Source organism: Scomber japonicus, chromosome 22 (genome assembly GCF_027409825.1).
Source record: "Scomber japonicus isolate fScoJap1 chromosome 22, fScoJap1.pri, whole genome shotgun sequence".
Taxonomy (NCBI): Eukaryota; Metazoa; Chordata; class Actinopteri; order Scombriformes; family Scombridae; genus Scomber; species Scomber japonicus.
The window spans coordinates 28,089,018-28,159,959 of NC_070599.1; the positions used below are offsets into that span (position 1 = coordinate 28,089,018).

Below are 70,942 nucleotides of genomic sequence, written 5' to 3' on the forward strand. Positions count from 1 at the left end.
ATTGATCAGTAACAGGTTAATATTGATCAGTAACAGTTTAATATTGATCAGTAACAGGTTAATATTGATCAGTAACAGGTTAATATTGATCAGTAACAGTAGGTGAAGCAGAGTTACAGTGTTCAGTAAATATAAATGTCACAGCTTACCTTCAGAGACAGAACAGGACAGGAAACATACGAGGAGAAACACGACAGCAGACATCTTTCTCTTCTTCTCTTCTTAGTTTCCTCAACAAACTTCATTTGTTGATTAATTCAGACCAGCGACGCTTTAAACTGATAATTACACTGTTATAAGTTTGGAAGTGAACCGTGATTTCTGATTATTTAGTCACGTAGTTGCTCCAGTCGCTGACTGACTGAACACTTTCGATTTTATTCAGAAGTCAAACTATATTTTTTCCCTCGAACTTTATTTAGAGCAGTGCGCGTACAAAACCTGTTCATGCCGGAGAGGAAAAGGGATCGATTCGTTCATTTTGTAAGTCCGTTTAACTCTCGTTTTACTAATCTCATTGTGTTGCCATTTGGTCTCATATCTGGATACAATTGTCCAATGTTTAGTCCGTTTATTTCTTTGTATTGATGTGAAGTTTTCCTAAAAGCAAAACAACTTGTATATATTTAGTATACAGTCTTTCCTTTTTTGTAAAACATTTAGCACCAAAAGTCAAAAATCTGCTTTCTTCTATCTAAAGCTGAGGGAATATCTTATACATACATACCGTATATATGTATGAGGTCTATCTGTTTGTCCTCATCAATGAAAATGCTTTAGTAGCTACTCAAACATTCCAAAAATTAGATTAGATTTGATTTTATTCAATTTCATTAGGAGGAATAAATGTCATTATTATTTTATAACATAAAAAGAAATGGTGGTCTGGAGGTTCTAAGTTTTGAAATGTTAAACAACACTTTTAAATTAAGGTATAAGGAAAAGGCACGATTTGGAAAACCTTTCCTAAATAGGTGATTAATTTAATGGGTGGAGTTAAGTGTTTGCTTTGCTGGCCTGGGAACTCATTTATAAACACAACTTGCTTTATTTGGACTAACAGGAATATTCACTATGAAAATAAATCACAGAGGTATTGTACTGGTATAAAAGCGTGTTAATGCTGATGAGCAGTTACTAATGAATCACGTTATTGATTAGGCCAAAAGAGTATGAAGTGGTAGAGGTTCATCTAATGATTCAATTCCTTGGAGGAGTTGACATTACCAAGAACAAATCCTCAAATCATCAGGAACCATATACAGATCAGCCACTAGACTCTTTTGAATCTTCCTTTTTGGTGACATTAATTGTCTAAAGTTAAAGTAGTCTCATTTAAAGATTCTGCATAGAATCTATCCAGCAAAGAAACATTAGAAGGATAAATAATTAATACTGAATATTCCTTCTGTGGAAAAGATGAAACAATATGTAATTTGTTTCATCATTGTTTGTATAGTAAAATGTTTTGGGTGTACAAAATGTATTAGACAAAATACTGAAAAAAAGATCCAGTTCCATGAAAAGAACATTTTTATTTGTTTTGAAAGAAACGACATGGACATTTTTTATTTTTATTTTTTTATACAACTCGTTTTGCTTTTAGGAAAATTTCACATCTATTCAAAGAAATAAACTGACTCTAAACTTTGGACAATTTTAACCAGAGATGAGACAATATATACACCACAATCAGAGGAGTTTAAACAAGAAGGAAAGTTGAACAGACTTACAAAATGAATGGAACGATCTTTTTCCTCTCCGGCATGAACAGGTTTTGTACGCGCACTGCTCTAAATAAAGTTCGAGGGAAAAAATATAGTTTGACTTCTGAAGGAAATCGAAAGTGTTCAGTCAGTCAGAGACAGGAGCAACTACATGACTAAATAACCAGAAATAAAGATGAACTTCTAAACTTTTAACTGTTATCAGTTTAAAGCGTCGCTGGTCTGAATTAATCAACAAATGAAGTTTGTTGAGGAAACTAAGAAGAGAAGAAGAGAAAGATGTCTGCTGTCGTGTTTCTCCTCGTATGTTTCCTGTTCTGTTCTGTCTCTGAAGGTAAGCTGTGACATTTATATTTACTGAACACTGTAACTCTGCTTCACCTACTATTACTGATCAATATTAACCTGTTACTGATCAATATTAAACTGTTACTGATCAATATTAACCTGTTACTGATCAATATTAACCTGTTACTGATCAATATTAACCTGTTACTGATCAATATTAACCTGTTACTGATCAATATTAAACTGTTACTGATCAATATTAACCTGTTACTGATCAATATTAAACTGTTACTGATCAATATTAACCTGTTACTGATCAATATTAACCTGTTACTGATCAATATTAACCTGTTACTGATCAATATTAAACTGTTACTGATCAATATTAAACTGTTACTGATCAATATTAACCTGTTACTGATCAATATTAAACTTACTGTGGTGGAAAAAATAAGTTTCCAGACTCTGACTCGCCGCCCTGTCATGGCGGTGTTGCGCAGTTTCATCTCAAAGTCAGTATGAGTCATAAAGAGGTTAACATGAGGAAATGAAGATAAAGATCATAACCTGTTAGACTGAATATTGTTCATAGGTCTCTGCAGACAAACATCAGGCTGCTGCTGTCTTTAGCTTCTTTTGGTTTAATGATGTTTGACATCGTCACTGAAGTGAAGAACACACTTTATTTATTATTCATTATTTATGTCAAAAAATAAAAAATATTATTTATCACATCAGTTTGTTTCCTTTAACCTCAGAGGTTTTTACAGTGTACAGTAATACATCATCTGTCCTCAGACCCTCCACTCCCTAAAACTATTTTAACAGAAAAACAGTCAGAAACTATAAGGAGGAACAGACAGACAGGAAACACAACCACAACATACAGAAGTGGATCAGGATCAGAGCTGATTTATAGTCCAGATGGAAATAAAGAAGATCTCTCATGAAGACTGTTTAAAGTAAAGCAGCATAAAGTTTCACATTCAGAGGTTTGAGGCTGAGCTGCAGGTTGAGTGGAGGTGTCTGGAGATTTATTTATTAGTGCTGTTGAACGTAACCGCTGTGAAACTATCAGAAAATAACCTTTTATTGATCTGATTCATTCTGACTGTCAGCGCTCCCTCTCTTCATTCACTCTCTAGCTCGCTCCACCACAGCTAAAAACAGCGTCTAACTAGTGACCGTGTTAAGTAATGACTACAAGATACGTTAGGACACAAATTAACTTAAGCGTAACTTAGATAGTAAACACAGAAGAGTATGAATTTAAAAAGGATTAAACTACTAAAGGCTTTTAAGGCTTTGTATTAATTATATAGACTGTGGACCTCCGCAGACCCTCCACTCAAAGAGAATCTCCCTAAAACTAATTCTACAGAAAAAACTGTAAGAAAGTTGAAGGAAGAGCAACAGAGGAGGAGCACACAGACAGGAAATAGATGCTTGTACAGAACCACAAATGACAGAAGACATAGTACATGATAACAGTGAGTTCAGTTTCAGGTATGTGGTGGTGAGACAGTTGTGAGTATAGTCCCAGTAGGACTAGGTATGATAGAGGACTAACTAACCCATCTGGGGAGTTACACCTGTCAAATATTATTACCATTAACCTCGAGTTCACAACCAAACAAGACACTGATTCATATGCTGAGGGGACAGATGTGGTTCCTGTTAAGTTTTCTGTTTCTTCTGCCATTTTAGGAGGTAAAAATCAACACCATCTCTTCTCTTGTTCTTTATTTGCATCTCATGATATCAGCCACAGTCCGTAACAACCATTGTAGAAAAGGGGAGCTCATTAAAAAAACGTGCTCATAACATTTCATTGGCTTAAGAGACTCAAGTGACCTCCACTGAACATACAACTTCAAAATAAAAGCACAGAATAATAATACATGAGAACACACAACCTAACAGTTCCAAATAAATGTATTATTATTATTACATTTATTAAATTATGGAAAGTGTTACTGAAAGACAAAAGTAGTTAATGATTAAAAGAGGATATAAAAAGTAAAAGTATTCCTTTATTACAGAGCCATTTTAAAATGTAATTAAAATCTTAACCTTTAAATGTGTGTTCAGATATTTTTCCCTAAAATAAACCTAAGTGGGCTGAGACTAGTTGATGGAGTGGCAGGTGAACCTGGAGGTGCTACTATATACTCACTACACACTCACAGTAGTCTCTGCTTCATCATATTTCCATATCATCTATATTCATATCTACTATATAATGTAGAGCTGCCACATGTTTCCATCAACAACACTAATGGATGGAACTGAAACTGTGTTTAAAGAATTTTAAAGCTGATTTTTCTCCTCTGGATGTTTTTTTATTGTTCTTTAGATCAACAACTACATCTGATAACAGTACGTCCTGGACGTGATGTCACTCTGTCATGTCGTGCTCCAAACGACACCATCATAGCAGCTGTTAAGTGGACCAGATCTAACCTTGAGAGATACATCTACTTTCAGCGAGACGGGTACCTGAACACAACAGACCAGGATCCATCTTATGTGAACCGGACGCAGCTGAAGGACGATGAGATGAAGAACGGTGAACTGTCTCTGATTCTGAAGAACGTGACCAGAAAAGACAAAGGAACATATCTGTGTCACTATATGGAGAGAGGAGGACGGTGGGAGAGTGGTGATCAAATTAAACTCACTGTCTACCTGAAAGTTAAAGGTGAGTTTGTATATGTGAGAAATGATAGCTCCACATTTGGACAGGAGTATGATCACATTTTCACAGTTCCACATGTTTTGTTCTTCAGGCTTCAGCACATTGACTTGTAAATAAAATAATGGATACCACATTAAAGTCTCAGCTTTAATGTGACTATTTTTACATCAGTATAGAAAGAACTGTGAGGGAAATAAAACCCTTTAACACAAACATGTGGAACTGTCCAAATACTTCTGGACTGTACCTGACAGCTGATACCTCACACCTGTTTCTGCTCTGTGGGTCACACAGGTGGAGACTCAAGGGATGGAAAACACATAGATAGATATTTTGTAGTAATTCTTCCAGTTGCTCTGATTGCTGCTCTTGTTGCTGTTGGTCTTGTTGGTTTTGTGATCTTCAAGAAACTTAAAGGATGTTCTGTCTGTTGATGATCCAGACACTCATAACATCTCTGACAGTCAGATGTAAAAACTTAATAGAAACTGAATCAAAGTAAAATTGTAGAAAATGAATTAGAGCCAAACCTCCACTTCACATCACAGCAGTGATGCTGATGAGTAAAATGTTGCTTTAACTCACAGGAACCATGGTCAAAACCAGAGTCTATATCATCTATATTCATATCTACTATATAATGTAGAGCTGCCACATGTTTACATCAACAACACTAATGGATGGAACTGCCTAATGTAGTGAAACTCATCTTTTATTCATCCTTCACAAGTTAGAAATGACTCACAGAATGTGCAAATAGAAGAGTTCAGTTCACCTGTATTAATAATAACAGCAGATTCTGTATTTATGAGCAGTTTGAAATGACAAACATCACATTTTATACCAATACTGAACATTCACTTGTTTCACTTTTAATGATGGAAAATAAAAAGTGAAGAATTTTAAAACTGATTTTTCTCCTCTGGATGTTTTTTATTGTTCTTTAGACCAACAGATAACAGCACAACCTGGAGATGATGTCACTCTGTCATGTCAAGCTCCAAACGTAACCATAGCAGTTGTTCAGTGGAGCAGATCTGACATTAAGAGATACGTCTACATGAAACGAGATGGTCACGTGGACCCAGCAGACCAGGATCCCTCTTATGTGAACCGGGTGGAGCTGGAGGACGATGAGATGAAGAACGGTGAACTGTCTCTGATTCTGAAGAACGTGAACAACAACGATAAAGGAACATACGTGTGTCGCTATGTAGAGAAGACAGGAGGACGCAGGAAGAGATCTGATCAGAGGAAATTCAGCAGGATCGTCTACCTGAAAGTTGAAGGTGAGTTTGTAGATGTGAGAAATGATAGCTCCACATTTGGACAGGAGTATGATCACATTTTCACAGTTCCACATGTTTTGTTCTTCAGGCTTCAGCACATTGACTTGTAAATAAAATAATGGATACCACATTAAAGTCTCAGCTTTAATGTGACTATTTTTACATCAGTATAGAAAGAACTGTGAGGGAAATAAAACCCTTTAACACAAACATGTGGAACTGTCCAAATACTTCTGGACTGTACCTGACAGCTGATACCTCACACCTGTTTCTGCTCTGTGGGTCACACAGGTGGAGACCCAGAGTCTGGAAAAGACAAGCATGGACATCTTGGAGTAATTCTTCCAGTTGCTCTGATTGCTGCTCTTGTTGTTGTTGGTTTTATTGGTTTTGTGATCTACAAGAAGCTTGAAGGACATTTAGAGAATAATTCAGACCTGCCTGTTGTTGATCCAGATGTTCAGCCGCTGCAAGAGAATGAAAACAGTCAGAAAAACATCACTCATAACATCTCTGATATTCAGGTATAACAACTCCACAGAAACTGAATCAAAGTAAAACTGAAGAAAAGTTCTGTTAGAAATCTTGTTTCAGTTATTTTGGGAGGTTCAGATGTGACTTCTTATTGAACCCCTCCTTGGAATGAGACCTTATCGTGGTGGAGGGTGTGAGTGCTCAGAGGATTGTGGGATCTTTCAGATTTTTTCATGTATTGACTTCAGCTCACTGCGAGCAACCATAAATCACACACTCCCTCTTGTGGTGAAACCCCATAATTACAACACCTATGTCTTTTATGTCTATGCCTCACAATAATTATTTGTAAATAAACAAATATGTAGGGGGTGTCCTTTTTAAGCCACTGTTACACATATTCATTTTGTACTTATAGTGTCTTTATGTTTGTTATATGTATTTCATTTTAGTTTTCCACTGTGTTTGATGATCAAAAGATGTTGCTGGTTAAAAGAAGAAAATAAATACTAGTCAAACATCAATTTGAGTGTGGCTTATCTGTGCCAGAGAATAAACTTTGAGAGGAGTTGTAAACACTCAGTAGGTCAACAACATGAATCCTGTTATACAGTTAATGTTTCTCAATGCTGCAGTGAAGTATGACCAGAAGGTGTCACCATATTTACACTCAACCACTTTATGGTTATAGTTGTTCAGTATTATAGACTAAAGATAAGAATCCTGTATGAAGCATTTAAGATGGAGGGAAAATTTAAAACATTTTAACCAGATGTTGAAAAAATGAGTGAAATTATCTTTCTTCAACAAGCACTGATCTGTACATGAGAACATTAATGGATGCCGATCATTCACAAGTGTGAACCAATAAGATGTCAGTTTGTGAGAGAAACAGAACATTATTTTAAGGGATAGGTTGACACAATAGTGGATTTATATGTGTGACATGGGCATCTTACTAGAGGCTGTATATATATATATGCAGTGGAAAACTGTGACTATTAGAGTTGATACTTCAGCTCTTAGCCAGACACAACAAAAAAGCAACAAGGCAAAGGATTTCGCCAGGGATGAGCAGATTAAACCACGCCCACTTCCATAATACGGAAGCCTCCTCGGCTGTGTAATGCTGGAAACCACATTCAGCTTGTCCTGCTAAATATGGCAGCCACAGTGTCAAATAGTGATATGGGGCATTCAGTTTGATCTTGATCTGCGTACATGGCTGCGTATATGGCATGTGCTCTAACCACTCGACCACCTGCGCACCTGTGGTTTGCCCCTAAACCAGGGGGAAGGGAGGGGGCAGAGAGCTCCCTTGGCGCTCTTTCCTTGTTTGAGGGGGAAAAGGACAACTCAGAGCAGGCTTTTTGATTGCGATATAGGCCTCTCATGAACACAATAGACCATGTGCTCTTAATTCAGCTCCACATTAAAGTGAGGATCCAACAATATTTTCTTAAACATTGATTAGGAGGCAAAATACCCATTTGCCTCAGTGTACAGTGAGCCTCTGCCATCACTGATTAACTCAACAGTAAAGTACATTATTTATTAAAGTTATTTAAACTTATTCAGTAACTTTGTTTTATTGAGAGTACATAAAGGGTTAACTTAAACTGTCATGTCCGAGAATAATATAAACTTTTTGTAAATAAGCATGTTTCCTGTAAAGTAAACCACACCGCAGCATTCACACCTACAAAGGAAGGAAGTCGTGTTTATCTGCAGTGAACAAATGAAGTCATTCTCACATCACCGAGAGGCCGAATGGACCAAACATCTCTTCTGTGGCTCTGTGAGTACAATCTGTACAATCTGTACTGTCCAGGTTTAAATAATTATATTCATAGCATGTCAGCTGAGTTATAGACGGTACTGATATATGGTTTTAAATACATTTAAACATCTTGAAATTAAATGAAATTTGATATAAAATCATATTTTATTGATCAGCATCAAGAAAATAAGTGAATGCAGCAAACAGGAAGAGAAATTGACGTGGAAGGTGAAAGACGTTACAATTTGTACTAAACCTTCGAGGCAGATTATACAGCGATGATCCGTGTTGATCATGTTGATCTTCTGTCTCATGACTGTTTATTGTAGATGTTTGGATGCTGATGATCTGTGGTCACTGACTTTTCTAGTACAGTAGACACAAAATATATATAATTAACCTGCAACAAGATATATTTGTCAGTCACTCCAATAATCTAGATTACAATGTAAACACACTGACCATCCTCAGATATTCTGGTTTTATCTCTTACTGACATTAATATGAACATTTTGTAGATGAAGCTGAACTGATTATGAAGTGAATGAAGCACTGACAACAAACTCTAATATAAAAAGATAGTTTGATCATCTTTCATATTTAAATATATTGATCTATTAATATATCACATCTGTGTAGTTTAGTGATGATTTGATGTGTTTCTGGTTTGTTCTTTTGTCTCTTTAGTTGTGAGCTCTCTGCTGTTCTGCTCAACAAACCAAGGTCAGTAAACTTCTTATCTGATGATGTAAAGCTGTTGAAGGGTCACTCTGCTGATGAATATCAGTTAGTTAGTCCTCCTCAACCTCTGGAAACAGCTGGAAGTAAAGGTTAGGTTTTTCTAAAGACCACTTCTGCAGGTTGATCAATGAAACCCATGAAATGATGTCACATGACTTCAACCAGTCAAACCGTCATAAATCTTTGAGCATCCTGTCTTGTCCACCTATACCTTAAAATAAAGTTGTGTTTCCCTCCCAAACTGATATATGATTGGTTTGAACTTGTGAATGATCCAACATCCATTAATGTACATTAATGTATAGATCAGTGGTTGTTGAGTAAAGATAATTTCACTCATTTTTTCAACACCTGGTTAAAATGTTTTAAATTCCCCCTCCTTCTTAAATGCTTCAAGGAGGATTTTTATCTTTAGTCATTAATACTGAACAACTATGTGACACATAAAGTGGTTGAGTGTAAATATGGTGACACCTTCTGGTCATGCTTCACTGCAGCATTGAGAAACATTAACTGTATAACAGGATTCATGTTGTTGACCTACTGAGTGTTTCTGTGTTACATTAAATGACTCCTCATGTTGTTTCCTAAATATAATAAATCTCCTCTCAGCCTCTCTGACTGTGAGTCCCAGCAGATCTCAGATGTTTAAAGGAGAGTTTGTCTCTCTGAGCTGTGAGGAGAACGACAGCTCTGCTGGATGGAAGCTGAGGAGGAACACAACCAGAGGAACCAGGAAGGAGTGTGGAGACGGCTGGGGAAGATTATCTGGTTCCTCCTGTAAAATCAGCTTCATCATCACACTGGACAGTGGAGTTTACTGGTGTGAGTCCAGAGAGGGAGCAACCAGTAACAGCATCAGCTTCACTGTCACTGGTAAGATCAGACTGTGGAGTTAGTATTGATGAAGCTGAGTGTAAATGATGAAATGCTGTAGTTTGTCTCTGTGTTGAGGTGGACCAGTGATCCTGCAGAGTCCTGTCCTCCCTGTGATGGAGGGAGATGATGTCACTCTGCACTGTAAAACAAAGACCGCCAACCTCCCAGCTGGTTTCTATAAAGATGGCTCCCTCATCAGGACTGAGCCTGCAGGTCACATGACCATCCACCATGTTTCCAAGTCTGATGAAGGCCTCTACAAGTGTAACATCAGCAGTCATGGAGAGTCTCCATCCAGCTGGATCTCTGTCACAGGTGTGGAAGTTACCTTTGGTTTCACCACTTATTTCATCCACATGTTTACCTGACCAGGTGAGATTCTCTCTGCAGGTAAACCTACAACCACAGCCCCGCCCCATGTGTCTGAAGCCCCGCCCCCTGTATCTGAAGCCCCTTACCATGTATCTACATCCCCGCCCACTGCATCTGGAGCCCCGCCCCCTGTATCTGGAGCTCCTCCCCAGCTTGTGTTCAGACTGGTCTGCCACCTAGTGGTGTTCTGTCCGTACTTCATCTCCACTCTCCTCATGGTGTCTTTATATCGACACAGACCCACAGGTAACACTCTGAATCATTCACTCACCTTACAGACACTCAGCAACTATCAATCAATCAATCAGTCAGGTTCATTCTGGTGTTGATGATTGACAGTTGTGTTTAATAATTGATCAATTATTTACATATTCTTTCTAACCTGCTCTGACAGGAAATGACCTACCAGTCTCCATGGCAACACTCACCCAGGCTGAGCAGGGATTGGATGGTGACTATGATGACATCATCCCCTCTGTCACAGGCTGAGCAGGGATTGGATGGTGACTATGATGACATCATCCCCTCCGTCACCACAGAGCATCACTTCTGAACTGAACCAATGAGTCGTCGTTCTGAAGCTTCGAGTCATGAATGAAAAACATCAGAGCAGCTGAAATGCTTCCTGAGGAACTCCTCATGTTCTAGTTTGACTTGAAGTTACAGAGAAGACAGGAAATGGTTTATATTTCTGTTGCTGTCTATCTCTGTTTAAAGCTTAAGATCTACAATAGAAAACATTATTTTCTGCCATGACGTTATAAACTTGTTTTCTTAAATCTGGTAAAATCATGTGCAGAGCAGCTTCACATCTATTAATGTATCTCTACTGTTTGTCTTGTTGTTCATTTTATGACTTCATGTTTAGTTATTGATGTAACACCAATGTACAAACATTTCTGCAGGATTAAAAAGTACATGATGATTCACAGTGCTGAGTAGTCTTTGAAACGACACCAAAGTAAGAGGTGGAATCTGATTTATAACCAACAATATAGTATAACAAGCTTTTAAAATACAACACATTATTAAAGATTAAACCAGTGGTTTCCAACCTTTTTGTCTTTTGACAATGATATCTGCTGATCCTTTGGAGGGGCCCCACATCACAGTTATGGCTTTATGGTAGTTTTGGCCTGTCCTCAATCAAGATACTGAACCCCAAAATGCTCTTGCTGGTTGTGCCAGGACCCTGGTGTACCCTAAAATAGACAAAGCATTGGATGAGGAAATGGACTGTTCAAATACCACCCTAAAGATGCATGATATAATGCAAGCTATGCAAAACAGGAAATCACTAGGTCCAGGCTGTTTTACATTCAAAGGTGTTCTTCACTTCATATTTAAGATGTACAAGGATTATTTCCAGAAAGCTCGACTACTAGAGACTCTGTCCACAACTTCTGACTCTCTGATGCTTAAGAAAGAAGAACCCTCTGCAACAGTGATGCTTTTAATATACTAAGTTTTATCCCTGCATCTCCAACAGGTAATGCCTGTAAACTATAATTTCCATGGAACAAACAGGCCTGATGTTAGGAGACACTCGTTGATTTCTGGTATCTGAATCTAATGAAAGATAAAAAACATATTTAGTGAGTATAAAATGTGATTCATAGACAAAAACGTCAGCATTTGGTTGACAGTGTTCAGCTACCAGGGTGGGTGTTGTTTCTGGTTAATGTAGCTGACCATGTTTCTGTGGTTAGCAGCTCAGAGGCTTTCAGACACAATGGTACAAACACACTTCCTCTTTATTTCCCTGCAGCAGAAACACAAAAATCAAAAGCTGCATGTTATTTCATCATAGCCTTGTTTTTTTGATTATCAGTTTTTTTATTCTTTCCTCTCCCATTAATCACCTTACAACCCATCAGATTTATCTGTTGCCACTTTGGGGGGCTAAGAAAGTCTGTCCAAACTTGTGACTGGTCATAGGGGACATTTTGTTTGAGCAGACCAACATCACTGAGCACCTCCTGTGCCACTGAGCAGCTGTGAGGAGGCAGAGTGGATCGTCCACCAGTCAGACAGTCGGTGGTTTGATTCTCATCTCCTCCTGTCCCATGTTAAAGTGTCTTCAGGCAACATACTGAGCCCCAAACCCCTCCTGCTGGTTGTGCCAGCACCCTGCATGTTATCTTGACATCACTGTGTGTGAGAGTGTGAATGGGCGAGTAAGCTGCAGAAACAAAAGTACTTTTTTCCTTTTTTCCATTTTTTAAATTCAGCTTTTGCAGACAATACAGAATAGTATGTCAACTTTACATAAAATCAAAGCATCTGCATTACAGGGAAAGAAACCCAGCATAACTCCCACCATCTCATCCCACATCCCATGTCAGTTGGGGCGACAGTGAACAACTACTTAGTTAGATAACAACATAACATTAATTAATCAATTAATTAAATCAAAAAAATAAAGGAGTACAGAAGTGTCTCTCCCTGTCGAGCAGCCAATTCTTTTAAGAAGTGTCCTCAACATCATCAGAAATAATATTAACAATATTTCTATTATAGGCTAGCAGGGGGCCCCAGGTTTTGTGAAACAGTGTCAGAGATCTCTCCCGTGAGACCCTTAACTTCTCTAACTGCAGACATCCTAAGGATTCACCAGCTGTTGTGAGTCGGCAGGAGAAACATGTTTCCATTTGAGAAGAATGGTGCGGCTGGCCAGCAGGGTAGTGAAGGCAATGACACACTGTGTAGTAATGGTGCATTTTTGGTCAGAGGGAGACGAAAAAGAGCAGTCAAGGGGTTCGGTTCTAAATTTGTATTATGAGCCTGTTTGCAAGTTTGGAATATATCAGACCAAAAGTTGGTCAGCCTCGGGTATGTCCACAACGTGTGTGAATGGTCAGCTGGACACTGCTTGGGTGGGTGTTGTGTTCAGCTACCAGGGTGGGTGTTGTTTCTGGTTAATGTAGCTGACCACGTTTCTGTGGTTAGCAGCTCAGAGGCTTTCAGACACAATGGTACAAACACACTTCCTCTTTATTTCCCTGCAGCAGAAACACTAAACTCAGAAGCTGCATGTTATTTCTGGCTGTTTGTTTGATTATCAGTTGCTGTTTAGCCTCTAACTACAACTTTGTCATTTTCCTGCATAACTCCACCTTCATGTTAATCAGTCGTTAGTTCATTGATTGTCTCTAACCACATCATCGGTTGTTTTGATCTCTTCATTTAGTCTGATGTTGTTCGATACTCTAATTCATTTGAATCTCTTCTTTCTGTAGAAGCTGCACTTGTAAAGCACAAACTTTCTCATTTTGGTACACATCTGGGTAGAAATGATGGATGTTGGGGAGACGACATGCACGACAGGTCAGAATGACAAATCTTAACAGCACTGTGAGGACTTGCTTTATGTATACAGAGGAAATTATCTACATTTTCTTTCTGACCTGCTCTGACAGGAAATGACCCGCCTGTCTCCATGGTGATTATCCCGCCCACCCAGGCTGAGCAGGGACTGGATGATGACTACGATGACATCATCACCTCTGTCACCACAGAGCATGACTTCTGAACAGATAATGAAATGTTCCAGTCAGAAACCTTTATCCTCTTTTCTTCCAACAATAATAAACCAGTTTCTGTGTTTTTAATGATGTTAAATAATTAATCAAATCAACAAAGATGGAAATAAACAGGAAGTTCATTTATATTCTGACTCACTTGCATTGAATCATTCCATATGTGTGCATCATGAAGGTTTGTCCAGCAGGTGTCGCCACTTCATCATTATCCATTAAAACATGTCCAGTCAGTTATGATTAAACTGGTTCATTTCTGGAGGGTTCAGGTGTTCAGTGGGAATCTATGAGCTCAGTCCGGACATATAAATCCCACCATGCTCAATCAGTGTTGATTCAGGATCAATAGTACAACTATTAAGGGATAAGCTCTGTGTTGTTTCTCTATTCTTGCAATATTACAACAAAAAGAGAGCATAAAACTTCACAAAAACACTCTTAGAGGGACTGACTAATGTGCTTTCAGTGTTCAGTGATGGAGGATTCAGTCATTTAAAGTCTCTGATCAGTTTCTATTGAGCTTCATCAGTGTGAGTTATTATAGTAACCATAGTAACTATAGCAGTGTGAGTTAGTCATATCAGTGATATCTGACACATTTACAGTGTTTTTAGCATCATATCTCCTCTTAGTGTTTCCTTCCTCCCTCCCTCCCTCCCTCTTAGTGTTTCCTGTTTCTCTGTGGTGGAAGTATAGGAACAAAAAGACTTTTCTACTAAAAACACTGTAACGTTGAAACATAGAAGATGAAGATTTGACTCAAGCTTCATATTAACTTCTGTCAGTAGCTGTAGTTCATATTAACTTCTGTCAGTAGTTGTAGTTTATATTAACTTCTGTCAGTAGCTGTAATTCATATTAACTTATGTCAGTAGTTGTAGTTCATATTAACTTCTGTCAGTAGCTGTAGTTCATATTAACTTCTGTCAGTAGTTGTAGTTTATATTAACTTCTGTCAGTAGCTGTAATTCATATTAACTTATGTCAGTAGTTGTAGTTCATATTAACTTCTGTCAGTAGCTGTAGTTCATATTAACTTCTGTCAGTAGCTGTAGTTCATATTAACTTCTGTCAGTAGTTGTAGTTCATATATTAACTTCTGTCAGTAGTTGTAGTTTATATTAACTTCTGTCAGTAGTTGTAGTTCATATATTAACTTCTGTCAGTAGTTGTAGTTTCCCTCCTCACCTTTAGAGGGAGAGTTTTTCTCAGTAACTGGAAACATAAACATAAATAGAGCTAACCCGGAAGTGATGTCGGACTTCGGGCGGGATAATTGTTGTTTTACTAACTCACGAGTTTAAATCTCCGTTGTTAAGCATCAGGACTGAAGGTAAAAACACGGTAAAGTTAATAATAGTTAGTTGCAGTCTCGTCACGTGTCTTTTAAACCTTTCAATCAGTCAGACTTTACTAACGACACATTTCACCTTTTTAAGAAGTGACAGTAAAGAGTTCACTCAATGAGACACTAAAATATGAGTAGTTAAAATGAGTAAAGGTAACACAAGCAATACAAATAAGAAATTAAAACTATATCACACTGCACAATAACTAGCCTACATTATAATAAAAACAGTAAAACAACAGAGAATGGTCTCAAAGCTCAGTTCACTGTCAGAGTCTAAAGGAAGCAGATTGAAGGGTTGTCATGTTATGTACAAACATTAATCCATTATACACACGGACATGTTATATAATCTTTGAATAAGCATTGAAGAAATGTATATCTAAATGTCAGTGGGGAAGAAGTCTCAGTTGTGTCGCCAGAGATGATAACAGAAGGAAGTGTGGAAAGGTTGCCAGGCGATGTGGGGAGAAACGATATATTAGATATGTTTAAAACAGGATATGCGGGTCTTCAACATGAGCAGCAGAATAAGGTAAGAGTTGAAACAGTGTTGAAGCCCACCTTACTTGGCTTCCCCGAGTTGGTTGATGCAGAAAAGAGCACTCAGAAGACGAGAGTTGTTCACAAAACACCCTTTTATTAACGCTGTTTGCAAAAAGCGGAGAACACTCATACAGTGCAACAGCACTTCCCCTATACCCAGAGTGATCTGCTGAGCAGTTCCTTATTCCCTTTTTTATCCTCTCCCTCGCCCTACTGCTTGCTACTTCCTCCTGTGACCGTTGCTATTGCCTAATCTATGCAAGTCAAGAAGTCAAGCTATTTACAGATTCAACAGCACCCTGCCATATCCTGTTTTGATATATATTTTTCTGACACTTCGCTCATCTGTTGAATCAGGATGCACATGTCTTATACATGTGTCTGTACTTGCTTGTTATGTAAGCGTTGCCTTTTATACTGGCCTTAGCACAAGCTTATAGCATAAAAACCTTAACGCTATTTTATTCCTTCAACAGTAAGCAGCAGAATAAGGTAAGAGTTGAAACAGCAAAACAACTCCTAATAAGGGAAAGGGAAGTGTAGAAAGTGGAACCAATCCAGGACCGTACAAAAGGGGGAGCAAAAGAGGAAGAGGGCAGATCTCTCTGGGTGAAGGGCTTGAATACATGTATTCGATGTAAGAGTGATCTCCGCTTTTTGCAAACAGCGTTAAATAAAAGGTGATTGGACCAACTCTTGTCTTCTGAGTGCCCTCTTCTGTGTCAACCAACTCGGGGAGGCAAAACCAGTTTGCTTCAACACTCAGGTAATTGTTAGCTGTAGTTTTATTAAGTTGTATGAAGTTAATAATAGTTAGTTGCAGTCTCGTCACGTGTCTTTTAAACCTTTCAATCAGTCAGACTTTACTAACGACACATTTCACCTTTTTAAGAAGTGACAGTAAAGAGTTCACTCAATGAGACACTAAAATATGAGTAGTTAAAATGAGTAAAGGTAACACAAGCAATACAAATAAGAAATTAAAACTATAACACACTGCACAATAACTAGCCTACATTATAATAAAACCAGTAAAACAACAGAGAATGGTCTCAAAGCTCAGTTCACTGTCAGAGTCTAAAGAAAGCAGATCCATCTAGTCTCTCTGTGTGTATGTGGCTCATTTTGATCATTTCATCTGTTATCACTGACTGTTTTTCACTCAATGTGCTGATCCTCCTGCAATTTAAATCATGTCTGAATTAGTTTTTTAGTCATTTAAAGCTAAACATGTGCAGGTTAGAGACTTTCAAATGTGATAAGTTTAATATTGTTTGTGTCTTATATGATATTAAACTGGATATTGAAGGAATAAGATAGTGTTAAGGTTTTTATGCTATAAGCTTGCAGCTAAGGCCAGTATAAAAGGCAACGCTTACATAACAAGCAAGTACAGACACGTGTATAAGACATGTGCATCCTGACTCAACAGATAAGCGCAGTTTCAGAAAAATATATGTCAAAACAGGATATGGCAGGGTGCTGTTGAATCTGCAAATAGCTTGACTTCTTGACTTGCATAGATTAGGCAATGGCAAAAGGTCACATGAGGAAGGGAATAAGGAACTGCTCAGCAGATCACTCTGGGTATAGGGGAAGTGCTGTTGCACTGTATGAGTGTCTTCTGAGTGCTCTTTTCTGCATCAACCAACTCGGGGAAGCCAAGTAAGGTGGGCTTCAACAATATATCAAATAAATTGGACTGAGATATTTCAATCATCCACTATCGACTATTTTACTTATTGAGTAATGTGGTGTTTATTTTCAAGTAGATAAAATGTCCACAAATACTGAAAAATGCCTGTTATCATTTCTTAAAGCCTGAGATGACATCTTTGATTGTTTTGGTTTGTCTCCATTAACAGTCCGTCATTCAGAGACCTTCTGGATTTCACAGACCAGAGCAGGATGGAGGAGCACCACACCGACAACCCCGTTAAAAGAGAGGAATCAGACTCACCCTCTGCTACCAGCGATGCACAGGTCAGTGTTCAGGACTTCAGACTAAAGACATGAGGACGAGTCTTGAGGGTCCGTGTATCAGAATCAGAATCCGTTTTCTTGTCACCTCTAAACTCTTAGCATATAAAGAAGTGAGATGCTGTTCTTAAACTGATCAGTCATTTCCACAAATAAAGATAAAGGACATATTTACAACATAAAAACATAAAAAGAGCTTTTAAAGCATTTAAAATAAAGTGCTAATGTGTTTACAGAGGACAGGTAGTGCTAAGTATTAAAGCAGTGGTGCATTTGGAGGGGGGGTCCTTCAGAGGTCTGGTAGTTTGCCGAAAAACTATTGCAGGATCGTGTGGATATTGCCCAGATGTTCTGGAGCCTCCTAACTGATGGAGGGATGGGATGGGAGGGGAGGGGAGGGGTCAGTCATTATGTTGGAGGCCTGTCTGACACACTAGTCTGTGTAGATGTTGTCTATGGAGGGAAGAGACACCTGTGATCTTCTCTGCTCCTCACTGCAGCTCAGACAGTGATGCAGTGAGTTAAGATGCTCTCGATGGTTCCTCTGTAGAATATTGTCATGATGGATGGAGGAGAGTTTACTTTTTTCAGTCTCGCAGGAAGTGGAGGTGCTGCTGGGCTTTCTTAGTGAGATCTGCGGTTTGGATGGACCAGATCATCCACCATGTGACTTATGTGAAATCAATAACCATCTCCTTGGTTTGCTCAACGTTTAAGTAGAGGTTGTTGTTGCACCACACAGCCAACTCCTTCACCTCCTCTCTGTAATGAGCTTCATTATGTTAGTGACAAGATCTAATCTTTGATTTTTGGTGAAATATTGGATAAAGATATAATCTTAAATATATTTAAATGTATTAATTTGTTGAGTCAGCATGAAATGAAGCCATGAATCAGTTTGTTTTGCTGCATCTTTATGAGTTGAGTTTTCCAGGAGAGATCTGTTAATGTTAAAACCTCCCAACTTTCTCAAGAAAAAGTCTCTGCTGGACCTTGTTGCATTTTGGCATACTGTCTCCAGTTATGCTGTTGATAAAATGAAGTGCAGTCATGGGAGGGTTGCAGCAAAGGTCAATAAGGTGGGACTATGGCCCCTGCAGGAGGCTGACAATCACAAAATCATCAGCAAACTTGGTTGATTTAAACAAGCAAAACTAACAAGTGTGATAATAAGAGGCACCCTGAGGTGATCCTGTACAATACACCAAGACCTCAAATAAAGTGTCATCAACACAGGTTCTCTGTGAACTCACTGTCAGGACTGTCAGGATATTTCAGAAAGCCTGTAAGCTGGAACATGGGCCTTGCCCTCCATGTGGCCAAGAGCAAAGTCCAGCACTGTTGCTGTGGCGTCCTCTATCACTCTCTTTGTTTGATGCACCAGTTTCCAAACTAATGAGGCAGACACATAATTATTCAACACTTTTAGTGGTGGACCCTTGGTTACTGGAACAATTAGACTCTTTTTGTAACATGTAAACTTTATTCTGTGATTTTTAAAAAAGAGCTGGAAAATAAATGTGATCACGCCACCAGAGCAGTTGAGCTGCTGGTAACGTTTGCTCACAGAAGGTTATGTAACTCCATACAGTAAAAGTCAGTTCATCTTAACACTGTGGCTTCTGTTCCAGATAAGCTCTAATGTGTTAAATGGTTTTAGATCACTTGCTTCACCATGTCATCTCACTTACTCTGTCTCTTTCTGTTTTGTATGTTGTCATAGAAACAAACAGGAGGAAAAGGCCTCAAACGTCACCGTGGTCAGCGATGTGACGAAGCCTTCACCACATCAAAAGATTTAAAGATTCATGGAGCTCAAACACCAGACAAACTTAACAGCTGTGAGCAATGTGGCAAAGTGTTCACTACCGCCTATTATCTAAAAATCCATCAACGGATTCACACAGGAGAGAAACCATACAGCTGTGAGTATTGTGGGAAAAGTTTCACTCTGGAAGGTACTCTAAAAAACCATCAACGGATTCACACAGGAGAGAAACCATACAGCTGTGATCTTTGCGGGAAAAGTTTCACTCTGGAAGGTAATCTAAAAAGCCACCAACACATTCATACTGGAGAGAAACCGTACAGCTGTGATGAGTGTGGGAAAATGTTCGCGGTAAAGGGTGATTTAAAAAAACACAGGGTCATTCACACTGGAGAGAAACCGTACAGTTGTGAGCAGTGTGGGAAAACTTTCACTTCAAGCAGTGCCTTAGCAAAACACCTACGCATTCACACTGTAGAAAAGACATACAGATGTGACCAATGTGGGAAAGCTTTTCATCAAGCGGGTCATTTACAAGGCCACAAACTGATTCACACTGAAGAGAAACCATATGGCTGTGTCCAGTGTGGGAAGACTTTCAGGACAAACGCTCATCTAGTCAGGCACCAACGTATTCACACTGGAGAGAAACCATACAACTGTGACCAGTGTGGCAAAGCTTTCAATGACAATGGAAGCCTTACATATCACAGACGCCTTCACACTGGAGAGAAACCGTACATTTGTAGTCAATGTGGGAAAGCTTTTGCAGGGCTGAGTAACCTAAAAAAACACATATCTATTCACACATGAGAGAAACAGTTTGACTAATGTGGGAATGTGTTTTCTGAGGCAAGCTCCTGAAAGATTCACCAAAGCAGAGTTATATACAGTCTTATCGTGTTGACCATGTTTAAGAGGCAGGTTAGAGGTGTCCCCGTCTCTAAAACATGCCTATCAAGAATGTTGTCCTATCCCTGAAGGTTATGAACTGTTAATAAAAATGTAAATGTTTACATTAAGAATAATACTTTTTTGTAGAAGTGTTTTCTTTAGTGCAAAGACAGATGCATGATGTGTGTTATTACTTTTAGTTGGCGTGTCATAATTATATCTCTATCCAAACACAGAGTCAAGTACTCGCACCAGTAAACTGTCCCAGGGAACGGTTACACTGATGCTACAGGAGGAACCAGCTGATCCCCAGTCAGCTCCACACTTCCTGGTTAGTCTGGTTGTGTTCCTCGTCAGCTTCCATCCAGCAGAGCTCAGAGAGACAGACAGACTAGGCTGAAACAGCAAACTTGTGACTCTTTTGTGTTAGTAAAAGACTGAAAGACTTCCAGCTCTGTGCTCTCAGATGTTCATACTGGGATAGAAGTCATTATGTTTGCATCATGCACAATAATATAGATATCTCACAACAATCTGCTGCAAAGTCTGATCAATGAGGCACAAACTGTCACTTTTGACTTGAAGCAGCCGTTTATTCTAGTAACAGAAAGACATCAGGTCTCACACACAGTCAGTGTCATCGTAACAAAGTCCAGAAAACAGACAGAAATACCTGAGCCAGAAGCTGGATGGCAGGTTACACACAAAACAAACATCATCACTAAAGGATTTGTTGTGGTCATTAAGAGAACAATCAAAACACATTAACATACAAAAACTTCAGATGAGCTTATTCACATCAACCAACCACAGAGACAGGAAACCGCAGACTAGTGATGGAGTTCAGAGTCCAGCAGAGGGCGCTTGTGATACAACACACCAGTCCCAGTATTAAACTAGTAATAATACATTACAAGGCAAAACTAAATATAACAGTAACTAACATGATATTAAAACAAGTTGGTTTGATGTGAATGTGACAGTTAATGATTCTGCTGACCACTACTAACCAACTTTTACTGTGAATTAAATCTATTAGTAATCTTTCAAATCTGATGATCCAATTTCTAATTTTGATCTTAATTGTTTTTGCCAGGATAATCTTCTGAACTCTATTTAAATGACACTTATTAACATGGTATTATAGCACTATTTAAAAAAGGAAATGCTTTAAAACTCAGAGATAAAGTTAGCTGTTAGCTCGCTGCATCCTTGATTGTTTTAATGTTGAGTAAAGAAATCTCAGAAACACGTAGCTGCCGTTTTTACTGACATTAGGACTCTTGACTATCCATGAAAATCTCCATCCAATGTTTTATAGAATAAAATTCAGAAATGTTTGGCTGCTAATAAGAACATTATTGTGGGTTATAATTAAAACCCACTGATGCTAAAGTTACTCAAAAATGGAAATTCTGTAGCTCCAAAGAGTCATTTCCAAATTCATTCAACATATTTTATAGAATCAACATGAAACTCAACAATGAATAATAAAAAACACTTCCAGGGTAAAAGTTAATGACTTCCAAGGTGCAGCTGTGCAAGAAACCAGTCCCTCCAGGATTTCGCAGGATTTTTTTCTGATTGTTGCCTAAAATGCCTGATTTTGCGGCAGCATTTAAAAAAAATTGCGGTAAATGTTGCGATGTTTTAAGCACTTTTGTTGCAATTAAATTGCGGGAGACAGTGAAAATTGCACACACACCATCTCTGATCTCATTGCACATTCAACTTCATATTTTGAAGACAGTTTTCACACCGTAAACATTTTATTTGACAATGTTTATCTCTCTCACAGACACATGCACACACAGATACAGACACACAGAATTAGTTGAGTTTACCGTCGCGGCAGACGGTATTTTTTGCCGACCACACTCCTCCAGTTTGCGGAAAAGTTGCGGAAAAGTTGCGGTGATTGGACAAAATTGCAAGGCCCGCACATAATCGCGTGGATTGGTTGAATTTGCGTTAATTGTTGCGATCGCGACATCGCGAATTCCTGGAGGGACTGAGAAACAGTTCATCAATGAGCTTTAAATTCAGTCACATGTGCTGCTGATGTCAAACATGCTGATTCTGAGTTACTGTTGGTAGCCATCAGTTTGTAGAGAAACTCAGGACAGAACAACACTTATGAAACCTGCTGTGCTGAACTTGTGTCCCCGCCTTCTAGCAGTGAGAGTAGGTACGAAAACACTGCCAATGGGCTTTACTGTAGCTAACTCGATCTCTTCTATATTATTCACTGTCGGAATTTGATCAATTTGGTACGATAACAATTGGAAAGTCTAGAAGAACCACATGATTCAATTATTTCATCCCCATGCAAGTTAGCAGAGAGCTAACCAGAAGTTATGAATTCTGGATTGATACATTGACTTGTATTTAAAAGATGGAAGTCATGACAGCTCCCTAAAAGTGACACCAAAACATTAGTATCACCCCCTGGTGGCTGGCTGCAGTACTGGTCATAAGTCCTGCCCCCTCCATGTTAGCACGAGACCAAACTAAAAAAAATAGCTAGATGGTGTTTGTCTCATGTGGCTTAAGACGTAGAGAGGATTGTCTACTAATGTGTGTGTGAATGAGTGAATGTGACATGTAGTGTAAAGCTCTTTGGGTGATTGAAAGAATAAAACAGTGCCATATAAGTACAGTCCATTTACCATTCAGATTAGAACACTTGTAAAAGGAGGAGTAGGATAGATAGATCTAGCCCGAGTTTCCGACACTTCAACATGAATGACCGTTTCATTACGTGTTGGAAGTTGGAGGATTACAGTGGATCGCAGCATCGGACTCCAAATGATGTCATGCAAGCAAGATTGCCAGAAATATTTTAGCTTCACGTTTGCATAGTGGTAGGCAGTGGACATCCATCGTCCATAATAATTATATGAAGTCACATGCTCTTCCCATACAGCACTCAAAGTATTCATTCATCTGACCAGTACAAGAACGTCAACACCAACAGCAAATTTAAACACTCTGTTTGTTTAAACTTGGTCTAACAAAGGCTTGATTGTTACAGACATTTATTTATAAAGTCAAACACTGTAGTTTTAAGGCCTGTAGAAGAGATAGGAGGACTGTGTTAACCTGCCTCTATAACATGTCCAGTACTACACTGTGTGACTGCGTTGGTGGATTTTTAGGGAATGTCTCCAAGCAAAACTTTTTCCGCACTGTTCACAGCCGTAGGGTTTCTCTCCAGTGTGAACACGCTGGTGGATTTTTAGATGAATGTCTTGAGTGAAAGATTTCCCACACTGGTCGCACCAGTACGGTTTCTCTCCTGTGTGAATGCGTTGATGGATTTTTAATTCACTGACTCTGATGAAGGTTTTCCCACATTGATTGCACCAGTATGGTTTTTCTCCAGTGTGGATGTGTTGGTGGCGTTTCAGAGTGCTGTCATCAGTGAATGTTTTCCCACAATGCTCACACTGGTACGGTTTCTCTCCAGTGTGGATGCGTTGATGGCGTTGTAGGGAGTCCCCGTAAGCAAAGGTTTTCCCACAGTGGTCACAGCTGTACGGTTTCTCTCCGGTGTGAATGCGTTGATGGATTTTTAATTGACCGTCTGTGGTGAAAGTTTTCCCACACAGCTCACAGCTGTATGGTTTCTCTCTTGTATGAGTACGTTGATGTTTCTTTAGATCGTTGTTAGCAGTGAAGCTTTTCCCACACTGGTCACAGCTATATGGTTTCACTCCAGTGTGAATACGTTGGTGTTTTATTAAAGCACTTCTTGTATTGAAGTCTTGCCCACATTGTTCACACCTGTGAAGATTCTCTCCTGTGTGGATTCTCTGATGAATCTTTAAATATGTCGATGTGGTGAAGGCTTTGTCACAGTACTGGCAGTGGTGATGTTTGACTCTCTTTTTTGGTGTTTGTTTCTATGGCAACAGACAAACACAGAAAGAAAGAGAGAGAGTGAGCGAATGATCTAAAACCATAAATAACATGTAGATCACGTATGTGGAACATAACGCAGTGTTCAGGTTGGTCTGAAGCATTTTTTAATCTTTATTTGATCAGAGAAGATCTGTCTGCTGGGTGACACATACTGACTGTCCTGAGCTGACGTACCTGTGTGATGGTACATTCCTGTTGCATCGCCTGCTGCTCAGGCTGCGGAACGATGTACTGAACCCCGACGGGGGCGCAAACCACCTGCAGGATCTGACCTGAGACACCACACCACAGAAGAAGAAGAGTGTTACTATGACTGTGTGAGACATGGAGATATAAAACTTAATGTTCATAGATGTTTGTGTGTGTTTGACCTCGGCTGGTGATCAGCTGTTCGGCCTCTGAGGGCAACGCAGCAGCACTCTAATGAAGGAAAAGAGAACAAAGAGAAAAGAGTGATCGAAGAATATCTGACAAAAGTAATCAATGAAACATTACATGAATTAGTGACTCACAACTGAGCAAACTAACAGAAATATGAAGCGAATACAAAAGGAACAATTAACCACAGAAACATTTACAATTACTAAAAGTAGCATCTTAAATCTATAATTAAAGATAAAGTCAAACATCATTGGTGGGTTCAGTGAGTTAGAAGCTGCAGACAGACCTGACTTCTATTCATAGACGCCTTATTTAAACGTCTCTACTAAAACCTCTAACTTCAGGAGATGTTCGGATGTTTTGTGGTTCAGAGGTTTCAGGCTGCACTAGTGTAAAGTTTTGTTTGGCAGGAATGAAATCTTACATTTATGTTCATTCCATCTTCATTCTGTACTGATGTTGTATTAGTTCCCTTTATTATGATTCCAACACTTTTCATACAGACCTCGTGGTTGCAGAGATGCACCGTTGAGTCAGATGTTAAACTGGTGAAGATCTGCTCTGTAACAGTCCAGAGAGAATCCGTGTATCATTCGTTCTTTCTATTTTCGATTAGAAATCAAAAATCAAAAAAGGAAAAAGTGACAAATTATTTTGTTTTTTGCTTTTTTTTATAACACCAAAAACGGAAAAAATCCTGTTTTTTCATATTTAAATTTTAGATTCAGATCAAAAATACGAAATGGAAAAACGGGCACCAGGACTGAATTTGATTTTAATATTTAATTGGTCGTCCGTCACTTCTTCTCACGCCGTCACCCCTTCCTGTCTTCCCCACACATTCATAAACACTGTACCTGCCTCAGCTCCCCCCTTCCAGTCTCCCGCTCCAGCATGCAACGTCAAGCTGCACGCTGCGTAACAAGCTACACGTCCACTTCCGCTTTCAATGCAAGAACATTTTAGTATATGTTATAGTTTTTCTTGATTCAAAGTAACCTAATATTCACGTCGATTGAGATTTTTTTCATCAAATTTCAATATTTTCAATCACATGCATGGTCATCATTTGCATTCACGTTCTCAGCTCCTCCTTTAGAGTCACACACTTTGATCCTTGAAACAATATTGGTATAATATTAAAATCAAATTCAGTCCTGTGGTCCGTTTTTCCATTTCGTATTTTTGATCTGAGCCTAAAATTGAAATATGAAAAACCAGGCATTTTTTATAATAAAAAACAAAATAACCAGTCAATTTTTCATTATTTGATTTTTGATTGCCAATTAAAAATGGAAAGAACGAATGATACACGGATTCAGAGAGCTTTGATCTGTTATTCATGGTGATCTTCAGACCTTGAGTTTAAACCTTTAAAACTAACTTCCAACACTGTGTGGAAACATCTGCATCCACACAGTTTCCCTCCATCTGTAGATTCAGGTGGTATGGGTCATTTGTTTAGGTGACCAATGAGAGTTGATCAGTTGGAGCAGAGTTAGTTAGTTGGTTTAGACAGACGTAGACTTATTATTGTCTAACTTGGTTGATTTTACTCACAACAAACTGAAACAGGAAACACTGAGACCTTTCTGTAGTTTTTGGGTCAGTGACAAGATGATCAAGTCAAAAATATCTCGTTTTTAAAAGCAGCATCAGGTGTGTTCATTTTGTATTTATGTTGGTTTTATGTCGTTTTTCAGAAAGACTGAATGCTCCTGAACATGTCAAATGGTGTAACCACAAAAGAATTATAAACATTGAGTATTTTATCACCTACAATGTATTTAAGTGGACTTAATTCATTTTAAAACATCAAATTAAATTATTTTTTGAGTATTTCTACATTTAAATTTTAAAGCATTTTGGCAATACTGAGGAGGAAATATACTAAAAACATATTTATAAATAACTTAACAAATTATTTAAAATGTTGTTAAAAATATATAAAATTACATTTAATCCACATTTTAGTTCACATTTATTTTCCTGTATATAAAATCAGATTTTTATGAAAAAAAGACAAGTTACCCCATTTGACACTGGGTTGCATCAATTGGTGCAACCGGCAGTTTTTCATAAAACTCTGATTCACTACTACGACTCAAATCAAATGGACACAAATACGACAGTCAACAAGGTTCAGTGAGTTTGGTTCTTCGTGTTATTTCAGTTTAGAAAAAGGAACAACAAGAAATGATTACAGGCAACTCGTGTATCATTGTGATGAACTCATTTAACCCCCCCCCCCCCCCCCCCCCCCCCCCCCAAACATGCCCCCCCCCCCTAAACATGCCCCCGCCAAACAGTTTACAATGACAACAATGATCATGGTCGTCATTTTAAAATTTAACTCATGCTTTGTTTTGTAAATCACACAACAACAATCCATCAGGGTGAATTTGTCTTCTATTGTGAATACAGTTAATAAATATTTAATCTGACAATAAATAAGAGAGAGAGAGGGAGAGAGAGAGAGAGAGAGAGAGGGAGAGGGAGAGAGAGAGAGACATAGAGAGAGGGAGAGGGAGAGAGAGAGAGACAGAGAGAGAGAGAGAAGGAGAGGGAGAGAGAGAGAAGGAGAGGGAGAGAGAGAGAGAGACAGAGAGACAGACAGACAGACAGACAGAGAGACAGAGAGAGAGAGAGAAGGAGAGAGAGAGAGAGAGGGAGGGAGAGAGAGAGAGACATTACTTATGGATTCAATCATAAACCAAACACAAACATGCCATCTCTCTCTCTTTTTTTAAATTAATATAAAAATAAACCTTTTCTTCATCGTCATTATAAAAAAACACAAAGGCAAAGAAATAAATTAAACGTCTTTCTCTAAATCTACGTTAACAGAGCCGAGCAGATGCTGAACGTTCCTGCATCTGAAAGACTCCACAGTAACAAAATGTTTTACACGTGAATCCAAACTAAAGCATTCAGACGTGAGACTCAGGAACATTAAACCTTCCATTGTTAACCCTCCTGTTGTGTTCGAGTCAAGGAAGGAAGGGAGTAAAGGAAAGAAGGCAAGGAGGGAGGAAGGAAGGAAGGAAGGAAGGAGAGAGAAAGGAAGGAACGACAGAAGGAAAAAAGGGGGAAGAAGGACAGAAGGGAGGAAAGGAAGGAAAGTAGGAGGGAGGGAGGAAAGAAGGTAGTAGGGAGGGAGGAAGGAAGGAAAGAAGGACAGAGGAAAGAAGTAAGGAAGGAAAGAAGGTAGGGGGGAGGAAGGACAGAGGAAAGAAGTAAGGAAGAAAAGAAGGTAGGAGGGAGGGAGGAAGGAAGGAAAGAAGGAAGGAAGGAAGGACGGAGGAAAGAAGTAAGGAAGGAAAGAAGGTAGGGGGGAGGAAGGACAGAAGGAAGGAAGAAAGGGAGATGGAGGAAAGAAAGAAAGAAGGAGAGAGGAAGCACAGAAGGAAGGAAGGAAGGAAGGAACAGTCAAAACAGACGGGTCAATTTGCCAAGTGCTATTTTTCATCTTTGAGGAGTTCGGCAGGTTTTCGGTTCACAGTGCAGAGACACATTGGACCCTGATTAGGGGGTCACGTCGGACCCTGATCGGGGGTCACGTCGGACCCTGATCGGGGGTCACGTCGGACCCTGATCGGGGGTCACGTCGGACCCTGATCAGGGCGAAGATGTGAGGAAACCCTCGTTGAACGTCGTGGTTGAGTTCAGGTGAAGATGTTTTTCCCAGCCAGCGTCCACATGGGAGACCTGATACTGCCACATGTGATCCGGGCGAGCCTGCTGACGGCTGCTAGACGTGGAGGGGAAGGTCTTGGCGGCCCGAGCAGACACCAGGTCTCCTACAGACACACGAAGCGCAGCCGGCTCCTCAGAAGTCACTTGGTACCAATCGTGGCTGGTTGGAACTGATTCATCGTACTCTGCGACGACTTCGTCCGATATTCGGTAACAGTATTCTACCCTCGAGGGTTGATCCTGAAAGAAGTTGAACTGCTGTATCCGAATATTATTCCTTTTCCTTGCTCTGTAGTTTCTCTGGTACTCTTTCCACTTGTCCCTCATCTTCTGCTGCTGATTCTTGGAGAGCTCTGCTACGGGTGTGTTTGTAATCTTTCCCTCTCTCTTTCTCCTTTGATAACTACGAATAAAAAAAATGAAGCCTATGAAAAATCGTCTGTAAAAACATTTATCTGTATATATATGTGTGTGTGTGTGTGTGTGTGTGAGTGTGAGTGTGAGAGTGTGAGTGTGAGTGTGTGTATAATCTACCTTTCACGTCTTTGAGCAAGGTAATTGGCTCTTGCGGCAGCGTTCGCATTGACGCGTGCTCTGTGACGAGCCACTTTTTCCTTGTTAGACAACGGCCTCTAAGGAGGGAAATCGATTTTATATATTTAGTTTGTGTAATTTACAAATGTTTTATAGAAGTAATGAAATAGCAGGAATGTAAATTATTATATTTTAATGTTTGAGTAACATTTCTCCTGGATCTTCGATTTTTTTTTTAGGTATTTTGAAACTGTTGTACATCTTCCAAAGTAGGTTATTTATCATACAGCTTTATAAACTACTGATATTCTAACAGAGAGGCTCATAATAACCAGTTACACCATTTGACATTTCATTTTAAAATCAAATTTGACAGACATTACCATGGACACCTGTGTAAGCACATGGCTTTGGTCTCAAGTAAATATTCATTTTTATGAATCATGAATATTTTTCTAGGGTCACACCATTTGACATGTGAACTGAGCAAACCCTAAAACCAATTCAGTCAATTTATGAGTAGTTTTTTAGAGCTTCCAACCTTGATAGGTAGCAGTTGTGATCATCGGGGGTCCACTTCCTGTCACATGACCAACAAAATGGTCTCTTACATGGTGGTTACACTACTAGACACTTCATGTAGTTTACCTGACTTGATATGATTCTCCAGATGAAATGTAATATTTAGAACAATAGTATTCCATTAGCTTTATTTAATATAAAAGTTATAATGTAAGATCATGCCACACTAGTTGATATGGTGTTAGGTACGAAGGAAGGAAGGAAGGAAGGAAGGATGTAAGATCATGCCAAACTAGTTGATATGGTGTTAGGTAGGAAGGAAGGAAGGAAGGAAGGAAGGAAGGAAGGATGTAAGATCATGCCAAACTAGTTGATATGGTGTTAGGTACGAAGGAAGGAAGGAAGGAAGGAAGGATGTAAGATCATGCCAAACTAGTTGATATGGTGTTAGGTAGGAAGGAAGGAAGGAAGTAAGGATGTAAGATCATGCCAAACTAGTTGATATGGTGTTAGGTAGGAAGGAAGGAAGGATGTAAGATCATGCCAAACTAGTTGATATGGTGTTAGGTAGGAAGGAAGGAAGGAAGGAAGGATGTAAGATCATGCCAAACTAGTTGAAATGGTGTTTTATTGACTATTTACTGTTTTTAAGCAACTACTTGAACTACTTGGTTTTTATGGTTACACCACATTGACATTTTTCCATAACTTTCTAATACACTCTCTCAAAATAGATTAAAAGAAGACATTTTATGCTGGGTCCACAAGTTATTCATATATTAATTTTCAAATTTTAACCTTTATAAATTCGACAAAAACCATATGGACACAAAAACGTTTGTGTGTCATCATTGACCCTAGAGACTCCTCATGTCTTTATGAAGTCTGTTTAATCCTGAAGTCCTGAACACTGACCTGTGTATCGGAGGTAGCAGAGGCTGAGTCTGATTCTTCTTTAACTGTGATGTTGATGTGATGCTCCAGGTCCAGGTCCAGGTTCTGGTTTTGGTTCTGGTTGAAATCCAGCAGGTCTCCACTCTGACTGATGGACTGTTCTTCTTCTTCCTGTTTTATGTCAGGTGACCACTTAAACAAAGAACAAATAAATACATACAATTAACAATCAAATGTCCATTAATCATCTCACCAGCCCTCACATTTATCTGCTGACCCTTTGGAGGGGCCCCACCCCTAGGTTGGGAACCACTGGACTAAACATGCTGTTCTAACACTGATGCCTTGTCTCGTCTTCTTGCCGCTTGCAGCAGCCTAAGCAGGAAGTCCAGACTTCCCTCTCCCCAGCCACTTCGTCCAGCTCTTCCCGGAGGATCCCGAGGCGTTCCCAGGCCAGCCGAGAGACATAGTCTCTCCAGCGTGTCCTGGGTCTCCTACCGGTGGGACGGGCCCTGAACACCTCACCAGGGAGGCGTCCGGGAGGCGTCCTGACTAGATGCCCGAGCCTCATCTGGCTCCTCTCAACGCGGAGGAGCAGCGGGTCTACTCCGAGCTCCTCACCCTATCTCTAAGGGAGAGCCCAGCCAGCCTACGGAGGCTTGTACCCGCGATCTTGTTCTTTGGGTCACGACCCAAAGCTCATGACCAGAGGTGAGGGTAGGAACCCAAAGCTCATGACCAGAGGTGAGGGTAGGAACCAAGATGGACTGGTAAATCCAGAGCTTTGCCTTTCGGCTCAGCTCTCTCTTCACCACGACTTCACCACCCATACTCTCGGAGAACCCCCCCACAGGATTCCCCGAGGGACACGGTCGAATGCCTTCTCCAAGTCCACAAAACACATGTGGACTGGTTGGGCAAACTCCCATGCACCCTCAAGGATCCTGCAGAGGGTGTAGAGCTGGTCCACAGTTCCACGGCCTGGACGAAAACCACACTGCTCCTCCTGAATCCGAGGTTCGACTATCCGACAGACCCTCCTCTGATGCTGACTGATGCTTCACTATTAATAATCTAATGATGTCATATATAATAATATATCAGTCAGAGGGACCAAACACTGAGAAACACTTTTTCAGACTTTTATTGTGAAGTCCTGAACACTGACCTGTGTATCGGTGGTAGCAGAGGGTGAGTCTGATTCTTCTATTTTAATAACGGGGTGGTCGGTGTGGTGGTCTGGGTTCAGCAGGTCTCCTGTCTGACTGATGGACTGTTCTTCTTCTTCTTCTTCCTCCTGTTTTATGTCGAGTGGAAACCAGCATGGAGGTGAATTACTGCCGTCGATGGTGTAGGTGGAGTATGAACCAGAGTCATCCATTTCCTTCAACACACAAGAACAAATATAATTAATATTATATTTAAAACACAGGTGGTACGGGTCATTTGTTGAGGGGACCAATGAAAGTTGATCAGTTGGAGCAAAGTGAGTGAGTTAGTTAGTTAGTTAATTAGTTTAGAAGTTAACAGATATAGTCTAACTTTATTTTCCTCTCAACAAGCTGAAACCAGGAACCACTGAGACCTTTTTTGGATTCTACAGCAGAATAACTCCATGAACACAAAAACTGGAAGTGTTTTAGTTTCTTTTTCAGACTTTCTCTCCAACAACAGAATGAACAGATGAGCCTCGTCCTCATGTCTGAACACTGACCTGTGTATCGGTGCTAGCAGAGTCTGACTCTTCTCTTTTAATAACCAGGAAGTCAGTGTGCTGCTCCAGGTTCTGGTTCTCCTCCATTATGATCTTGTAGTAATCCTGGTCTGTGAAGTCCAGCTGGTCTTCTCTCTGACTGATGGACTGAGCTTCTTGAAGCATTTCTTCTTTCCTTTTCTTCGCTCTGTGGTTCCTCTGGTTCTCTCTCCACTTTTCCCTCAACACCTTCTGCTGTTCCTTGGAGAGCTCTGCTGCTGGTTTATGTGTAATCTTTCCCTGTCTTTTCCCCCTTTGATAGCTATGAATAGAAACAAATGAAGCCTATTAAAAGTTGTCTGTTAAAACAATTATCTGCATATATGAGAGAGAGAGAGTAAACTACCTTTCACGTCTTCGAGCAAGGTAGTTGGCCCTTAAAACAGCGTTAGCGTTGACGCGTGCTCTGTGACGAGCTGTTTTCTCCTTGCTGGACAACGGTCTCTAAGGAGGAAAATAGGTTTACATATATTTATTATATATTAGTGATAAATTAGCAGACATGTAAATCATTTTTGTAGTTTTTCTCCATGAACACAAAGCCTGGAAGTGTTTTACTTTCCTTTTTTCAGACTTTTATTGTGAAGTCCTGAGCACTGACCTGTGTATCGGTGCTAGCAGAGTCTGATTCTTCTCTTTTAATAACGAGGTCATCAGTGTGCTGCTCCAGGTCCTGGTTCTCCTCTATTATGATCTTGTAGTAGTCCTGGTTCTGGTCCTGGTCTGTGAAGTCCAGCAGGTCTCCTCTCTGACTGATGGACTGATCTTCTTCTTCTTCTTTCTGTTTTACGTCAGGTAGATAAATCACACCTTTTATTGTTGTTTCATTCAGTAAACTTTGGCTTTATAGTCATTCTTGTGTGCATTAGTCTCCAGATCCTGATTACTCTCCTTTATGTTTGTATGTCACTTGTAAAACACTTTGAGTTGTATTTCCTTTGTATGAAAAGTTTCATATTAATAAAGTGAACGATCAGCTCCTTTAAAATGACAATACAGAATTTAGGAAGCAATTATTTTATGACATCTGATTATCTCACTTTTGGAGATTACTGCAACTTTTTGAATGACATCACTAATGGAGCTTTTCCACTACACAGTTCCAGCACGACTCAACTGGACCTGGTTTTTCTGCTGCTCCATCAGGGATAGTACCTGGTACATGGTACTTTTTTAGTATCTGCTCTGCCGAGGTTCCAAGCGAGCCGAGCCGATACTAAATGTGACATCATCAGACTGCCGGCCTCTGATTGGTCAGAGAGTCACTGGAAGAGTCATGAGCCGTCCCACACAAGAATCAAAGCCAACAACAGCGTTACAGAGATTGGTTTCTCTTCTCTTGCTTTGTGTGAGACAGAAAGACACATACAGCAGCAGGAAGGAAGGAAGGAAGGAAGGGAAGGAAGTGTGTGAGACAGAAAGTCACATACAGCAGCAGGAAGGAAGGAAGGAAGGAAGGAAGGAAGGAAGTGTGTGAGACAGAAAGACACATACAGCAGCAAGTACACCATCACCTCCATGTCCTCCATAGTTTATGTGTTTGTGTCGCGTAGAAAACGAAGTCACGACAGTTTTGCGGAGCCGTGCTATGACGACCCCTCCCACGTTGAGTAGGTACCTTTTTGTAATTGAAAAGGTTCCTGGAACCGAGCCGAGTCGAGCCGAGCCGAGTAGTGCTGGAACTGTGTGGTGGAAAAGTGCCATAATTTGTATGGTAAGGTATTTATGAAGGAATCAGACCTTTGGTTTTTCTTTCCTCATCTCATGACCCCTCACATTTATTTTTATTATTCAGGTTTGTCCTTTTAATTGTTCCTCCATCTGTAGATTCAGGTGCTACGGGTCATTTGTTGAGGGGACCAATGAAAGTTGATCAGTTGGAGCAGAGTGAGTGAGTGAGTGAGTTAGTTAGTTTAGAAGTTAAGTTTTAGAAGTTGTCTAACTTTATTTTCCTCTCAACAAGCTGAAACCAGGAACCACTGAGACCTTTTTTGGATTCTACAGCAGAATAACTCCATGAACACAAAGACTGGAAGTGTTTTAGTTTTTTTTTCAGACTTTCTCTCCAACAACAGAATGAACAGATGAGCCTCGTCCTCATGTCTGAACACTGACCTGTGTATCGGTGCTAGCAGAGTCTGACTCTTCTCTTTTAATAACCAGGAAGTCAGTGTGCTGCTCCAGGTCCTGGTTCTCCTCCATTATGATCTTGTAGTAATCCTGGTCTGTGAAGTCCAGCTGGTCTTCTCTCTGACTGATGCACTGAGCTTCTTGAAGCATTTCTTCTTTCCTTTTCTTCGCTCTGTGGTTCCTCTGGTTCTCTCTCCACTTTTCCCTCAACACCTTCTGCTGTTCCTTGGAGAGCTCTGCTGCTGGTTTATGTGTAATCTTTCCCTGTCTTTTCCCCCTTTGATAGCTATGAATAGAAACAAATGAAGCCTCATTCATTCAAGTTGTCTGTTAAAACAATTACCTGCATATATATGAGAGAGAGAGAGAAAAGTACCTTTCACGTCTTCGGGCAAGGTAGTTAGCCCTTAAAACAGCGTTAGCGTTGACGCGTGCTCTGTGACGAGCTGTTTTCTCCTTGTTAGACAACGGCCTCTAAGGAGGAAAATAGTTTGATATGTGTTAGGATTATTATATATTCGTAATTATTTATGGTAGTATTTACAGCAGAAGAACTCCATAAACACAAAGCCTGAAAGTGTTGATGATAGACGTATATGAGAGTGTTTCTTTTCCTGCTTTTAAAGGCTGATTACAGTAAAATGATGTAATTGTCTGAACTTAACAAAATGTTCTAGCTCTTCTATTATTTACCTTTGACCCACTTTGTCATTAAATCCACATTACTGATGATTATTTAGTGAAAGCACCAACAGTCATCTCTACAATATTGGTGCAATATGTAATATCTATGTTTATAATGAACACTTTGCACATATTTTAAAACACCATTGTCAAACATTTCTTTAATATTTATTTTTGCACCTTAATGTGAAGAGATAATTATTAAGTGTTCATTGTGATTTTAATTGTGATTCAGACTTATGTACATTTATTTATTTGAGTGTTTTTCATGGTTGTGTTGACGTGTCTTTTCCCTGTCTGCAGGAACGTTAAGTGGCGGCTGTGGTTCAGGAAGGTCGGTGGTTTGATTCCCGGCTCCTCCAGCCAACAGTGTGTATGAACGGTTAGTTTCCTCCTGATGAGCAGGTTGTGTAGTAGCTCCTGTCATCAGTGTATGAATATGTGTGAATGAGACGTAGAGTAAAAGCACTTAGAGCGGTCATAACTACTAGAAAATAGCTTTATAAGTACAGAACATTTACCATTTAAGTTTATAATAAAAGTGTCTAAATTGAATATTTTTACCCCTGGTCCTTATTCTAAATAGTTTAGTTGTTTTTACATATTCTTTTGCACCTGACAAAGACCTTTCTGGGTGGAAATGTTGCGTTGGTTGGTAATTAAATCACAGGAGCGCATAAATCAGTGTACGGGTGTCTTCATTTTTTCACAGCCTTATTTACATAGGTCATAAAAAAAATCAGCAATTATCGATATCGGCTGATATGAAACACTTTTATCGTGATACAGTTTTCAGCAACAGACATTCGAGCCTCGTCCTCATGTCTTTAGTTTGGTTATGAAGCCGGTTTTATTGTGAAGTCCTGAACACTGACCTGTGTATCGGTGAACACAGAGGCTGAGTCTGATTCTTCTCTTCTAACGAGGTTGTTGGTGTGGTGCTCTGGGTCTAGGTCCAGGTTCTGGTTGAAGTCCAGCAGCTCTCCTCTCTCTCTGATGGACTGATCTTCTTCTTCTTCTTTCATGGCAGGTGGTGACCAGGATAGTTTCCTTTTTAAATTAAATATCTTCTAAAGACTGAAAACATCCGAGTAACAGATTAGCCTCTTAGCTCATTTAAAGCTTTTATAACAGAAACTAAAATAAGCTGCTGCAGATGCTAACAGCTGTCTGCAGTTAACAGCTGTTAGCATCGGAGCTAGCCCAGCAGGCTAACGCACTTCTGTCCGTGTTCGTTTCGTTTTTCATGTTAAACAGATACTGTGATGTGTTTTAACATGCAGCCCTGAAGCTTAAACGCTGATAAATAAAATCGTCTGTTTATAAAACAACACAATTATCCCGCCGTCCATCACACATCACGGAGGACGAACACTTCCGGGTTAGCTTACTTTCCGTTCGTCTTCTTCTTCTTCTTTGTGTTTTGCGGCAGCTTGCATCCTGTGTGTTGCATTACTGCCATCTGCTGGAGTTAAGTGGCTCCTACAACGTTTCCATCAGTCCAGATTCTCTTAGCTTCTGTTTCCCTCCATCATGTAATTTCTGTCTGCTGTCTCTTTTGTTACTATACTTCCACCACAGCTCAACAGGAAACACTAAGAGGGAATCTGATGCTAAAAACACTGTAAATGTGTCAGGGAGGAAAGAAAGGAAGGAAGGAAGGAAGGAAGGAAGGGAGGAAGAGAAACACTAAGAGGGAATCTGATGCTAAAAACACTGTAAATGTGTCAGATACCACTGATATTACTAACTCACACTGCTGAAGCTCAATAGAAGCTGATCAGAGACTTTAAATGACTGAATACATCCTCCATCACTGAACACTGAAAGCACATTTGAAGTAGATCTTTTAACCATTACATACTGGTCAGGGTCAAATTTGACCCATTTTTACATTTGAAAGCTGTAAAAACAGCACACAAACAGGTGTGTTTAGTACTGGCAGGTCTGTGCTGCCCCCTACTGGACAACACTGAAACACCTTAAATATCTTCACTTTGTTTTCTGTTGACGTTTGAGAGGAAAGGAGGAGCAACTCTGAAGGAAGGAACCACTGAACGTAAATTAAGCAATCATTCTGATGAGAGTCCATTTTACAGTCAGTGGAGCGGAGGAGCACTGGTTAAAGCTTTTGGAGGAAAATAGGACGTATAAAGCAGAGTGAGTGTTAATGTAATAAAACATTGTTTTGACACATTAATAAGTAAAAAAGTATTTAGTGCTTCATGTTTGAGTGTCGAAGCAGAACTATGTGCGGCTGGAAGAGTTTCAAAGATGTTACTTCCTGTTCAGTCATTGTGAAACTTTTCCTGCCTGTTTGTCTTGAATATTTTGTTCTGATCTGACAGTTTCCTGGTTTCCTTGTGCTGGTAGTGTTATTGTTACTGTTAAATCATTGTTAGTGTCACAAGTATCACTGCGACTCCTGCTATTACTGCCAGTATTATTCTTACATACTGTTAATATTACTACACAACTGGGGTGAAACAAAATGGTGCCACAGTTAACACTTATATTGTCTCAGGTGACCATATTGTCTCAGGTGTTGGTGAGAGAAAGAAAGATAAAACATGTAAGTGAGTTACTCCATTGTACTGAGTGACATGGAAACCAGATGTTTAATGATGCATTTGTTCATCTTTTGTACTGATGATTTAATCAGGGGAGTTTTATGGCAGTCCAGCCGTAGAAATGTTCAAACTATGAGTCACATAACATTGTCTATAGGAAAATAAATGAGTTGACTTTTACTCCAGTTGTTTTGTTATTTGGTGTTTAAACATATGTTTGTGAAAATGCTGTAAAAGTATCACCTGAAACAATGAAGGGTCAGATCGGAGAGGAGAAACAGAATGAAAGGGCAGAGACAGTAGTAGTAGACAAAACACTGACTTTTACTGAGAGACAGTGCAGGGGAGAAGCAGGAAGTTTCAGCAGAGCCCATGACAGGAGTGGATGGTTACATTGTGAGTAATGTTGGCACATGGTTTTAACAACAAAGAATATCTGGCAATGCTAAATCAGTGTAGAGCTGCTTATGATACACATTCATGACACCAGATTCTGTGTCTGAACAGGTCATCATGATGAGATTGGATGGTTAGAAATGAGTAGAAAATAGTTATGTTATGTTGGGCCAACTGTGCACACAAAGTTCATGAACTTACCTTGCAGGTTTAACATCAGTTCAACAAGAATAAACAGGATGAGTGTTTATCACCAACAACTGTAGCAGCACTAGCAGGTGATACAAGAGGTTCAGTGTTCCTCAAATCATAACGTTAACAAGCATTTTTATTTTCAGTTGTCCTTCAGAAAGAAACTGTATGCCTGTTGGCTCATGATCAGCAGATGAACTCTGACCTCCCAGTTTAAGCACCAGGAATGACAATAGTGAAGTGTAGTATCTCATCATTTTTATTTTCCCTTCAGGTTTTCACCAAACAGCTTCCCTCAGTGTCCAACGTTACCAGCTGATCCCTCATGAACTCCTGTAGAGGTATGTGAGGTAAAAAATATAGAAGTTTATCATGAAATGTGCTGTAATACCATAATAACTATCTACAGTATACAGTGTAGCGGGCCACAGCCAGAGAGTGGGTGAAGCATACTTATGTTTTTAAGAACCTTTTATTTTGATAGATATACTCATTTAATGTGAAATACAGACTCCCAAAGCCTCACACTTGGAACATGGCTGCAAAAAATCTTGTTTGCTTCCTCACACAAGATGTAAATGTATTCAGCTGGAATGCATATGATAATGTTTTGCAGTGGTGAAAGACTGAAGCTATGAACATAACAAAAGTTGTTCAACCAGTAGATGATTTATAAACATACAAAAGTCATTGTGGTAAAGTAGCATGAGATGAGAACTGAATTAATGTCCTACTTCAATTTTCTCTTATTTTCAGCAGGGAGTCATAATGGCGAAAGTCGAAGAGGAGCTCTTGAATACTCTTGAAAAGTTAAAAGATGATGGCTTCAAGACATTCAAATGGTACCTAGAGCTGGATGACGTCCTGGAGGGCTTTAAAGGCATCCCAGTGGCTAAACTGGAGAATGCAGCAAGGCGGGACACAGTGGATCTGATGGTACAGAAACATCAGGATCATGGAGCTCTGCAGCTAACAAAGAAGATTTTAGAAAAGATCTACAGGAATGATCTGGTGCAGAGTTTACAAAACTTCCAACCAGAGCCAAAAGGTAAGTTGGAGGAAGGAATCTGAAAATCAGTGACACATGAAGTTAATGGATGACAGTATTCTATTAATTGTAATGCGTGGACAAAAATAATGTTAGACTGATTTGTCTGTCCTTATGGTACACCAACTTCAACAAAAGAAATACCAGGGTAAAGAATATTTCTTTAATGAATCTAAGCTAAAAATAAATTTGGTTTAAAGGGCTCACAGCATGAAAGAACCACCACTCAGACCCTAAATTCACATGGAATACAGCAAGTGTCCATTTACATGTCCAATATTTGTCCAACTCAAAGAAAAATCTCTTTATTCTGCTGTTACAGTGTAATATCCTCATATAAAGCCAAAATGTAATCAATGCCTTCACTTTAAAAAGCATTAAGATTCACTTACTTAGTTGTTTTTCCACTGGATGGAACAGAAGATGATGCTTTTTTTGACTCTGGGACTGACACACAGGTGCACACTGTATTACATATGTAAAGTTACTGTTTTCTTTGAAAAGGTTCGATTGAAACTCGTGGCCTAACCTGAACTAGGTCTAACTTAATATATTGATCCAGTTCAGTTAAGCAAATAATTACCGGACCATTAACCATTGACCCAATACACTGTTTCAGGTGTAATCTGTGTGTTTTAATTGTGTTTCCAATAAATGGAAATGGAAAACGTTTTGGAGAATAAACATACGTGTTTAGAAATGAATAACTACTGGTGCATTCAAATAAACCAGTCTTTAATAGAATAGAATATTTTTCCCCACACCCCCCAAAATAGACTGCGACTTATACAAAGGTGCGACTTATACACCGGTTTGTATTGGTATATATATGTTTACATATCTGTATCTAGTTGTTAAAATCTATATTTTTCTTCTATTTCAGCAGGTGGTGGACGGAAGAAGGTTTTAGGTAGATACATGGTCATTCTGACAAGGAAATATCAAAAAACGACTGATGGAACTGATGAATCAGGAAATGAAACCCTCCTCAAAGCGATTTACACTGAGGTCTACATCACAGAGGGAAAGAGTAAAGAGGATAACGCCCAACATGAAGTGAGACAGCTTGAAACAGCTTCCAGTACAAAGATCCTCCATGACACACCGATCAAATGTCACGACATCTTTAAAGTCTTACCTGGCCAACAGGAACACATCATCAACATTGTTCTGACGAGTGGCGTCGCTGGCGTTGGAAAAACCTTCTCAGTGCAAAAGTTCATTCTGGACTGGGCAGAGGGCTCCGAAAACAAAGATATCAGTCTGCTGATTCCACTTCCATTCAGGGAGCTGAACGTGGTCAAAAATGAGCCACACAGTCTGCTCACACTGATCCGTCGTTTCTATCCAACATTAAAGGACGTCACAGAAGAGATGCTCGACTCTGAAGACTTTAAAGTTTTATTCATCCTTGACGGCCTGGATGAAAGCAGACTTTCACTGGATTTCAACAACAGTGAGGTTGTGTCTGATGTCACACAGAAGTCATCAGTCAGCATGCTGCTGACAAGCCTCATCAAGGCAAATCTGCTTCCCCGAGCTCTCATCTGGATAACTTCCCGACCTGCAGCAGCCAATCAGATCCTGGATCAGAAATGTGCTGACAGGATAACAGAAGTACATGGCTTCACTGACCCCCAGAAGGAGGAGTACTTCAGGAGGATATTCAGTAATGAAGAGCAGTCCAGCAGAATCATCTCACACATCAAGACATCCAGGAGCCTCCACACCATGTGTACCATCCCAGTCTTCTGCTGGATCATTGCTAGAGTTTTGAAGCTCATGTTGACTACAGACCAGAGAGGAGAGCTGCCCAAGACCCTGACTGACATGTACTCACACTTCCTGCTGGTTCAGACAAAGAGGAAGAAGAACAAGTACGACGGGGGACCTGAGATGAGTCCACAGGAGCTGACGGAGGCTGACAGGAACCTTCTTCTGAAGCTGGGGCGGCTGGCATTTGAACATCTGGAGAAAGGAAACATCATCTTCAACCAAAAAGACCTGGAGCAGTGTGGTCTTGATGTCACAGAAGCTGCAGTGTCGTCAGGATTTTTTACAGAGATTTTCAAAACAGAGAAAATGATGTTCAAGAAAAAGGTCTACTGCTTTGTTCATCTGAGCGTTCAGGAGTTTCTGGCTGCAGTCTACATGTACCACTGTTACACCAGCAGGAACACAGAGGTACTGAAGGACTTCCTGGGAGAAGACTACAAACACAGAGAATCAGAACCAAAGTTTGTCTTAGGGACATTTTCTGCTTTTTTCAGAAGCACTGACAGAAATTATGATTCCCTTTCTTTGGATGACTTCCTGATAAGAGCCATGAAGAAATCTCTCCAAAGTAAGAATGGCCACCTGGATCTGTTTGTCCGCTTCCTTCATGGCCTCTCTCTGGAGTCCAACCAGAGTCTCTTAGGAGACCTGCTGGGGTGGAAAGAGAACAGTTCAGAAACCATCCAGAGAGTCATCAACAACCTGAAGAAGATGAACAGTGGTTATGTCTCTCCTGACAGAAGCATCAACATCTTCCACTGTCTGACGGAGATGAACGACCGCTCAGTACATCAGGAGATCCAAGAGTTCCTGAAGTCAGAGAACAGATCAGAGAAGAAACTCTCTGATATCCAGTGCTCAGCTCTGGCCTACATGCTTCAGATGTCAGAGGAGGTTCTGGATGAGTTGGACCTGAAGAAGTACAACACATCAGAGGAGGGACGATGGAGACTGATCCCAGCTGTGAGGAACTGCAGAAAGGCTGTGTAAGTCCAGATGTGATTAACATTATAAATCAGTGCAGAAATAAATCAGTGTTTAGTTCTTCAAACATAAATAATATAAAATTGAGTGTAAATAATGTTATTCAATCATAAAGTACTTATTCACTTAGTAGTTGCAGAATCACATACAGTATACTTCTTCGTTTAACATAATGCCTTCAGATTTGATCATCTTTAGCATACGATGGTCAACAATCAAGTACCCTTTTAACAGATACAACATTGTTCATTATTAGTAATTATCACCTAAATTTTACAGTACATCAGGTCATTAGTTTCATTAGTGTTTGTGAACAGTCAGTAAATGTAGCTGCTTATGGATGTGAACCTGACAGCAGCAGGTAGCAAAGAGAGATGATCTTTCTCAACTGGAACTGTTCACTGAGCTGAACTGAATCTAAATATCCTGCAGTCACATTAAAATAGTGGACAGTAAAAGTGGTTTTCTAATCAAGATGTCCTCATGTTAACTTAGTGGAGATGTGACCCACACAAAATGTGGCCACATTTGTTTTATTTGAATTGTATTTTTATTTTATCTTTTGCACATTAACCTGGTTGGGAGTAATTACATCCATTTGTCCGTTGGGAAAAATTCAGTGCAGTAGCAGAAATAGGCCAAGAGAGGGCAGTAGTGGTGTGTGTGTAGGCGTGTGTGTCTTCTTCGTGGGGAGGAAACTTTTCCTCATTCTGAAGAGAGCTACGGTAACACAAACATTGTCATTCTGCTATTTGTGCTTTCTTCTTATTTATCAGGTGAGTCTGATGTTTAGGTCCAACAAATAATGGACAGAATGTGTCGCGTGGTTAGACGATGCTTTAGGCATGAAGCCAGATTCGCTGGTGTGGGAAAATGTTTACATTTTGAACCGTTTTATGATGGGCTGTGTGTAAATGTGAGCTAGCAGCGACGTACTCCCGCTATAGTTGGTAGTAAGCGCTCCCGCGCTAATGTTAATTATTAATGTGTTGTTGTGTAGTTTAACTCATATTGTATTCTGTGAATTGTAAGAGTTTGTGTGTGACTAGCCATTTGGTCGAGCTCTCAGTTATCAGCTTGAATACCCACAGTGACCTAATCACATGTTAAATAATTGTCAGTAATGGACAAAGATTGTGCTAAGTAGCATTTTGAATATCTGTGTGAGACTATAGAAAGGACCAGAAGAAAACACTTGTGTCATTATTGTGACTGAATGAATGTTAAATAAATTCTGAAGAGAGCTACGGTAACACAAACATTGTCATTCTGCTATTTGTGCTTTCTTCTTATTTATCAGCAATCTGCCCGCTTGTCCCTTCACCCGGGACCTGTAACAGAGACAGACATGGGATCAGATCAACTGTCGTTTTACATTAAAGGAATAAAATGCCTCAGAAATAAAGATTGAGCAAATGTTCATCATCAAATGCATGAAGTAAATATAAAGTGTCCTCTGTCATGATAACATATGTTGTAATATTTGTGTCATTACAGACTTCGGTACTGTGGATTCTCAGAGACTCACTGTGAAGCTTTGGCCTCAGCTCTGAAGGCCAACCCCTCCCATCTTACAGATCTGGACCTGAGCTGGAACGAACTGTCTGATTCATCAGTGAAGCGTCTGTCTGCTGGACTCGAGAGTCCAAACTGCAAACTGAAGAGTCTGAAGTGAGTTCACTGACTGAAACTTCAGTGAAGTTTCAAATGTTTGGTTCATAATTTTCAGGATTTGCTGAACACAAATGTTTAGAATGTAAATGTTTTAAGGAATTTAAAATCTACAGTCCTGTTGTGAGTAAAAATGACTTCCAGAGTGTAAACTAATATGAGGCTTCAGCAGTCTGAGTTCCACATATCAAGTAAGTATGTTTGTGTTTCTTCAGTGTTTCCTTGCTGAGCTGCAGTGGAGGGATCCAAACTCAAAGAGGGAATTTAGTCCTAAATATTCTGTTTCAAACTGATTCATCAAGTTAACAAGTTTACTGGATGAAGAAGAAATATTTCTTTATTATATTCATTAATGTGTTTTAATGAGTAATGTCTGATCATTGATGTTGATCCTTTAGAACACACACACACACACACATACAAACACATACACACACAGAGCAGAAACACCTACAAACACCAGAGCAGCAGCCGGTAAGACTGCTAACTTTTAAAGACGTTATTGCTGCCAGCTGAACTGTTTGTCCTCACACTAGTTAGCCACAGGGTTGGTTGCCTGGTAACGCTTGATGATTTAACTCTTTAAATGTCAGAGTTTACCTGATGGTTTATTATTGAAACTGTTGATTGTGAGCATTTAGTCATGTGATACTTGGTTTAAGGTTGGTGTAAAAACATTGTGTAATTTTAAAGATCCATCATTTAAAACATTATAATTTAAATAGTAAATCAAATGAAATTATTGTAAAAATGGTACATTAATGTTAAAATGCAGCTAATACAGGTAAAAGTAAAATGCAGTGCCCATTAAAAGGTTTAAAAGCAATTAATTATCTGATATAAAACTTAAAAATCATGACAGTGAGTTACTTCATTTGCACTTAATGTTTAATTTAAGGGACATTTTGGGGGGTTTCAATATTTGCAAATGTGTATATTTTCCTGTTTCCGTTATTTCTTATTTATGTATTTTCAATAGTTGATATAGTATTTATAATATTTTCTTTTTCTCTGTTTTTTTTTTGTTTAGACATTTTTCACCTTTTGAAACAAAAAATGGCTAATGAAGCTAATGAGATGAATGAAATACAACTAATGCCATTAATCTGTCTAAACTGCACTTACAATTTAAAAAAAGGTAAAGCTCATTGATGAAGACATAGTAATGTTGAACTACACATTTAAAAACTGAACACATCTGATTGCATTATAAATGGATTTTAATCTACATCATTTATTCTTTATTCAGATTGGAGAAATGCAGGTTGTCAGAGATCAATTGTGCTTCTCTGGCCTCAGCTCTGAAGGACAACCCCTCCCATCTGAGAGTGCTGGATCTGAGAGGAAACAACCTAAAGTATTCAGACGTGAAGCAGCTGATTGATCTTCAGCAGAGTCCAGACTGCAGACTGGAGACTCTGAGGTCAGTAGAGAGTTGGAGTCAGTCTGTGCTGGTTTCAGCAGTTTAGTATTAAACACAGTCAGTATCAAAGCAAAGATCCAGTATTTCCTAGTGAGGCGCCAACCTTCTCAGTGCTGCTTTCCTCAGTGAAGCTGTGAGAGGAGAATGAAGGATTGAACAGAAAGACAGAGAGAGAGAGAACAGTCAGCCAATCAGATGAGCCAGAAGCTCGTTGTGATCATGTGTTTGAGTTGATGTGAAGACGACTGTTGTTGTTGTGTTGATGTCTGCAGGAAATAAAGCTGGATTACAGCTGACAGCCTTACAAGATGTATAGAGTGATCCTCATCATCAAATCTGATCTCAAAGTGTTTGTTCTCTCATTTCAACACTAAACTATTGATCAGTTCATCTTTGTCAGAGCTCTAAGATCAGTATGACTGCAGCCTGCAAATCACTGGCTCTGATTTCACAAAAGCATCATTACGTTTAGTAACCATGTGGTCTTTATACAGACCAGAACCTCTGCTGAAGTCCAGGAATCACAGCAGCTGTTTAGCTGAGAGCTCTGACTGATTGTCATGTGATGATTTAACAGCAGGAAACATCTTCAAATCCCACAGAGACTCTGTAGCTTTAAACTTTGATAAGAGTTGACATGTATCAGCAGTAAATCCATCAGTAAACTGATGAGTGAATGTCTCTGTTTCTGCAGTAATGATGTGTTCATGACTCTCAGCACTTTATTTCCTCTGTGTACTTGAGTGAAATCTGAGAGCTGAAAGGAAGCAAGCTACGCTGCACAGCTGTTCCACTTCTGGTCTGAACAGGACTGAAGTCCCTGCTGCTCTTTATACTGGATGTGCTGCATCACTGACTGACAGCTGATCAAGTGAGTCTCACTCAACACTCATTTATCTCCTCTGTTCTTTCTTCTTCTCTCATCAGATGGTGGTCACCTAAGTCAGAGTGAGAGTGAACATCCAGGAGTGTTGAGAGAGGATCAGCTGGATCCTGATGATCCATCTGAAGTCTGGATCTGGATTTTGTCGTCTTCACTTAAGTCTCTTAACTGACTCCAAACTGAACATTTATCTCTGGATTTAGCTGAAGTCAGCACTTTACAGATTTGTTCTACGTGAGCTGTTTGATGCAGAAAAGATAAAAACAGGTGTTATAAGTCAGACTGTGAGCCTGGGCTCATATTTATCAAGCGTCTCAGAATCACACTGAGAGTTAACGAGGACTAAAACTAACTTTAACATTAATTATTAAATATTATTATTAATTGAGGCTCTATTCCACTTAGTTTTAAGAGAGCCAGGTTGCTGCTATTGCTCAAGTGTAAGGTCTGAATACTTACACACTTTACAGACTTTAAGAGAAATAATGATGTATGGTAATTACAGCATTGCTAAAACAACTAATCTAATGTTGGCCTAAGACTTTAGCACAGTACTGTATATCTGCAGACTGTAAGCAAAGTGATGAGGGACTTTCAGGTGTGTCAGATGAAAAAGATGATGTGGAAATGTCAGATTTTTATCTGAATTTGACAGATTTTCCTGCTATTTACAGATCAACACACAGTCCTCTCTGGCAAGTCTTAGGACACCTTCAGATTTGTTGTTTTTAGCAATGCTATAATGAGCCTCTTTATCTGCTCTCAGTCAATCCAGCTCTGTTATTTCCTCTAAAGGTAATAAATCCTCATTCTGTGTCCGTACCTTTATATATACTGAACAGCGAGGCAGACTCAAAGCGTAATATTCCTGCTTTGAACAGGCTGTGTAAACTTAATGGTACAGATTTCCTGAAATATTGATCCCTGCTCCCTTTCACACACAACCCCATGCTGGAAATGTTGCTGAACATTTCAGGGATAGACTGCATGATGTTTCCTGTGTGTTCAGTGTATATATGTGTGTATTAGTAGTGGAATGAAGAGGAGAAAATATAACAGGATCAGTGTTTCTGACACAATCAATGATCATAATGATGCTTTAGCTTGATTCTCACTCTCTAGGTGAAACTTTCAACAAAGAAAACAAGATTTGAAATTTAAGTAGTTGTTGATCATTTGTGACCCCTGCTGGCAGTTACGAGGACTCAGCAGGCAGTGATGGTTTCTAATGGGTAAATATCATATTCATTGTAGTAAGTGGAGAAATAGCATTGCATAGCAAATCCTCCATTGACTGGTTTATAAATGATTTCAAATTATTTTTCTTGTGCCTTAAAAAATTGTACTCCAGCATAATAGCTGGAAAGATCTGTGGAGATATCTCGTTTCTTGCTTATTAGATTTATGCCTACCCTAAGACTTTGCTCCTCCCTAGGTTCTCTGTTATTTTTAATTGTATGCCTGGTGAGTCAGTGTCTGGACTTAGATAATGTCGCACAAGTACTTTTATTTTTGTTATTCATATAATTTCATTGATTTTTTGCCAGAAATGGGCTTCCATAAAATCATTCTCTAATGATCTGAAGGGACACAGACAAAGGTTTCCTTTATGGGATGAAAATACTGATGTTCAGTTTTTCTACATTAATATTCATCATTAATATTCACATCATATAACATTAATATTACCTTACTCTTAGCCTGAAGAAGTGTGATCAGCAGCAGCTTGTCTTGTTGTCTTCAGCTGTAGTTTGACATCAGAACTGTTTACATTAATGATAAAATGCTTTGCTAAGCTGCTCCTGATGTTCAGTTCAGTGCTGACTTGCTGTCATCAGTCTGTGTGATAAACATTACGGCCAGCAGGTGGCAGCAGAGGAGCTTCTACTGAAACAACAGCAGATGATGGAGGCAGTGAGGCTCTTAATGTTCAACAGCTTATAAACAATAGAAAATGACAAAAAGCATGATATGTCCCCTTTAAACCAGATGTGTAAAGTTTTGGGCTCAGTCACAGTTTCACTATAATAATAATAATAATAATAATAATAATTTAAACGTGCTTTAATAAAATGATAATGTACACAGTCCAACAGAGACTCATTATTTCCTCAGAGAGAAAACAGGAACTTCACAGTGACTTGTTTTTCTATATCCATCATAAAGAGAGTCATAAAATAGAGCTGCTTTATAACAGGAAACCTGTCTGAACCTCTTTAATTATTTTTTATTAATGTGACAACAAACTGAAAGTAATTGTTTTCATTTCTGTGTTTGTTTTTATTTATGAATGTTTTATATAAAATACCAAAGTTCAGATGAAGCTCTGACTGTGTTTCTATCAGACTGAACCGAACTCAACACTTTATAAATATGATGCAGTCATGAAGTATTATTCATAGCATGAACATGTTTCAGTTGTGTTTTGTGGTTTTGGGTCAAACGGCTCTGATGAAACTAAAGGTCAAAGTATCACCCACACTGACATAACACTGTAACACTGTGATGACTTTACATCAGTCAATCATCTTTATTTATCTACAGTAGTGCCAAATCACAATAAATATGATCTCAAGGCACTTTCCTCACAGAGCCGGTCTAAACCAGACATGTTGTTCTATATGTTACTAAGATGGAGGCGACTGTCTACGTGACATTTATCACATACTGACAGTCAGGTTGACTTCCTGTGTTCTGTTTGTGGTTTATTTGAAGCTCAGACACAAAGATCTTACTTCTTGTTTCTCTAACTGCAGATGTGTTAACATGGAGTCTTTTAACCCTTTCTGTTCATTTCTAGCTTTACTTCATCAAAGATTGTCTCCTGTGAAGAGTCTCCACTCGACTCATTTAGCAGCTTTGTATCATTTTTCTGACTGTGTCCTAAATCCACGGCCTTGAGTCTGTCGTGTGTTTAAAGAGGAAAAGAGACTAAATTCAGACAGTTTGTAGACTAAATACTGTGGATTGAATCTCATCAAGAGAAAAAGAAAAACAGCTGTAGTCGGCTTCATTTGTTGTTTACTGACTGACTGACTCTGTATCTCTCTCAGAGGAGCCATCTTTGATGAGGTCATGTTTGATTCCTAGTTTCAGGTTTTCCTCCTGATCAATAAATCAATGACTGTATCAGAAGATTCTGATCAGACTTCAGCTTTGTTGGTGGAGAGAGTCTCTCTGATTGGTTGATGTGGATCATGGAAACTTTATCAGGTTATTGATTTATCATGTCAACAGTTTTTAATGTCACTTATTTATGTTACATGATGATCTTCAGTTGAGTCGTGTTTACATGTAAAGAAGGAGAATCCCATCAGTGTTCATCTCACATCATCTGATCTGTGCTGATGTTTTTATGTATAATTAGATTCAGTCTGATTTAAAATGAATCCTGTTTGTTTTTCACAATAAGATACAGAAACACAACATGAATCAGCCTTTGTGGACCAGAGTTAACATACGTGACAAACTACATGAATGCAGACCATGAACATGTGACCTGACCTCCTATATGTTTAGACCACAGTGATGCATTTCAGCAGCAGGGTGTCACACTGATAACAATAACACGTTGTCACTTCCTGTGAGTTGGGTTTTTCACTGAACCCAAAACAAAAAGTGGACAGTTCTTAAAGTCATACAAGCAAAGTCCAGATCACTAAAGACCACAAAAAGTCCAATATCAGCTCTGACAGCTGCTGCATCCGTATGAAAGGCTAAAAGCAGCTGTTGTTTTCCTCAATAATCCATTTTATTGATATTATTCATTATTAATATGTTATCTTCATTTTTTCAGGAACATTTAATTGAGATTAAAAAGACAGAGAGACAGAAACATAAAAACAAAAGGATGAACTTCTTTGTTCTCATAAACCTGATCACCATGAAACTTGATCAAAGCATCGTATGAATTATAAACATGGAGGTAAACGTTTCACTTTCAGTTTGAATATCTGACCTGAGTGTTATTTTCTCTCTGGGTGTTCAGCTCCATTTTGTTTCCTGGAGACTGAGAACAAAGAGATGAAGCATGTTTACTGACAGTGGAATGAAAAAGAGAGAGAAACAGAGGAGAGGCAGTTTTAAGGGTCCCTGGATGTTGAAGAATAGTTTGAAGCACATTTTAAAACTCTGAATAAAGAGAACTAAAAGCAGGAAGTTTCATTTCAAAGAAAATGAGAGCAGTAGCAGCTCTGTAACTACAACCACAGAGACGTTCACATGGTCACTAAAGTACATATTTAAAGTATTTATAGGTACTAATACTTTATCCAAGTATCTCCAGGCTGGACTGCTTCATAGTCTACATCTATAACCCATGACTATCAAGAGGGAAATATTCTATTATTCTATTCAACTTTTTATTTATCATTTAGTTTACAACAATACAATACAACCGTAACAGTAAAATTCAGGTTACTCATTTATGTATGAATTTATATTACAGTAAAACATGAATTAAGAGTAACTATTTGACATTTTCAGTATTTCTACTTTCAGGATTTGATTCTTCACCTCCTATCAACACACTAACACACTTAATGCGTCTGTCAGTTATGAAGCAATCACACTAAGTTGCTTCATAACTGTAGTAATTATGAAACTCTCTGGTTGTAGTACGACAACAACACGACTCATATACTCAGATACTGTGCCAACTCGCATTGATGTACATTTAAACACACAAGCCCTTAATAACAGTAGTATAGTGAACAATATCCCTTATATTCTGGAGACTTGAATAGGCTTGAATTAGTTTTAACTGTATCATGTGAAACTGTTGAACAAGCGATAAACCATAAACCATAAACACTGACTGAAAAAAATATGTAAAGCATCATAGACTACATATGTGTTATGTTGTTAGATCAATGTCCTTCATGAACACATTGGACTGTGGCACAAAGAAAGGTGCATGTTGACACTTACAACACTTTAACTCTGGTGACCTGATTTGAGGGAAGTCATTATAGGTGGAAATGATCAGATCTACATGCTCAAACCACATCACATTGCAACATGTGAACCTCACCCCCCGTCTCACCTCCCTGTTCTCCACTACTCTGGTTTCACATTTCTCACCTGCCTGTGTCTCAGTCTCCTGTCCTTTCTGTCCACTACCTTCTCTTGTCTTCCCCTCACCACTGACCTCAGTACAGTTTTCCTCCTGAATCCGTCCCTCACTGCTCTGTGAGCCTGCAGCGCTTCACTCAGAACCAACCCGGACCCTCCATACCGATACCAGGCTGGTCTGCAGCAGCATGATGCCTTTGTCCCCACGGCTGCAGAGCCCCGCTCGCCTTGTTTGGACAAGCTTTGACTTTATGTCCTTCTTCACCACAAAAAGCACACAATCAAAGTCATCCAACCGGACATGAGTGTGAACATTGAACTCCTCACTGCGGTTATTTAAGATCATGTACAGTTGTCTCTGGTGGGAAGCATGTTTCAGTAGGTGAGATTTGCATCCTAACACTTTCTTAAACAGTGACGCTACTTTTCTACGTCTAGATAACTCTCTGCTCAGGAATTCAACAAGAAGAACATTAGACAGGATGATCTTTGTGGCAGCACTGATACAAACAAACCACCAACACTGATGACTTTTATATTTTGGTCTTTATTGTTTTTATTTGTGTCCTGCAGAATCACAATGAAAAGAAGTTATTAAACATATTAAACACTAAAGTTGTGACAGAATCACTAAAAGGAAGTGTAGTAACGTACAGGAAGTGTAGTACTGTGTGCAGCAGTTAGCACCGCCCCGCTGAACCTAAAGAGACTATCTGCTGATAACTTTTCATTCCCTCTCAAACCATCAGAGGAAAGATCAGGCCAGGTTTAAATGACTGAATCAATGGAAGTCTGAATTAATGCACCAGTTAAATCTGGATTATCTGTTTTTGTCTATTAATTATTAGCTGGTTGTCTCTCTGCTGTTTCTGTCAGCTTGTGAAATCTACTCAGACTCAGTTTGATGGTGGACTGTTCAACTGGACTGAACCTGAGGAAACAGCAGATTCTGGTTCTATGGCTGCGTCGGTCATCACTGGGCTGTTCCTGTTCTTCTGTCTACTGCAGTCTGCTTCTGCAGGTAAGATGAGTGTGTGTGTGTGTGTGTGTGTGTGTGTGTGTATGTGTGTGTGTGTGTGTGTCTCAGTTTCCTTCACTTCTGTACTCTGTCTGTATTTAGCAGCATTTATTATATATTCAACATTTCTTGGTTAGTTCTTAATATTAACTGAAATGATCTCAGAAATAATGATCAGTGGAAGAAAAGAAGTCATTAAACAGTCACAGTACGATCGTTTCCAGGAAATATGAAACAACGTTTTTGTGTTTTGTCATTTTTTAGCTGTAATCTAAACTGGTATTCATATTTATTTCAGAGTCATTGTATTTAGATTTAACTCTAAGTATTTCTAATATTGTGGGTTAGGGTTAGGGTTAGGGTTCAGCCTCTGTGAGATGAACAGCAGAGGCAGGTTTAGATAACAGAGACAAAGATGGAAACATCAGTAATAATAATGTCTGTGAATGTTCGCATTCATCCAGGTCATAGTTTTCTCTGGGAAATTGAATCGAGAGCAACTGTACTAGTCGTATAACTTGAAGACATTTCGCCTCTTATCCAAGAGGATTCATCAGTTCATGCACGTCTGACTAGGCTGGGCTAGTCTGACTAACTGGTGGAGTAACCAGGTATTTAACCTCTGTGGAGATGTTCACATAAGACACTTGAGTGGTCATTAGTGCTCCAAGGTGTGGCTTAGGTGATGCTTCCTACGACAGTCATTGAGAGTCATGTGAGGCCAATAGTGAACGATCGTTGTTCTCAGAGGCTGAGTTGTTGTACCTCCTGGGAGATGAAAGGATTGTAGATGGTGTTGTAGACCTCCTCCTCTATTCAGAGATGGTTTTTTCCACTTTCACATAGATGGCTTCTTTTACCCCGGTGTGTGAATGAGAATGAATGGTTAAAATAAATGATGAGCAGGTTGGCATCCTGTGTGGTACTGTAGCTCCTGCCATCAGTGCATGAATGTGTGTGAACGGGTGAATGAGTTGTAATGTAAAACGCATTGAGTGGCCGTAAAGACTAGAAAGACGCTATATAAGTACAGTCCATTTACCATTTACTAATTAATGGGGGGGGGGGCATAATAAAACAGGAAACATAAGACAAGACACTGAGAGAAAAAAAAATGACTTCACTAATAGACTGAGGCGTGACACAGAATGTGCAAATAGAAGAGTGCAGTTCACCTGTATTAATAATAACAGCAGATTCTGTATTTATGAGCAGTTTGAAATGACAAACATCACATTTTATACCAATACTGAACATTCACTTGTTTTACTTTTAATGATGAAAATAAAAAGTGAAGAATTTTAAAACTGATCCGTACAGAGACCTTACATCAACGTTATATAAAATCCACATTTAACAAAGCTTACCTGGTATAAGCACAGTCGTTATCCGCAGTGTTATGCAACTGCAATCATTCAGTTCTGTATAACAAAAAGTAGAAAAATTACTAACTGAAATAATTACTAGAAAATATTACGGCTGGGAACAATCCAGCAAGTGCATGGCTAGCTAATTAGCATTAGCTACACATGTAAACAACGATTAAAAGGACATTCAGAGAATAATTCAAACCTGCCTGATGATGATCCAGATACTAATAACATCTCTGACACTCAGGTGTAAAAACTTCACAGAAACTGAATCAAAGTAAACCTGACAAGAAAATGAATTGGAGTCAAACCTCCACTTCACATCACAGCAGTGATGCTGATGAGTAAAATGTTGCTTTAACTCACAGGAACCATGGTCACAACCAGAGTCTATATCATCTATATTCATATCTACTATATAATGTAGAGCTGCCACATGTTTCCATCAACAACACTAATGGATGGAACTGCCTAATGTAGTGAAACTCATCTTTTATTCATCCTTCAGAAGTTAGAAATGACTCGCAGAATGTGCAAATAGAAGAGTTCAGTTCACCTGTATTAATAATAACAGCAGATTCTGTATTTATGAGCAGTTTGAAATGACAAACATCACATTTTATACCAATACTGAACATTCACTTGTTTTACTTTTAATGATGAAAAATAAAAAGTGAAGAATTTTAAAACTGATTTTTCTTCTCTGGATGTTTTTATTGTTCTTTAGAGCTACCAATAACAGCAGAACCTGGAGATAATGTCACTCTGCCATGTAAAGCTCCAAACAACGTCAACATAACAGCTGTTGAGTGGATCAGACCTGGCCTGAACAGATCTGACCTTGACCCTGATAGATACGTCTACTTGAAGACCGACGGGCACCTGAACACAGCAGACCAGGATCCATCTTATGTGAACCGGGTGCAGCTGAAGGACGATGAGATGAAGAACGGTGACCTGTCTCTGATTCTGAAGAACGTGACCAGCAACGACGAAGGAACATACGAGTGTTTCTATGTAGAGGAGACAGGAGGCAAGAAGAATGAACTCATCGTCTACCTGATTGTTAAAGGTGAGTTTGTAGATGTGAGAAATGATAGTTCCACATTTGGACAGGAGTATGATCACATTTTCACAGTTCCACATGTTTTGTTCTTCAGGCTTCAGCACATTGACTTGTAAATAAAATAATGGATACCACATTAAAGTCTCAGCTTTAATGTGACTCTTTTTACATCAGTATAGAAAGAACTGTGAGGGAAATAAAACCCTTTAACACAAACATGTGGAACTGTCCAAATACTTCTGGACTGTACCTGACAGCTGATACCTCACACCTGTTTCTGCTCTGCAGGTCCAACAGGTGGAGACTCAGAGGGTGGACATCTTGGATTAGGTCTGATAATTGGTATTTCGATTGCTGTTCTTGTTGTTGTTGTTGTTGTTGGTGGTGGTGGTTGTTATGTGATCTTCAAGAATTGTAAAAGGAGGCCCCAGACAATGGAAAATAGCTTCAAGAGAACTATAACATCACCCATATATTCTCTGATATTCAGATATAAAAAAACCAAAGAATCAAATTAAAACTGAAGAAAACTAATGTTAGAAACCTTGTTTCAGTTATTTTGGGAGGTTCAGGTGTGACTTCTTATTGAACCTCTCCTTGGATTGCCACCTTATCGTGGTGGAGGGTTTGAGTGCTCAGAGGATTGTGGGATCTTTCAGCTCCTGGTCCCAGATAATAAACCAGACTGACAAATGTGTTGATGAACTATCCGTCTGACAGTGACGGAGCTTTCTTCATCACAAAGAGAAAAATCATCCAAATGTAAAAGAAAGTAAAGTTTAAAAAGACAAAAGTGAAACTTTGTAATGAGATTAATAATAAAAAGAATTGACAAAGAGCTTTCCAAAGAGAGAAACCTGAACTAGAGTAGATCCAGTAAGAAGAAGCAGTGAGGTTAATGCATGAATTAGTGAAACAGAGAAAACTAACAGAAGAAACTGAGTTCAGAGAAATCGATTGTAAAAAAGTTTGTTTTTGATATGATTTTTGATTCATTAATTTTAATGAAAAAAATTAAATTATGTTATTATAGTTCATTTAATATTAACAAAGACACAAAGTTCATCATCCAGGAACATTCCTCAATTCTTAAAGCACAAAAGTCTTGTTTTATATCAGTAATGAAACTCTGCACTGTAATACTCTGTTGGTATTTAAAATATCCTGAAAACAAATAAACAGTGTGGAGCTTATTAATACTTTGATTCTCAGCTCGTCTTGTCCATGTTTCAAAGTGCTGTTCAGTGTAAAATATCTTTATATGTGCTTAAAAACGGATGTGAATTAATAATGTCAGACAGATTTGACAAGTTGAATCTTAATTAAGGCACTTTGATAACCAAGTCAGATAAATACAGTTAATAAACTTTAAATAATTCACAAGTGTAAATACAATGTTTATTAGAGAACTGGAATAAATTACATATTAAAATTAACATTTCAGAAATAGTGCAATGAATCAAACATATTTGACTCGTATTGGCACTTTTCTTATTATGAGCGATTGTCTTAAACAGCTATGAATGTGATTTTTTTATATGTGTATATTGCAGGAATTTCAGTGCTTTGCTGTTTGAATTTATTATGACTGCTGTAAATATGTTTTTATATAAAGAATAAATATGAATCTCATTTTAAAACAATCTGTGTTCTCTTTTATTTAAATACATCACTATCTTTTTGTTAAAGTGCTCCATGAATAATATCTTATATGTAGTTTTATAATATGACAAGAATCAGCTGCAGTAAGTTTCTGTTCTGCTGTGTGCATCACCAAACTGGATCTGCTTAAGGGATACTGGCAGGTGCTCTTAACCCCGTGAGCATCCGAGATCTCGGCATTCGTCACCCCTGATGCCTTCATGTGTGGCGGTTGGAGTGATATCCCACAGTCAGTCTCTCATATGTACTTCTCCAAAATGCTAAAATAAAATAACATAAAATAAGATAAGTCTAGCTAGCAACTACTCCATAGAATTCACATACAGAGCTCAGCTAGCAAACTAACACCAATAACGTGGAGCATTCAACACTCTTGACTTAAACTATTCAAAACACTGATAATATGGACATACAGTATTTTTCCCAGTCATTGGAGGTTTAAGTCATCATATAAGATACAGAAACACACTTTAAAACCATAAAAACAAGGTTAATATTGTTGAAGGTTTTATATTCATAATGAAAGACTCTGCAGACTCCAGGTAAGTTAACACATGGCTTCTTTACTCATGTTTCCATGTACATCATCTTCTTCTACTTCCGTCAACACTACACAACATAACTCCAAGGCGCCACCTAGCGGGTACATGTATTATTGCACAGAACATCTGTACAACCCCCGCTTTTAGCTTGTAAACCACTTTTCTTTACTTTCAAGTTTGAACTGTGCAGAACTAAAATAATTCCAAAATGATAATCACCCTCATCTTAATCAGGTATTCATAACTGGCCATTTTCAACAACATTAGCACATAATGTATCACACTCTGTTTTAGGAACAACAAACTTTTAGGCCCATACTTTTTGTCCTTTGTCTTGCCATGCCTCAAGTTGAATGACTTTCTCTGTTTTTCTTTTATTTCCTTTTCTTTTTCCCTGAAAGCTCTGAGATTAGGCCAGGATGGTTTCAACAGCTGTGGAGTGGTTGAAACTGTTGATTTTATCATCCTCCCCATTACCAGTTGTGCTGGATTCAGCCCGTGAGCCAGTGGTGTAGCTCTGTAAGCTAAGAGAGCTTACTGAGCTTACTCTGAGGGTCTGGGCTTTTGCTGAGCAGCTGTTTAACTGTGCGGACAGCTCTCTCTGCTTCCCCGTTGCTCTGGGGGTAGCGAGAGCTGCTGGTCATGTGACTGAAACCATAGTTTTGGGCAAAATTGACAAAGTCTGTAGAAGCGAACACTGAAAGATATCAGCTGCCAAGTTTTGCCACGGTCATGCAGGTAGGGGCGTGGTCACTGACTGAAGAAGTCATTGGAGCCACCTGCAGCTACAGGTACTCATACTTTCTGATTAGCCCAGCTGATTCATCCCACAGTAACAACATTAACGATGATAATTTACATACACATCTTATTCACACATGGCCTAACTAACCTTGGTTGTGTGGATCTCATTCCAAACTACTAACTGACTCTACTACACTCATAAATTATCATTTAGTCTACAGCTGAGCATCGTGAAGACAGTCAGCAGCAAATGAGACTGAAGAGATCATTGGAGACACCTGCAGCTACAGGTACTCATACTTTCCCATTAACCCTTTAAGACATTTACCCGTAACCAACATGTGGTTCCTGGTTATGCATAACTAATTTCAGACAACAGGGCACAAGTGTGTTTGTGACCTTCATATACAAATATTACCGATATTTACTTAAAAATGTAATATCGGGAAGTATTAGTTGAAGCTTGATAAGCGCAGTTTCAGGAGCGGGAACACACACCAATTACACCCCTTCCGGCTCCTATATAAACAGACCTAACAGCTTCCCCCTCGTTCACTCTCGCTTTCAAGTTCCCCTCCCCCCCGCCCTCTTTTCTGTTCTTCTGTCCTCTCTCACAGGTTCCTGGGGGTTTGTCACTGCCTGGGCGCAGCTGCAGATCCTTCGTCCCACCTCCCCACACCGCATCAAGAATACACAATTCATTCAAATTCTGTCAATAAATCTGTTAAAACGTATCTCATTGATGATGTGTTCCTTGCTCGTGAATATCAGGTTTTTATAACCGATATTTGTTCTGTAGGCTTCAACATTTCCGAGCCTGCATGAACGCAGCATGGGACGTTTACTGGCGCATGCTTGATGACCATGAGTTATGGCCAGTAACAGCTAGTCAGTTGCCAGGCTCATTCATTGAACTTGGACTAAAAGAGGACTGTTTATTGTTACTGAAGCATCTTCCTTGTTTTGATATTGTCTACCATTTGTGAAGAAGTCGAACTTGTCCTAGCTGTTGTGTTGTTTGAGGCCATATTGGCACTTCTTTCCATAACTTAAGTTGAAGTTGTTCTCTTATTATGCACAGACAGTGTTTACATTTGGAAAGTCATGTTGCATTTATGTTTGCATCCAGTGGAGCATCACAATAGAATCAGGAATATTGTGTTAATTTCACAATAAGAGATATGTTATGTTGTTACCTGATAGTTTTGGTGTAAAAAGACATGCATATATCGGTATCGGAAATTAAGAGTTGGGGAATATCTGATATCAGCAACCAATAACGAGCATCCCCATATACAAATATACATTCTTCTATATGAGCATGTGTCTTTTGGCAAGTAAACATGCTGCAGTGCCCAACGGGTGCATTGTTCTAGTCATTTGTAATCGAGCACCTCTGATGTGATCCTACATGTGGCCAGCAAGTGGCAGTAGACACTCAACTTGAAAGGTGCTATTATTTTTACTTTGAGATATAAACTGTCTTCTTCTCTTTCTCTGTTTAATGACTCTGCTCAGTTACATGGCTAGGGCTCTGTCTTATCCGAACTGAAAGAGGCAATATATCAGTATTATTGATTACAGCTGTGGAAACATGCGACAGTTCTGACTGCAGACCTCGTTGTTTTTCCATCATGAAGGTAAGAGGAAGCTACTGAGGGCTTTAGAAATCTGCAGATTTATTTTCTATCTTTCCTTCCTTGTTTCTTTCTTTAAGTTATTATCATTCTTTAATTGTTATTTTTGTTATCTGTTGCAATATATTCTGTAAATATAAAATACATGTATGGAGATCATGAATATAGGACCCACTGGACTAACAGGACCGTGACGTCACAGAGGCGACTTGCTGAAAACATAACAAAAAACTTCTTCTTCTTTAAACTTTATTGTAAAATGACATCAGTACACTGAATCAGTAAACTTATACTTACAAATATACAGAGTGAAGACTAATGTGCATGTAAACATACTCATTGATTGTATCTGCTGCTACATCACGACTGACCATCAGTCCTCTAACTGAATGGAAATGACAACAATAAACAGTTCAAATAAATTACTGGAACATCATCCAGCATGACCTGTTTAGCATTGGGTCACTGGTGGTCTGGGGAGGCAGATCCTTGGACAGAAAAGTTAATGGGGACATTGAACAGAAAACAACCGTTATCATTATGTTAAACAGATTTTTTTAATGAATGTACTACTGTCTGAGGGGCTCTGGGGACCAGTAACAGGCCAGCTGGACGTCAGTGGTTGGACTGGTGTGAAGGTGTGGAGGTCTACCTCAGTGAAGAGTAGACAACCTCTGGCTCTAATGGAGACACTGAACACACACAGTTCAAACAATATGAGACACAGTTGTAGAAAAAACAAGTCTTTTCCAACATCTACTGATGGTAACTACAGTTGGGTTGAGGTCAGGGAAGATCTTGGTGACACTTCATGTAAAGACAAAGTTTCATTGCAGGTCTGTGATGAGATGTGAACTCTGGACCTGAATTCATGAAGCTTCTCAGAGCAGGAAATCTGTCCTAACTGGACAATAATTCACACATTTAAGGTCCTAGTTTTAGGAGAAGGATTAACTCAGGAAATCACTGCTGATATTTCGCAGCTGCAGAGATGTTTCAATGTTTGATGATAATAAAATCATTAAAAGATCCTTTAGATTAGTACTGTAGTTATATTTTTTCTTTTTTAAATATATCTATTTGTTTTCAAAGTACAGACTCATTTTACTAATATTGCAGACACAAGATATAAACATATATAAATGTAACCCCATGCCCCACCCCTCTACCAGTAGCAATAGTACATTAGTAATAACAAACTTATAATGAGAGTAGTTGTATTTTTCTTACTTTCTTTCTCTTGTCTGCTATTTTTTGATTGATATGCACCACAACACCAAGATATGACTAGTTGACAATAAATCTGATCCTGATCTCCAAAGGTGTGGTAGATCATAAGTTTTTCAGGAAAGCTATCCTTAAAAAGGACATAACTTCAGGCATTGTGCCAAAACAGCTTTGTGTCTCTTTAACCCAAAACTAGATCCGGTTTGTTCTGATCTTATATACCTAACATGCTTATAACTTAAAAGTTCAATATTTCAGGAAATATGTTTTCTTTCTTTGTTTTGGAGAATGAGATGAGAAGATTGATATTAGTGTCATGATTGTGTGTTAATACAGAAGAGCTGCTGTACCTTTCGCCTCTCTGCTCTTCTCACTACTGAGTGAGCTGCAGCTGCATCACGATCTGTAAAATAAAACATATTCATATTAACCAGTGCTGTTAGTGCACTACATGTACTGTGAGTAGTGATGTTGCACATGTAATATAAATATTAATACTACTCTACTATACTACTCAGCCACCAGGAACTGATAAAGCTACTGATATATTTGATTTTAACTACACATTTTTCATCATGAGTACCTCATGCTGGAGGTGTTGCCAGTGTTGCGAGTGTGAGGTCTATCGCTGCATAGTGCTGTACCTGCTGGCTACCATTACACTTCTTCATGTCCTCAGAAACACAATGTGTCTGTTTGATGCAATTCAGTTCACAACCACTAGGTCACACGAATAAGATTAACAAAAAACTAAAGACTATCAGCAGTGTCCAGTCACAATAACAATGGTTAGAAGTTTCAAAGAGAAACTCATTGAGCTTCTCCATCACTGTCTTCATCTATATAATGTTTCTATGCTGATGCTGCTCTTTCTGCCCTGATATCAACAAATAACCTCCTCCATGCCATAGTAAGAGTTTATATTATGCAAAGGTGAAAGTTCAAAGAAGGTATTAAGGTGTTGACAAGGAATTTCTGCCAACAAGTAGTAACATATGCATTCGTAAAAATCAAGTATATTGGTGGCTTAAGATGCAACAAATGTTGGTAATTTGTTGGCTGTAACAACAAAAAAACAAACTGTTGTGTGGATCAACACCTTTACCTCTCTTCCTGTTAGATTTGACGACTCTTTGTCCATCACTGACGTGTTCTGTTGTTTTCACTGCTGAGTAAACTACAGCTGAATAACAGTCTGGAAGATAAAATACATCAAAATACATTACTGACAGTAATACAGATGGTATCATCAGGTGTGTGTTGGTAAAAGTATATCAGTGGCTTAAGATGCTACAGACGATTAAAAGGGCCATGACTGACAGACGCACTAAAAGATTATTAGAACAAAAGTTATTTTTTCATTAACTTCATTAATCAGTGATAGACATTAACAGTAAAGAGTATTTTATTTACATTATCATTAAAAAATATTTTTCTTGTTTTTGGCACCAAAAAAGCCTCAAAACATCCAAAGCCTCTGTATTCAACAAATACGTCTTACCACCCTATATCCAGGGGTTAATTTGAGCCGGATCTTGCCGGAACAAGATCCGGCACCTCTCAATTTTGGCCTCCCTGTGTTCCGGTACTTATTTGGGCAGATCCGGTAGGCCTACCTCTCATTAAAAAAAAAAAAAAAAACACATATAAAAATGTTTAAAATAAAATAATAATGCATATATTAATTTACAGAACAAAACCCAAGAATTTCATGTTGTTTATTAAGATTTAACCAGGCGGGGAGTTCCTGTCCTCTGAAAAGAAGCCAATGCGGAAGTAACTTAGAGCTGCATTCTATCAAAAGGCCACCAGGGGGCGATCGTTTTGTGTTCAAAAAGACTTCCGGATCTATACAAGTCAATGGAGAATTCACCAACTTCTCACTTGATTTCTAACCTCAGTAAACGTTTTCAAAATGTGTTTATGGTCTCAATCGCTAGTTTAAAGCCTTCTTCAATGCAGTATGATGTTCATTTGGGACATTTTGGCCTCCCTGATTTTATATTTGACGATAAAGCAGGCTACATGGCTACGTTGTGATTGACAGGTTGATTGACCAATGTCCTTGAGATCCAGCCCTCACAACCAATCGCAGCCTCCCGGCTCCGCCGTTGGTCCCGCCCATACTTCCGTCCATGACTCCGCCTCATGCCCATATAAGTAGAATCCGTGTTCTTTTTTTCCCAGCATGCACCTGAAATTTTCAAGATGGCGCTGCCTAGATTCGATACTATTGACAGGGCCAACAAACCACAACCCTGACACCAGTCAAAAAGACAGTTAAAACATTCAGAAGAACGTGTCGCTACCTCCTCCCGTCCCGTAGGCGGAACAGCGTGCATTAAGAGGTTAAATTTACTTTTCTTTTTTCAAAAAGAAGGAAGAGTTGCATGACACTTCAAAACGAGTCAGAAAAGCCTCCACAAGCGGCGACGAGGGCAGCTGCAGCGGTCATGTTGACGGTCAAAACCGGCTGCAGCAGGAGGCTGGCGCCGCAACAGCTAGCCGGGTTCACCGACATCTAGCCGGGTTCAACAACGGCTAGCCAAGCCGGGGCAGGAGGCTGGCACCATGGCAACAGCTAGCCGGGTTCACCGACAGCTAGCCGGGTTCACCGACAGCTAGCCAAGCCGGGGCAAGAGGCTGGCACCATGGCAACAGCTAGCCGGGTTCACCAACAGCTAGCCAAGCCGGGGCAGGAGGCTGGCACCGTGGCAACAGCTGGTCAGGTTCACCGCCAGCCGGAGCAGGAGCCAGTACAGTGCTAGCAGTCAGCCAGGTGAACCACCAACAGCCGGAGCAACAGGCGGGTACCGTGGCATCAGCTAGCCCGGTACAACAGCTGGAGCAACAGGCGGGTACCGTGGCATCAGTTAGCCCGGGACAAAAGCCGGAGCAACAGGCGGGTACCCTGGCATCAGCTAGCCCGGTACAACAGCCGGGTACCCTGGCATCAGTTAGCCCGGTACAACAGCCGGAGCAAGAGGCAGGAACCGCGACATCAGCTGGCTTACAGGAAGCAGGAAGATTCAGCAGGAGAGGAGTGTGGGACGTCCAGCGACATGCTCGTGATGTGGGGTGTTTTGGACAACTAAATATGGTGAGTCTATTGTCTATTAATAGGCCGCCGTGCCAATCTTTGAATAATAATAATGGAAGATATGTGTGATTTAGTAAAAGCTTTGTTTTACACATTAGACCTGTTGACTGTATACTGTAAGTCCCACCTGTGGTGATGTGGGCATTGGCCTGTGCTGTGTGGAGTATAGTCTAAAATAATTGTAAATTATCGTCATAACATTTATACCATGGATATTATTTGAAATTGAGGCTTGTAAGTCCCACAGCGTGGTGAGTGGGCATTTTCATGTTGTTTTCAGCACGTTGTCTCTATATGTTCCGGGACCTGAGCCCGTCTCGTCATCCCTGAGCTGTCATATGTACTTTGCGTTCCGGCACCTTATGATTTACAAATTAAGCATTGCCTATATCCCTCAAATTAAGCTCCATGTCACAGCTCTGACAAAGATTTTTTTGGCCAATCAGCAATTCTTAAGGGCCGCTTCAGGAGAAGGGACTGTAAGGAGGATTGGATCACACAGGCATCCAGATGGTTTGAAAACTCAATCTGAATGCATAAATAAAAAAAGACAAAAACTGAACAGAGAGTCACCTGCTCTATTCAATATTCACCTGTTGTGAAAAACATTCAGGAGATCATTAAAAAACACTGGTACATCATTGACACTGACCGTGCATTGAAAAGATATTTTATTAATCCTCCTCGTATCGTAAAGACTGGTGTAAGTTGACCTGCCTCCCCCCCACCCCTTCACACTTCCCCAGTTATGTTCCGTTTGGTAATTACAAATGTGGAAACTGCCAATAATGCCATTTCACACAAAAAGCTCATTCCTCACTCAGGTAGAAGTTTTAACATTAAGGGCTTTATATCCTGTAACACCAAGAACATTATATACATACTTACGTGTCCCTGTGGCCTTGTGTATATTGGTAAAACAACTAAACCATTCAAAACCAGGATTACAGAACACAGATTTGCTATTCGTAACCAGGATATAACAAGTCCAGTTGCTATCCATTTCAAAAAAGCCCATCACATCATATCTACCCTCAGATAGATTGGCACTGAAGACATAAAATGCCCTTATAACTTTTTTGGATTTTCCCACTGGACACTCTCACACCTCGAGGTTTAACGTCAAGCTGGTGATATCCTAATAAATTGACCATTTAATAATTAAGATACATTTAGACTGTAAAAGACAGTCTGAAGCACATTACTTACAGAGTTTATCAGCTTGTATCAAACATTGAACTCCACTGAATGCTGCCTGCATTTCTACACAGTGTTATATTATCACAGCTCAGTGTCAGTAAATATTATACAGTTAGTATTAGACTATAAAAGAGTCTACAAGCCTGCACATGTAGAGTCATTTAAAGCTCTGAATGGGTCAGGTTGGTTCTGCAGGTGTAGTTACAGTAATGGTGCATGGTTGGCATGATGTGTGCCTGGTGGTGGGGCCAAATGTGATATCTTTCCATGAGGCCCAAAATCCCTGGCAGCACCCCTGGCTGTGAAAACGACAAACAAATAACAGATTGTGTGGATCCACAAATAAGAGCAGCTGTACCTCTGGTCCTGTTTGATTTGACGGCTCTTTGTCCATCACTGACGTCTTCTGTTTTTTTCACTGCTGAGTAAACTACAACTGAATAACAATCTGGAAGATAAAAAACATGAAAAATACATTACTGACAGTGCTACAAATGATATCAGCACTGTTACTATACAGTATCTATTACTACTCCTGCAGAAGACATAATACAAATAGCAACCAGATTATTTATTTCCTTCTAAGCATCCAACTGGCTCATCTCAAACAGGACGCCTTAGGTCCAGGTTTTGGACTGAACAAAACGTAATGAAAATATGATCAATTTCAGCAGCAAACATTAGTTGATAGCTGGAGAAATAGGTGTTAGTATGTCATAAATATCAGAAGTTACATTTGACATTTTTTTTCTGTTTAACATGTCTGCTATGAAAGAGACCAAATAAGTGTGTTGAGTTCAGAAAACGAAAAGTAAAACAACATACCTGCAGCTTTTATTAAAACCAGTTGGTCACCACAGGATGAACATTTGTAATTTTATTTTAAAAATGTGTTTTTAATATAAATTAAATGAAAAAAAGTGTTATTATAGCAGGATACTAAATTCAATCCATTTTAGCCTCAGACTTCAGTTGATAGCTGGAGAAAGTGTTAGAAGTTATACTTGACACTTTTTTTCTTTTTAACACTTCTGCTGCTAAAGCAAACAAGTGTTGAGTTCGGAAAACGGAAACTAAAAGAGCACTGAGCTGCTGACTTTTTATTAAAACAAGTTCTTCACCACAAGCTGAACATTTGTAACTTTAAAAATGTGTTTATAATTGTATTTATACATAAAATGTAAAAAATACCGGTGACATGTACAGCTGCAATATTAAAAGGATTTATCAACAAAAACCTAAGATAAAGTGGAAGATTTTAAAAAAAAACAACCCACAACTATAAAGCACTGAAGTTCATGTAATGTAAGAAATTACATTACAGTAAAATACATTAAAGAAAAACAGCTTCTCTTCACTGATTCACCACAAAGTAGAAAACACACGAAGCGCACATCACACTCTGTCATCAACCAGAAGAAACCAAACTGTTCTGTTGTTAACCCTGATTATCATAAATGTCCCCATAATCCTAAATGTCCCACTTTGTAAACCCAGAGAGGTCCTCACAAATATACAAGTTTAACTCTACTAACATCACATCTACAACACATTACCTCCACTCCGTCTGATTGGCTGTGAATGCTGAAGCCAATTTGTGATGTCATCTTTTCCAACTTCTAATTCAGCAGCTGTAATGAACCAAAATGATCAGAGATTCGATTTATAATATGACATTTAATTCACAGAAATTGCAAAACACAATTTTAGAATAAGTTGTTCTTTAAAACTAATCCTCAAAGTGAAATATTCATTGTGAAATCTGACTGACCTTCAGGTTTCCTCTGAGCACATCGTCTCACCAGTAGAACCACTAGAACCAGACCACAGACAGGTGGAACCAACCACAGCACAGAGACATGAGGAGAGGTGGATGATGAAGGAGGAGAGGTAGATGATGAAGGAGGAGAGATGGATGATGAAGGAGGAGAGGTGGATGATGAAGGAGGAGAGGTGGATGATGAAGGAAGAGAGGTGGATGATGAAGGAGGAGAGGTAGAAGGGAGGGGAGATGGAGATGTGGTGGTGGGTTTCTCTAAAAGGAAACAAAGCTGATTATTATTAAGAGCACCTAAATTTAAACACATTTACACATTTTAATAAAGCACTACAATTACTGAGATGGATGCATTATAATAATAATAATTAAAGCTGCAAGCAGCGATGACCGGGCCCAAGCTCCTTCGCCCCGACAAGACTGAGCGAGACTTGCTGCGACGCATCTTCTAAGCCAAAGGGAAACAGCACCAAAATCGAGTCGAGGGGCTCCATTTTAAAATTTTTCTAGGGGGCGCTATTGAGCCATTTTGCCTAGTGAGGACATGGGTCCAATAGACTTTTTTGTGTCTTTACATGATACATATACAGTATACACCAAGTTTTGTTCATCTACGTCAATCTGGAGGGAGGGGCTCAATTTTATTAATCTTCTACAGGGTGCAATGGCACGGTTTGGCTAGCAGTTTTTTTTTCAATTTTCAAGGGGGCGCTATTGTGTCCAGTAGGTGGCGCTATGGAGCCGACACAGTATTGATGCATACACGTGTTCAAAAAACCAAACCGGATCCCTAATTAGAAAGTTTTTAGGAACTTTTCACCTCCAGTGTCTCAAGAGGTTTCTGAGTGAATTTGAAGTCGGTCGGATTAAATCCCTAGGACAAGTTTGTTAAAGTACGAGGCGTGGAAATCGCCAAAATCACACATATTTGTCAAAATGGCCGACTTCCTGTTGGAGTGACATCATGTGCGCCTGGACATGATACATATAAATACCAAATTTTGTTCTAGTACATCAATCTTTCACATTTTTATATTCATTAGGGGGCGCTATTGAGTGACTTTTCGGGCACGTTTAGGCTGTCAAAAAGGCGGTGTTTTGTATAAAAATAATAATCGGTACAATTACAATAGGGCCTTCGCACTGTTTAGTGCTTGGGTCCTAATAAATAATACATTTAATATATTTATATATTTTATGGTTTGGTGACCTCAGGATTGGGTCACTGCTTTTTGCGGATGATGTGGTCCTGTTGGCTTCATCAGACCGTGACCTCCAACTCTCACTGGATCGGTTCGCTGCCCAGTGTGAAGCGGCCGGGATGAGAATCAGCACCTCCAAATCCGAGTCCATGGTCCTCAACCGGAAAAGGGTGGAGGGCACTCTCCGGGTCGGGGATGAGATCCTGCCCTAAGTGGAGAAGTTCAAGTCCCTCGGGGTCTTGTTCACGAGTGAGGGAAGGATGGAGCAGGAGATCGACAGGCGGATCGGTGCGGTGTCTGCAGTAATGTGGACTCTGCACAGATCCGTCGTGGTGAAGAGAGAGCTGAGCCGAAAGGCAAAGCTCTCGATTTACCAGTCGGTCTTCGTTCCTACCCTCACCTCTGGTCATGAGCTTTGGGTAGTGACCGAAAGAACAAGATCGCGGGTACAAGCGGCCGAAATGAGCTTCCTCCGTAGGCTGGCTGGGCTCTCCCTTAGAGATAGGGTGAGAAGCTCAGTCATCCGGAGGGAGCTCGGAGTAGACCCGCTGCTCCTCCGCATCGAGAGGAGTCAGATGAGGAGGCTCGGACATCTAATCAGGATGCCTCCCGGACGCCTCCCTGGTGAGGTGTTCAGGGCACGTCCCACCGGTAGGAGACCCGGGACACGCTGGAGAGACTATGTCTCTCGGCTGGCCTGGGAACGCCTTGAGATCCCCCAGGAAGGCTGGGGAGAGGGAAGTCTGGGCTTCCTGCTTAGGCTGCTGCCCCCGCGACCCGACCCCGGATAAGCGGAAGAGGACGAGACGAGATATATTTATATTTTAATAAAATAATACATTTAAATAATAAATGAAACCATAATATGTAGCTTTTGTTTTACCAGCACATAAACACATATGTACAAAGACTTTAACTTCCTCACCTGTGACAGAGATCCAGCTGGATGGAGACACTCCATAACTGCTGATGTGACACTTGTAGAGGCCTTCATCAGACTTGGAAACATGGTGGATGGTCATGTGACCTGCAGGCTCAGTCCTGATGAGGGAGCCATCTTTATAGAAACCAGCTGGGAGGTTGGAGGTCTTTGTTTTACAGTGCAGAGTGACATCATCTCCCTCCATCACAGGGAGGACAGGACTCTGCAGGATCACTGGTCCACCTCAACACAGAGACAAACTACAGCATTTCATCATTTACACTCAGCTTCATCAATACTAACTCCACAGTCTGATCTTACCAGTGACAGTGATGTTGATGCTGTTACTGGTTGCTCCGTCTCTGGACTCACACCAGTAAACTCCACTGTCTGAGGGGGCTGCTACACTGATTTTACAGGAGGAACCAGCTGATCTTCCCCATCCGTCTCCACACTCCTTCCTGGTTCCTGTGGTTGTGTTCCTCCTCAGCTTCCATCCAGCAGAGCTGTCGTCCTCCTCACAGCTCAGAGAGACGGACTGTCGTTTAAACATCTGAGAGCTGTTGGGACTCACAGTCAGAGAGGCTGAGAGGAGATTTATTATATTTAGGAAACAACATGAGGAGTCATTTAATGTAACACAGAAACACTCAGTAGGTCAACAACATGAATCCTGTTATACAGTTAATGTTTCTCAATGCTGCAGTGAAGCAGGACCAGATATATATTTTTGGGGGCTTTTTGCCTTTAATGTACAGGTTGTAGTAGAGAGAGACAGGAAACTGGAGGCAGAGAGGAGGAGGATAGGAGCGTTCGGTGCAGGATTCGAACCGGGGTCGCCTGCAGCGAGGACTGTAGCCTCAACACATGGGATGGGTGCTCTACCCACTGAGCTAAACACCACTAAAACCACATTTTGAGTAATTGTTCATTTTCCTTGTCTGTGAGTGTTTATGATTTAAGTTTCATCTGTCTGCCAGATTTCTTAATTTCTTGATTGAAAGTTTATATTTAAGTCGGCGCGCAGGTGGTCAAGTGGTTAGAGCGCATGCCATATACACAGCCGACCCCGGTTCGAATCCCGATCGGAGGTCCTTTGCTGCATGTCACCTCCCTCTCTCTCCCATGTTTCCTGTCGATCTACTGATTAATAAAGGCGTCTATGCCAACAAAATCTTAAAAAAAAAAAAAAAAGAAAGTTTATATTTAAGTCATTAGAGTACATTTACAGTACGTGTGAACAGTAATGCATCTGCTGTATGAAAAACAGTCTGGCCACATAAATTGTCCCTGTTAGCGACACATGACCAGATTTTAAAGCTGGTGATTGGCTGTTTCTTGCAGAGAGGTACATTGTGAGTTGTACATTTTTAAACAGCTAACATAATGTTAGTCAGATATTTTCTAACACCGTTCATCTGATGATTTAACCAGGAGAGTTTCATGTTGATCAAACTGAGTCATCTATCCTCTTTGGTCAAATCTAACCTTTACTTTCAGACCAAAGGTATGAGCCAGCTGTTTCCAGAGGTTGAGGAGGACTAACTAACTGATATTCATCAGCAGAGTGACCCTTCAACAGCTTTACATCATCAGATAAGAAGTTTACTGACCTTGGTTTGTTGAGCAGAACAGCAGAGAGCTCACAACTAAAGAGACAAAAGAACAAACCGGAAACATGTCAAATCATCACTAAACTACACAGATATAATATATTAATAGATATTTATATAATTTATAATTTAATAATAATATTTTATTCATGGGGCACTTTTCTACACTCACATTACAAAGTGCTTCACACAGCAGCAAATTATCATCATTATCATATAATCATACAAAGCAACAGAATTAAAACATGCAAATACATTAAGACTGAGTACAATTCTGATCGCTATCATTAAAGATCAACTAATTCTATAAACATTATAAGACACAAGCATCAGAGCAGTTGGTAAAACAAATGGCAGTGTCATCAGCAAAAGTGAAAACATTATGATTCATAAAATCCATCAAAATCTATGAAGTAGTCCAGGCAGTCAATAAAATCAAATGACATCTTGAAAAGCCGTTTTAAGAGGAGATTTAAAAGACGAACTGTTGATCTGATCGCAAGCAAGATGTTCTGCAGTTTTGGGGCTCTGACCAAGAAAGCTTTGTCACTTCTAGTTATCACCCACATCTCAGGAACGACTAAAAGATGTCTGCTTGAGAATCTCAGACTATGAACAAGCTCACATGTAAGCCACTGCAAAGAGGTTAAAACAGATGTAATGCGGCCATTTCTCTTGGTTCTTGATAAAAATCTTGCAGCTGATTAAAATATTTCTTGCTGAAGTGGATGAAGAGGCGGTTGCAGTAATCGAGGTGTGAAGAAGTAGAAGCATTTAAAACGGGCTCTGTGTCTTTGACAGATAAATTAGAACATAGTTTGGATATATTTCAGGTATTTCTCAGGTGATAAAACAAGATTGTACATTTTTTGTTGTGTACTGCTCAAAAAATGAAATGCTAAGATTCTTTGCAACAGGATTAATGTGTTCTGAGAGGGAACCAGCAAAAGACAGGAAGTCCTTAATGTGCTGGTGCACAAAGACAGTCATTTAGTGAACTCAGCC

General features: G+C 39.5%; 6 protein-coding genes across 6 annotated transcripts in view; 3 read left to right on the forward strand and 3 right to left on the reverse strand.

The window, feature by feature from the left end:
- The first annotated feature begins 9,469 nt into the window (after positions 1 to 9,469).
- LOC128383678 (Fc receptor-like protein 5) lies at positions 9,470 to 10,737 on the forward strand. Its single transcript, XM_053343265.1, has 4 exons — positions 9,470 to 9,873; positions 9,952 to 10,191; positions 10,267 to 10,494; positions 10,643 to 10,737. Exons 1-4 carry the CDS (start codon positions 9,642 to 9,644, stop codon positions 10,735 to 10,737), a joined length of 795 nt encoding a protein of 264 aa, XP_053199240.1. The 5' UTR covers positions 9,470 to 9,641.
- Positions 10,738 to 15,638: 4,901 nt separating this feature from the next.
- Positions 15,639 to 20,723, forward strand: LOC128383679 (zinc finger protein 501-like). The gene is made up of 4 exons (XM_053343266.1): positions 15,639 to 15,670; positions 17,547 to 17,664; positions 19,385 to 20,207; positions 20,560 to 20,723. Exons 1-4 carry the CDS (start codon positions 15,639 to 15,641, stop codon positions 20,721 to 20,723), a joined length of 1,137 nt encoding a protein of 378 aa, XP_053199241.1.
- Positions 20,724 to 23,220: 2,497 nt separating this feature from the next.
- LOC128384120 (zinc finger protein 239-like) lies at positions 23,221 to 24,751 on the reverse strand. The gene is made up of 3 exons (XM_053343700.1): positions 24,619 to 24,751; positions 24,422 to 24,519; positions 23,221 to 24,228 (listed from the first exon to the last, which is right to left on the reverse strand). Exons 2-3 carry the CDS (start codon positions 24,446 to 24,448, stop codon positions 23,449 to 23,451), a joined length of 807 nt encoding a protein of 268 aa, XP_053199675.1. The 5' UTR covers positions 24,449 to 24,519; positions 24,619 to 24,751; the 3' UTR covers positions 23,221 to 23,448.
- Positions 24,752 to 28,461: 3,710 nt separating this feature from the next.
- Positions 28,462 to 35,761, reverse strand: LOC128384103 (uncharacterized). The gene is made up of 8 exons (XM_053343683.1): positions 35,717 to 35,761; positions 34,534 to 34,631; positions 34,143 to 34,443; positions 32,374 to 32,471; positions 31,989 to 32,289; positions 31,443 to 31,658; positions 30,296 to 30,466; positions 28,462 to 28,727 (listed from the first exon to the last, which is right to left on the reverse strand). Exons 3-8 carry the CDS (start codon positions 34,305 to 34,307, stop codon positions 28,596 to 28,598), a joined length of 1,083 nt encoding a protein of 360 aa, XP_053199658.1. The 5' UTR covers positions 34,308 to 34,443; positions 34,534 to 34,631; positions 35,717 to 35,761; the 3' UTR covers positions 28,462 to 28,595.
- Positions 35,762 to 38,270: 2,509 nt separating this feature from the next.
- On the forward strand, positions 38,271 to 54,641 carry LOC128383680 (NACHT, LRR and PYD domains-containing protein 3-like). The gene is made up of 6 exons (XM_053343267.1): positions 38,271 to 38,340; positions 38,759 to 39,047; positions 39,931 to 40,664; positions 51,734 to 51,878; positions 53,973 to 54,331; positions 54,600 to 54,641. The coding sequence occupies exons 2-6, from the start codon at positions 38,768 to 38,770 to the stop codon at positions 54,639 to 54,641; spliced, it is 1,560 nt and encodes a 519-aa protein (XP_053199242.1). The 5' UTR covers positions 38,271 to 38,340; positions 38,759 to 38,767.
- Positions 54,642 to 57,039: 2,398 nt separating this feature from the next.
- The window catches only part of LOC128383681 (low affinity immunoglobulin gamma Fc region receptor II-like), a 15,337-nt gene continuing 1,434 nt past the window's right edge, over positions 57,040 to 70,942 (reverse strand). Inside the window, exons 2-6 of the mRNA XM_053343268.1 lie at positions 68,646 to 68,909; positions 68,328 to 68,567; positions 66,195 to 66,347; positions 57,875 to 57,928; positions 57,040 to 57,197 (exon numbers count right to left, since the gene is read on the reverse strand). Coding sequence (XP_053199243.1) covers positions 57,040 to 57,197; positions 57,875 to 57,928; positions 66,195 to 66,347; positions 68,328 to 68,567; positions 68,646 to 68,909 — 869 coding nt within the window. The remainder of the gene's footprint in view (positions 57,198 to 57,874; positions 57,929 to 66,194; positions 66,348 to 68,327; positions 68,568 to 68,645; positions 68,910 to 70,942) is intronic.

What these genes read in the sequence shown, in the direction of transcription:
- LOC128384103 (XM_053343683.1), bottom strand. Translation starts at nt 34,307, where the DNA reads ATGCTTCAAGAAGCTCAGTGCATCAGTCAGAGAGAAGACCAGCTGGAC. An exon ending in CTGCTAGCACCGATACACAG is followed by an intron (nt 32,472 to 34,142) that starts GTCAGTGTTCAG and finishes TTTCCTCCTTAG; the next exon opens with AGACCGTTGTCCAGCAAGGA. An exon ending in CTTGCTCGAAGACGTGAAAG is followed by an intron (nt 32,290 to 32,373) that starts GTAGTTTACTCT and finishes TTCTATTCATAG; the next exon opens with CTATCAAAGGGGGAAAAGAC.
- LOC128384120 (XM_053343700.1), bottom strand. Translation starts at nt 24,448, where the DNA reads ATGCAACAGGAATGTACCATCACACAG. An exon ending in AGGAATGTACCATCACACAG is followed by an intron (nt 24,229 to 24,421) that starts GTACGTCAGCTC and finishes CTGTTGCCATAG; the next exon opens with AAACAAACACCAAAAAAGAG.
- LOC128383680 (XM_053343267.1), top strand. Translation starts at nt 38,768, where the DNA reads ATGGCGAAAGTCGAAGAGGAGCTCTTGAATACTCTTGAAAAGTTAAAA. An exon ending in CTTCCAACCAGAGCCAAAAG is followed by an intron (nt 39,048 to 39,930) that starts GTAAGTTGGAGG and finishes CTTCTATTTCAG; the next exon opens with CAGGTGGTGGACGGAAGAAG. An exon ending in TTAAAGGTGAGTTTGTAGAT is followed by an intron (nt 54,332 to 54,599) that starts GTGAGAAATGAT and finishes TCTGCTCTGCAG; the next exon opens with GTCCAACAGGTGGAGACTCA.
- LOC128383678 (XM_053343265.1), top strand. Translation starts at nt 9,642, where the DNA reads ATGTTTAAAGGAGAGTTTGTCTCTCTGAGCTGTGAGGAGAACGACAGC. An exon ending in CAGCTGGATCTCTGTCACAG is followed by an intron (nt 10,192 to 10,266) that starts GTGTGGAAGTTA and finishes TTCTCTCTGCAG; the next exon opens with GTAAACCTACAACCACAGCC. An exon ending in ATATCGACACAGACCCACAG is followed by an intron (nt 10,495 to 10,642) that starts GTAACACTCTGA and finishes CTGCTCTGACAG; the next exon opens with GAAATGACCTACCAGTCTCC.
- LOC128383679 (XM_053343266.1), top strand. Translation starts at nt 15,639, where the DNA reads ATGCGGGTCTTCAACATGAGCAGCAGAATAAG. An exon ending in AACATGAGCAGCAGAATAAG is followed by an intron (nt 15,671 to 17,546) that starts GTAAGAGTTGAA and finishes CTCCATTAACAG; the next exon opens with TCCGTCATTCAGAGACCTTC. An exon ending in CTGCTACCAGCGATGCACAG is followed by an intron (nt 17,665 to 19,384) that starts GTCAGTGTTCAG and finishes ATGTTGTCATAG; the next exon opens with AAACAAACAGGAGGAAAAGG.